The sequence below is a fragment of the Oreochromis aureus genome, linkage group 18, assembly GCF_013358895.1.
Source record: "Oreochromis aureus strain Israel breed Guangdong linkage group 18, ZZ_aureus, whole genome shotgun sequence".
NCBI lineage: Eukaryota > Metazoa > Chordata > Actinopteri > Cichliformes > Cichlidae > Oreochromis > Oreochromis aureus.
Window position 1 is genome coordinate 3,713,284 of NC_052959.1, and position 72,089 is coordinate 3,785,372.

Genomic DNA, 72,089 nt, shown 5'->3' on the forward strand with positions numbered 1-72,089 from the left:
ATAACAAGGAACAAACCTAAAATAAACAGTTTTACAACTACATGTTTGTTAAATAAATATAAGGATTTTTTTTCATTTGCTCTCGTGCAGTTTGCTAAAGATCATACATTTAAAATGATTTCAGACATGGTGGCTTTAGTTTTACTTTTATTGCTTTCTATAAACTTAATTTTTAATTGTTGTTAAGTTTATGTATATATGTATTTATGTATATATGTGTATATATATTACATACCCACATAGCAAAATTGGTATGGCCCAGATCTGGCCTACATGTGTTTACACATGGCCCACATACCGCAAAGAATGACGGCCCTTTGGTGGCCCAGATCAGGTTTGCCAGAGGTGGCCCACACATGAGCCAGCACAAGGCCAGTTGCAGACACACTGGTGGTCCTGTGCTGGCCCATGTGTGGATTACCTCTGGCAAACCTGATCTGGGCCACCATAGGGCCGTCATTCTTTGTGGTATGTGGGTCATGTGTAAGTTGTGTGCAGCCACGGGCCAGTTGCAGACACACTGGTGGTCCTGTGCTGGCCTAGAACAGTTTCAGCTCTGGCCCCAGATGTCAGCCTAATGTGTACCTTAATCAAGCCATGTAATGACAACATGTGCCAGAACATAATAGTGCAAAAGTAGCATTACAAAACTCTGTTCAGACAGTAAATGGACTGATTCTTATATAACACTTTTTTACTCTCCCAGATTAGTGCTCTATACAACATGCCACATTCACCTAATCACACACTTTCTCTAAACTGAGTGCTTCTTAACTACATTCATACACATTCACACTCTTGACACGCAGAATGGAGGAGCCAGGGATCGAACCACTAACCTTCCGATCAGTAGATGACCTGCGCTACCTCCTGAGCTACAGCCACCCGGTGGTAAACATTAGTAAACCCTCACTAGGTTTTGGATAAAGTGTACACTCACAAACCTGTCAAACCTGCATTTGAAACGTTGGCTACCACAGCAGTATAGTATTGCAACATGCCATTTGGGTCTTCTAACTAAAATAGGAAAATAGGAACATAAATAGTGCCATCATTGCCAGACCTGGTCCACATCTGGTTGACATACACCCTGCCATGACACCAGTCAGTCAGAAGTGCCAGCTTGATGCTGGATCCAGACCTGTTTTCTATGGGCCTGGGCCACATTAACCAAACCACAATTGAGCCAGATATGGCATGCCACCGCATAGACAGTGGCATCATTGCCAGGCCTGGCCCGTATCTGGATGACATACATCTTATCATGCCAGAAGTCAGCCAGCAGTGCCGGCTTGATACCAGATCCAGGCCAGACCTGCTTGCCATGTGGGATTGTATATTTATGATGTATATTTGGATGTTTATTCTTTTTCTTATTTTCTATCTTATATATGTACTGTTACTATGTTGGATGGCCAGATTTTTAAATGATGAGGTCAATGAATGTACAAATATGTCACTTTTTTCCTGCTCTTGGCTCTTTATCATCTCAGTGCTTATTTCAGGCACAGCAGCCCCTCCTAGCTGATGTTCAGACCTTTCATTTGTGAGGGGCAGCCAATCAGAACAACGTTTGTTTACAGGGATGGGAAAGGGAGCTGAAATCGTTTGCTACCGATAGAGGAAACTGCTGATCTGTTGTGTTTTCCCAAGACACACACCTCTGTGGTTCCAGTGAGTGGCAGAAGAAAATGGGCAGACTTCTTTGAGCTGAGAGGAAAGTGACAGTAACAAATAATCATCCCTTAAAACCAAGGTATGCAGAAGAGTGTCTTTGAATGCACTACACATTGAACCTTGATGCAAATGGGCTACGGCACCAGACCACATCAGGTGCCACTCCTGTTAGCTGTTAATAGGATTAACAGTTTGGTGCTTTTTTTTTTTTTGTTCCTTCTGTTTTGGACTAACTCACCTCTCTTCTGTGCAGAAACTCAAAGTGATAAGGTTGGAAAAATTGTTTGGAGAAAATGGGAGCCGCAGACGTTCCTGTCTGATTGGCCTTGAACCTGACAGCAGGAAAGCCTTCAAATTCCTTGCATTAGTTTGTTGTAAATAAACCTGTGAACTTTTACCTCAGAGTCCTGCGTTTGACTCCACCTGCTGCCACAGGTCATGACAAAAGCAAACATATATTAAGAAAGAATTCTTTGCTTTTTCTTTATGTGCAGTTTAAGATTTTATGACTCAGAGATAAAATGTTATAGTAGATCATTGTTGTGCTACTGCACTCCATAGTACCATTACCCCTTAATGGTAATATGGCAAGTGACCAATATATCTGTTAGTGGCCAGATGACTTAACCTTAACCTGGACAAAACACCACAGATATATGATGATAACACATTTTGGTAATTTCATAGATGTACAAGAGAAGTTAACCAAAGCTGAAATGTCTACACTATGCATTAAAATCTCTAATATTTATATTTCTAATTGTAACCAAATGTCCAATTTTGTCCTGTCTAGTGATGGGAAAGTACCATTCTAGATCTGGATAATTGAATAGTTGAGTGGTAGAAGTGCACCATGGCAGTAGATCTCTTGGCTACAAAACCAAAACAATGCATTAAAACATTCTAAAGCTTTCTGCAGAGCTGAGGTAAATTCCAACGTTTGGTTAAAATAAAAACTATTCATTAGGGAATCTTTAAAGATATGCTAAGTTAATTATTCTGTTACTGCTAAACAAATGTAAGTTTTCAATACCATGTTGATTGTTTATTATAATTTGCTAAATTATGATGTTTTCATTGCATAATGGGCAGGAAAAATTGTTTATAGCTACGTGGTTAAATGCTAATTGTTTTCTTTGTAGTTATTTAACTGATATTTTTTTGTGGAGACTTGCCAGCTGACAACTGCATGATATTTATTCATTTATTTCATACAAGACCAACTATTCAAGTATACCAATCAATATCAAACTACAGAGCTCAACAGTGAGATTCCAGAAGTAAAAATCCATCATAAAATTCTCCATAGGGATTTAGATTTTTAAACCATATTTCGGCCAGACGGCGTGGAAGGAATGAGAGAAAGGACCCAAGTGCTGGCACTGACGAAGGACTTATTGTGAGTTAACTTTATGGACCAAAAATGAAATACAAACAAAAATTGAACATGGCAGTGACTACACTGAACAAACTTAAACTGGGTGAAACTAAAAAGTGATACGAAGAAACAAAACAGGGTGCACGGAACATAGAGCATTGGAGCACGGAGAAATACCACAGGAGAAACGCAGGGGATGACAAGCAGACGGACTGACGAGGAGCAAAGGAGAACACACACTATGGTTGTGTCTCAATTAAAGGGCTGCATCCTTCGGAGGCCGCATTTGAAGGCCGATTACATCACAGCGACACGACGAAGGCTGTCCCAATTCGAAGGCTGCTCCAAACACGGCCGACAAATGCGTCCTTCATTTTCCCGAATTTGAAGGATGGGTTGGGTGTATCCTTCGTGGCCCAAGCTATCCCAGAATTCATAGCATGGCCCAGCCAGTTCCAGTTTCCAACAATGGCGGCAGCTACTTACTTGTAATATTACTCTTATTACTCTGTTCAGTACTTTATTAATTAAATTATTATGTAAAATATTTGTATAATAAGAAAAAAATACTTTTCAAACGTGGCAATGGCGGATGAGTGAGGCTAAAGAGTTTGAAATATTACTCTTTCTGGGTCACAAAATAAACTTTTAACACATTTTCAGGTGAGAATGTAGCTGTGTAAACTTCAAATATCTGCTCGGTTTATCAAGATATCACATATTTGCATAAATGCTCTGACGTTTTCGGAGACGTCTGTTACCCACCCGCTCGATAGCTGACCGGGTGGCCAAGGCTCACTATAGCCGGCGAGAACACCAGACTCCCAGCACATAGTTTTCAGAACCCTGTACAGTCTTTTACTACTCAGGTTAAACATGATAACTTAAAAATTTTATTGTCTGGCTTTTTTCAGTGTTTTATTTGTTCCTGAGTAAATCGGTTTGGCTGAGATTAAAATTAGTTTTCACACAGCTGAATAAATGTCAAACAAAAAACTGATTAAACAGAAGTATGAGATGGTCGAGAATTTACTCCAATGTCCTGATTTTAGATAGAAAGGAGCAGATGGCTGCGTTTATTAAACTCCACCGAGACAGCGGTGACGCAAATCTGAAGGCTAGACCATCCCATTTCACAGCCTCGCACTTTTGGCCTTCTTGGTCTTCTCGGATGCAGCCCCTGAATTGGGACTCATCCACTATATATACACAGATGAGGAAACAAGGAAATAGCAGACAGGCAGGGAACACAGCTGACACTAATCAGATGAGACGAGACTGGGAGGAAGCAAAACAGAATACATTGACATAGGACACGGACTTTCAAAGTAAAACAGGAAACACACAACAGGCACAGAGGCACGGACTTGATGGTAAACAGAGGGCACACAGAGTACAGGGATTGGAGTGACATGAGACACGACTGACTGGGGAAGAAGAAGACAGAACTAAACCTACACTAAACATGAGGGGCACAGGAACCAAAACCTAAGAACTAGAAATCACAAACCAAGAAGAACTGGAGAGCTAGAAATACAAAACAGAAACCAAAACACTAGCAGTTAACCATGATAAAATCAATCAATAATAATACAAAAGTCAAACCACTGGGTCACCGACCCAGGACAGTGACACCATAACATTGAAACTATCTGTATATCCTGTAGAACCACAAGTCTGTATGAAATCCACCTTGTTTTAACAAAAACATGTTTTATTTGTAATGTCATGCAAAAGAAAAATCCATCTGACATGAAACGAACATTGAGGCAGGTTAGACTTAAAAATTACAGAAGGAAACGAAATCCAAAACACGGAGCGCTCACATGCACACTTGTTTCTACTTGGGAACAAGTGGGAGTTGAAAAGAGAGCACGTCAAAGAGTAAGGGAGAAATCACAGATAAAATACAGATACCAGGAAAAGGCACATGTGAACCATCAAGACAATAATGAGGGCAGGAAAAAGTAAACAGAAGCACATAAAGCCACGTGATGAAAAAACCTTGAAAAAAAGTAGGAATTAAACTGAAAGAGCCACCATGAATTAACAGTTGAGAGAAGAGATGGAAAATACATAGAAAGAAAAAAAAATCACCAATACAAGAATTAAAGATTACATCCAGAAATGTAATCACTAGCATTAAGACAAACAAAGAAAGGAAAAATGTATGACAGAGTACAACAGAAACCACAGCTATTTAGAAAGAATATGAAGATTTAAGTCAATGAGTGATGAGAAAAAAGCCAGGAAATCACCATCATTAGGAGCCCTTCTTCGGGGATCATGTGATTATATGTACAAAATAACATCCAAAATCTGTTCAGCTACTTCAGTCTGGACCAAAATGAAGGACTCACACACCCACACTAGAATCCCTTGAGCCCTGCAGCTATTGTGGTTAAAAAGTCCTTCTACAGATAAAGCTACACTGAGCTTTGCTCAGGCTGTTGCAACAGCTTTGGCTCTCAGCTACACTGCAGTACAACTGCTGTTTGATGTATAAAAAGTTGTTGCTGGTTGCTCTGGGATCTTTCTGTGCAGAGCTAAAATATTATCTACAGGCAATATTTCAAGATTTTTTTCTTTTCCTTTTTTTTGTAAATAGGATTTGATTGGTTGACAATGAAGGACTAGGAAGAGTCAAGAAGAAGGACACCTGTGCTCAATTAACCATCCTTCTTATAATCATATTATCATTGTCTCAGTAGGCACTATTAGAAGAGCTGCTGGACTAAGGCCATGTGCCTCACATAACTAGTGTGTCTGAAAGGACTTCACTGTTGGATCGGTTCCTCAAAGGGGAGCTGTAAGCTCTTCTGTCTGCAGTATTCACACAAAACACAAAGTTGGTTTTCTTTTGCATTAATAATATATCATAATACACACAATACACTTGAAATCTGAGAAAAATACATTTGGACTCTCTCTCCTTCCGAGAATTGTGTAGAACTATGCTACCTCTGTACTGTGGACACTGCTGAGAAATATAATGTTTTTAAAGTGTAGCTGACAGTACTCTTTCATAATAGGTCTACAAGAAAGCTTTTGTATTGAACAAAAGGTGGTTGTACTGTGGACAGGTGGTGCACACTTGACTTAGACATGTTTTTCCCTACTTTCACTTTCACTGAGTATACACACACACGCACACACACTGGCACAAAAAAGTAATCTGTATTTACAAAAAGAGCAGAGTGACATGATGGCATGTAAGAGGAGGGAGTTCATAGATTCTTGCATATGTAATTCTAAGAAATGTAAGTAATTTTATGTGTAATTTCTCAAGGCACAAAGATATAGTGCGGAAAATATTCAAGCGCACATACTTATTTATTAATCTTTGTAATGTGCAGTATACTGCTAATTGCACTGATATTAAACAGTACAAAAAAACCACATCTTATTTTTGTGCTTGATGTAGCAGCAGTTATTGCTGCACGGAGGAGACATCACATAGAGTTAAGAGCCTGTGCTACCAGAGTGAGACCTTTCTCCACTCAATTTATTTTGAATGCCAGAAAAACTACAACAAAAATATACAGCTTACCAAGCCACCTAACTCTAAATTTGCTCAGTAAACTGAGAGATGACCTCAAGCCTCCAGCCAAAACGGAGCCATGCAACACCAGCAGCAATTAAACTTCTTCCAGCTCTTACATGCTGTGGCTCTGTGGCAGGAATTTAACAGCCTGCACAATGGGGTTCAAAGCCAGAACGGAGTGAATGGAGGGATGAAGACTTGGACTTTGGCCCCTCCCTTGAAAAAGATCAGGCCTTGGTTGGGTGTCAGGCATGGGAAATCTCATTTTCAAGTTTTATTGCACTCAAATAAACAGTGACATATTAACTTAATTAATTTCAGGACCATGGAGAGTGCATAAGCTGCATGTACTTCAATAATATGTAAGCTATAGATTAGAGATCTACAATTCAATTTCAGCTCAGTTCAGTTTTATTTATGAAGGACCAAATCAAAACAGCAGTTACTCTGAGGTGTTTTGTATTGTAAGGTAAAGACCCTACAATAATAGAGAGAAACCACAACAATCAAACGACACCTTATGAACAAGCACTTGGTGACAGTGGGGAGGGAAAACTCCCTTTTAACAGGAAAAAACCTCAGGCAGAACCAAACTCAAGGAGGTGTAGCCATCTGCTCCAACCAGTTGGGGGTGAGGGGAGGGAGCCAGGACAAAGACACGCTGTCTTGCAGTAGTGAGTGAAGAAGAAACACTCAGTGCATAATGGGAAGCCCCCTGCAGCCTAAGCCTATTGCAGCATAACTAAGAGAGGATTCAGGGTGACCTGATCCAGCCGTAACTATAAGCTTTATCAAAAAAGGAAAGCTTGAAGCCTAATCTTGAGAGCAGAGAGGATGTCTGTCTCCCCAATCCAAACTGGGAGCCCGTTCCACAAAAGAAGCTGAAGGCTCTGCCTCCCGTTCTACTTTTAAATATATATATACATATATCTACATGCACACACACATGTGCACCCCCCACCACCACCCCACCCAGCCCTACACACACACACACACACATTTAGTTTTTTTGTTTTTTCTTTTTACACGAACATGAATTATTCACAGATGACAGTTAACAGTACTAACACTGACTGACTTATGATGCTGTATTAAACCTCTGCAGTAACTTGCACCACAGTAGCTACCTAGAAATATAACTGCACATCACTTCAGCTAACCCATGCAGTGACTATGATTGACTGATTATTGCTGTTGTTTCCACCTAATCATTTTTGGCTGCTACTTCTTCTGCCAGTATTTTCTTAATTGACTGGAAGAGGATAAATCTACTCAAAGAGAGAAAACCAAGCAGTAGCCAGTGTTTTGATCAGAAAATTGCAGAGCACCTAAGTCACACCTGCACAGTATAAATGCTGGCAACAGCGTCTGCCATTTGCTAATGTTATAACCCTTATATAGCAGAAGTAAAAATTCTATTCTCAGTGGAGGCTTGGAGGCACTTTATATGTTAACTTTATTTGTTTTTTTCATTTGCCTACTAGCTAATAAAAGGTATTGGAAACATAAGATTCAATAAAATCATGTTCAGTTATCATAATATCTGAGCAGTGGTGTAAAGACTGAAATGGGATTATAATTAACTTCGAATATAACCTTTAAATAACCCGAACAAGGAGACAAAAACAGTTACAAATGTTTCTGAAACAAAAGATGTACATAAAGCCTTCTGGTTCTAAAAAATGAAGCCAAAAAGCTGCATCATTTTAGTGGCCAGCAGGGGGGAGTTGTACTTGCAAAAAGACTTCTGGGTGTATGAAAGTCTATCGGGAAACAGTCCCCAGCAGTCGTGGTCTGTGACCTTAGTTACAACACAGTATCACGGCAAACTGTGTAATACAGACACCGGTCCACAGTGTAAATTTCACGCTTTGCCTCTCCAAAGCATGAAATGGACAGAGGTTGCATTACCAGCAGGGAGAGATGAGATATTTAAAGCCAAGAAGTTGGTACTGTGCAAAAAAACATATGAAGTACATTCCAGCCGCCTAGCTTAATCGCCTGAAATGATTAAGCTAGGCGGCTGGAATGTATATACATGTAAATGTGTTAATAATGTCTGTTCACACATAAGCGCTATACAAATACAGGCCATTTACCATTTACCATTTTTCTCATGATTATTTTCATTATTATTATGGGAAATTTTGTAAATTGTGGTTCTCATGACATGATTGCCAAGTCATTAGCCAATGAATCTACGGCATTGTTTGGTTTCTCAGTCAGATCTGCCACACATCTGGTATCAGAAGGCTTGAGCTGGATGTAATTAAGTAATGGGTAACATCATGGTGGTTAGTACAACTTTTAGATCTACTCAGAGGTAGCAATCTTTATGTGACATATTAGCTGTCCATGGTTTATGTGAAGCAGCAACCAGTATTTGGCTTTGGCAAAGAATTTTGCTTTCTATATCAACCTCATAGGATTTATAGTAGCCACGTAATTCTCCGTCTATATATTAAGTCTTTAGTAAGAAGTAACTTATTTACATTGGCACATTAGTTAAGCCCTACAATAACCTTAATTATTTGAAAATGTTAATAGATGTTAACAGCTATTTCATTTGATGATGACAATAATTTAATTCTTGGCACAATTAACTGAAATAATCCATTCATCTATCCATCCATCCATCTTCTTCCGCCAATGCAGGCTGGGTCACGGGGGCAGCAGCCTAAGCAGAGAAGCCCAGACCTCTCTCTCCCCAGCAACCTCCTCCAGCTTGTTGGGGGGAACACCAAGGCGTTCCCAGGGTCTGCCCCGGGGCCTCGTCCCGGTGGAACACCGGAACACCTCACCCAGGAGGCAATCCCTAATCCCTAATTTGTAAACTAAAATAGGCCTACGTGTGTGACATCTCCAACAGCCATTTGTAGCACTCCAGTTTGAACAAATACAGTGTTTTGAAATAACAAAGAGTCAATGCATTTTATTACACACAAAGAAGTTTGGCATGCTGTCTTGATTGTAAATTTGTGGATGCCCATGTATCCTGGAGGTCTGACAAACAGTATAATACACCAAAATATTTCATTACATGTATCAAAATAGACTCATGCCAAAACATTATGACCACCCACTGCTGGGCCTACGCTCAGTTCCAAAACAGTCTGGACCTGAGAAGGCATGGACTCCTGAGGACTTCTGAAAGTGCCCTGTGGTTTCTGGCACAATGCAGTTTTATAATTTGCTAATTGAAAGTAATTTGGCACTTGTGAAAAGCAGTCAGATCTGTTTATTTCTCCTGCTTCCAACATGTTGAGTACAAAAGTTGACAATTCACTTGCTCCCTCTTAGATATTGCAGACATATTCAATACTGACACATTCAGTATATGGCTGTGACAATCCATGTAATTGGTTTAATCTCTGGAACTACTAATTATTTACTCTCAGTTGTACAAGAGACATTTTGTCTGCTCCATGGTGAAGGCAGAATAGGGACTAGCCTTTATAACTACAGTTTGCTGTTGTTAAATAAAACTGTGGCTGGTTATGGGCAAGCCGCAGAATTGATTCCACAGGTGCAGCTTTAACTGAACATTTAATGTTGCACTTACTAACCTCACTCTGTTTTGACAACTTGCACACCTGGCTCTCCTGAGCTCAGCCACACGCTCTCCTTCTTCTCCTGTTTCGTCTTGCTTCACCCGCTCCTTCAGGGGCCACCACAGCACATCATCTGCTTCCATCACACCCTATTCTTCACATCTTCCTCTCCATGTCCTCATTTTTTACATCCCTGAATCTTCTGTGTGACCTTCCTCTTGTCCTTCTGCCGGCAGTTCCATTTTCAACATCCTTTGTTGAATATGTCCACTATTACTTCTCTGCAAATGTCCAAACCATCTTAGCCTTGCCTCTCTAACTTTGTCTCCAGACAGCACAGCCTCTGATGCACTCATGTCTGATGGTGTCCGTCCTTGTTGCTCCCAGTGAAAATGTTCAAGTCTGCCACCTTCAGCTTGGCCTCCTGTCTTTTTGTTAGAGCCACCATGTCCAAACCATTTTTCATAGTAGGTCCCACTACTATCTTGTAAAGTTTCCCTTTCATTCTGGCTGCTATCCTTTTGTCACAAATCCACCCTGACAGTTAACCATTCTCTTCTTTGTGCACAGTTCATTACTTTGGATGGTTGACCCCAGATATTTAATCTACCCTCACTACCTCTCACAGTTACATGTCTCCCTCTTATTCTTACATAAATAAATGTTGTTTTACTTCTATCAACTTTTACTGAGTTTCATTCTCTTTTCTCTAGAACATACCTCCACCTTCCAGGCTCTCTTCCACCTGTTATCCCACCCCCACCATAAACCCATCCTTCACTGTCCTCTCTCCTAGATATTTCCATACCCCCAGAGATATGTCATCTGGTTAGCTGCCGTTGCAGTCTTCATCCTCCTCATAACTGCTGTCACTTCCTCCTTATGCTCCCATTTTCTTCATTCATCAGCTCCTCAGAGTATTCTTTCCACCTTCTCAGAACAATCTCTCCACTTGTTAGCACATTTCCAGCTCTACAGGGAGTGCAGAATTATTAGGCAAATGAGTATTTTGTCCACATCATCCTCTTCATGCATGTTGTCTTACTCCAAGCTGTATAGGCTCGAAAGCCTACTACCAATTAAGCATATTAGGTGATGTGCATCTCTGTAATGAGAAGGGGTGTGGTCTAATGACATCAACACCCTATATCAGGTGTGCATAATTATTAGGCAACTTCCTTTCCTTTGGCAAAATTGGTCAAAAGAAGGACTTGACAGGCTCAGAAAAGTCAAAAATAGTGAGATATCTTGCAGAGGGATGCAGCAGTCTTAAAATTGCAAAGCTTCTGAAGCGTGATCATCGAACAATCAAGCGTTTCATTCAAAATAGTCAACAGGGTCGCAAGAAGCGTGTGGAAAAACCAAGGCGCAAAATAACTGCCCATGAACTGAGAAAAGTCAAGCGTGCAGCTGCCAAGATGCCACTTGCCACCAGTTTGGCCATATTTCAGAGCTGCAACATCACTGGAGTGCCCAAAAGCACAAGGTGTGCAATACTCAGAGACATGGCCAAGGTAAGAAAGGCTGAAAGAGACGACCACCACTGAACAAGACACACAAGCTGAAACGTCAAGACTGGGCCAAGAAATATCTCAAGACTGATTTTTCTAAGGTTTTATGGACTGATGAAATGAGAGTGAGTCTTGATGGGCCAGATGGATGGGCCCGTGGCTGGATTGGTAAAGGGCAGAGAGCTCCAGTCCCACTCAGACGCCAGCAAGGTGGAGGTGGAGTACTGGTTTGGGCTGGTATCATCAAAGATGAGCTTGTGGGGCCTTTTCGGGTTGAGGATGGAGTCAAGCTCAACTCCCAGTCCTACTGCCAGTTTCTGGAAGACACCTTCTTCAAGCAGTGGTACAGGAAGAAGTCTGCATCCTTCAAGAAAAACATGATTTTCATGCAGGACAATGCTCCATCACACGCGTCCAAGTACTCCACAGCGTGGCTGGCAAGAAAGGGTATAAAAGAAGAAAAACTAATGACACTTGCCTCCTTGTTCACCTGATCTGAACCCCATTGAGAACCTGTGGTCCATCATCAAATGTGAGATTTACAAGGAGGGAAAACAGTACACCTCTCTGAACAGTGTCTGGGAGGCTGTGGTTGCTGCTGCACGCAATGTTGATGGTGAACAGATCAAAACACTGACAGAATCCATGGATGGCAGGCTTTTGAGTGTCCTTGCAAAGTAAGGTGGCTATATTGGTCGCTGATTTGTTTTTGTTTTGTTTTTGAATGTCAGAAATGTATATTTGTGAATGTGGAGATGTTATATTGGTTTCACTGGTAAAATAAATAATTGAAATGGGTATATATTTGTTTTTGTTAAGTTGCCTAATAATTATGCACAGTAATAGTCACCTGCACACACAGATATCCCCTAAAATAGCTAAAACTAAAACAAACAAAACTACTTCCAAAACATTCAGCTTTGATATTAATGAGTTTTTTGGGTTCATTGAGAACATGGTTGTTGTTCAATAATAAAATTATTCCTCAAAAATACAACTTGCCTAATAATTCTGCACTCCCTGTATTCTTAACCACATTAACCTGCTGCACATTCTCTGTCTGCCTAGCCAATCAATAGAAGTCCTTTCTTCTTCTTTGGTGTCCATCTTCACACTATAAGCCTTTTCTTTTTCCTTTGCTACCTCTCTCTCTGCTGTATACCTAGCCCTGTCTGCTTTCTTCATCTCCCTGACTATGACAGTTTTTCTTTGTTGACCTCTTCCTTTAAATACTTTCCTGTTTTTCCTAGCCACACCCTCATTCCCCCATACTGAATACTTCCACAAGAGACATGATACTATGGTATTAGCTCTGATTAGTTATGTGTGCCTATGCCAAGAGGCACACATATTACTATTCGTCGGATTTATTATTCTTATTATTATTATTATTATTATTCTCCATCTTCCGCCTAAATTTCGGCACGTATCACGCCCCGCAGTTTTGAGAAAAGCTTCATATATGTTACCTCATTTTGTGCGGCTGGATCTGGAATGGTGTGCTATGACTTTTGGTGTTTATGACTATTATAGTTTTTTAAATATTAATATTTTAGTGAAAATTTTCCCGCGCTCCTCTGCCAAACAGTTTTGACAATAGGGGTACATATGTTACATCATTTTGTGCGGCTGGAGCTGGGCTAGTATGGTGTGACTTTTGGTGTTTATAACTTTTATAGTTTTTGAAATATTTAGATTTTAGTGCAAATTTAGGCCAATTTCTAGGCTCCTGAGAAAGATTCTGCTTTTGGCACCATAGAAACAGACTTCATTTGTGGTGTGTTGGCTCTCTCTAGTGGTATACCGGGAGTAGTACAGCCTAAAGGGTGCCATGCTTGGTGAAAACTACATATCCCACAATTCATAGCATGCCTCTACCGAGTCAAACAATGGCGGACACCACTTCGTTTTATATGTCTTTTATTCGTGTTTCTAGGTCACAAAATACACTTTTAAGATATTTTCAGGCGAGAATGTAGGTGTGTGTAAACTTCAAATATCTGCTCGTTTTATCAAGACATCCCATATTAGCGACAATTCTCTTAAGTGTTGCTGATAGTCAAGAAGCTAGCTAGCTAGCGCCCCTTCGTGAAAAAACCACCCAGGCTTGGCTGATAGTGAGGTGGCTAAAATTTGTTTAATCGCCCGATCGCTCGGCAAGGGTCTGTGTCTTAGCTGGACTTATTTTTCGTTTATATGGGCCGATGATGCTGGTCGATGTGGAAAAAATAACTGAGTTGTTTGGTGGTGGAGCTACAACAGAGGGCAGCTATCCACCGGTGTGTGACAGAAAGGACATGCCGCCAACGAGACATACGAGGCCGGGCAGGCGATTGCTAACGCGGTGGTCAATCATGGATCAAGGAAAGCGAAGGCAGGAGCGTGAGGTGAACTGAATTTGAGGTAAGAAGTTATGACCTGCACTCTATTTGGGTCAGATATAAACCGAGTTTAGGTGTAGTTTATTTAGCAACAGTTCTCTTACGTGTTGCTGATAGCCGGCTAGCTAGCTAGCGCTGCTAGCTTAGCTAGCTAGCGCCGCTAGTGACCCTTCGTGAAAAACCACCCAGGCTTGGCTGATAGTGAGGTGGCTAAAATTTGTTTAATCGCCCGATCGCTCGGCAAGGGTCTGTGTCTTAGCTGGACTTATTTTTCGTTTATATGGGCCGATGATGCTGGTCGATGTGGAAAAAATAACTGAGTTGTTTGGTGGTGGAGCTACAACAGAGGGCAGCTATCCACCGGTGTGTGACAGAAAGGACATGCCGCCAACGAGACATACGAGGCCGGGCAGGCGATTGCTAACGCGGTGGTCAATCATGGATCAGGGAAAGCGAAGGCAGGAGCGTGAGGTGAACTGAATTTCAGGTAAGAAGTTATGAACTGCACTCTATTTCGGTCAGATATAAACCGAGTTTAGGTGTAGTTTATTTTCGTTGTGCTGACTTTTCAATCACTTACAATAACTTTCGTACTGCGTTCTAGCTAGCACGACGGAGTTTCTATACAGCTGTGTGCGCATGTTGAACTTTATGACAGCCTCCCTGTCATTCTCTCGCCTGTTGAAACTTCAGTCATGAAACTGATCAATGATCGGCGTTTCTCTCTTGTTTGTTTATCGCGCAACACAACAGCAGCACGTTTAAGCTTGATCAGCTGTTGTTAGAATTCATTTGCTTTTAATTTCTGGTATCAGCTGATGTTTGCTGGAGCCACAGCTGTAAAACGGCAGATGTCCTTACTGAATCATCAGAGCTGAACTGGTGATGGAGAAACAGGTTTACTCTTTAGGTGACATGAATAAGTTGAAGGAAGTTATGAACTATTTTTGACAGACAAATACAGGGAGTGCAGAATTATTAGGCAAGTTGTATTTTTGAGGAATAATTTTATTATTGAACAACAACCATGTTCTAAATGAACCCAAAAACTCATTAATATCAAAGCTGAAAGTTTTGGAAGTAGTTTTAGTTTTAGCTATTTTAGGGGATATCTGTGTGTGCAGGTGACTATTACTGTGCATAATTATTAGGCAACTTAACAAAAACAAATATATACCCATTTCAATTATTTATTTTACCAGTGAAACCAATATAACATCTCCACATTCACAAATATACATTTCTGACGTTCAAAAACAAAACCAAAGCAAATCAGCGACCAATATAGCCACCTTTCTTTGCAAGGACACTCAAAAGCCTGCCATCCATGGATTCTGTCAGTGTTTTGATCTGTTCACCATCAACATTGCGTGCAGCAGCAACCACAGCCTCCCAGACACTGTTCAGAGAGGTGTACTGTTTTCCTCCTTGTAAATCTCACATTTGATGATGGACCACAGGTTCTCAATGGGGTTCAGATCAGGTGAACAAGGAGGCCATGTCATTAGTTTTTCTTCTTTTATACCCTTTCTTGCCAGCCATGCTGTGGAGTACTTGGACGCGTGTGATGGAGCATTGTCCTGCATGAAAATCATGTTTTTCTTGAAGGATGCAGACTTCTTCCTGTACCACTGCTTGAAGAAGGTGTCTTCCAGAAACTGGCAGTAGCACTGTGAGTTGAGCTTGACTCCATCCTCAACCCGAAAAAGGCCCCACAAGCTCATCTTTGATGATACCAGCCCAAACCAGTACTCCACCTCCACCTTGCTGGCGTCCGAGTCGGACTGGAGCTCTCTGCCCTTACCAATCCAGCCACGGGCCCATCCATCTGGCCCATCAAGACTCACTCTCATTTCATCAGTCCATAAAACCTTAGAAAAATCAGTCTTGAGATATTTCTTGGCCCAGTCTTGACGTTTCAGCTTGTGTGTCTTGTTCAGTGGTGGTCGTCTTTCAGCCTTTCTTACCTTGGCCATGTCTCTGAGTATTGCACACCTTGTGCTTTTGGGCACTCCAGTGATGTTGCAGCTCTGAAATATGGCCAAACTGGTGGCAAGTGGCATCTTGGCAGCTGCACGCTTGACTTTTCTCAGTTCATGGGCAGTTATTTTGCGCCTTGGTTTTTCCACACGCTTCTTGCGACCCTGTTGACTATTTTGAATGAAACGCTTGATTGTTCGATGATCACGCTTCAGAAGCTTTGCAATTTTAAGACTGCTGCATCCCTCTGCAAGATATCTCACTATTTTTGACTGTTCTGAGCCTGTCAAGTCCTTCTTTTGACCCATTTTGCCAAAGGAAAGGAAGTTGCCTAATAATTATGCACACCTGATATAGGGTGTTGATGTCATTAGACCACACCCTTTCTCATTACAGAGATGCACATCACCTAATATGCTTAATTGGTAGTAGGCTTTCGAGCCTATACAGCTTGGAGTAAGACAACATGTATGAAGAGGATGATGTGGACAAAATACTCATTTGCCTAATAATTCTGCACTCCCTGTAAACAGCAAGCTCCTTTTTTGTGTAGCTGACAGCTGGTAACTGTGCAGGGGCGGATCTAGCAAAGCTTTTGCCAGGGGCCAGGTAGGGCATTAACAGAGAAAGGTGGACATAAAGATATACTTTTCTTTCTTACTCTCATATAAAATATTTAGCTTTTATTAAATAGTTATCTGAATCTTACAACCAAAGTTTGTATAATAATACACAAGATTGGCTGTAGACCATTGTTCATCATTCAGAACACTGTGTAAAAATAACAAAAAACAAAAAGTGAATGCGAAAGTGCATAAATATTTATTTTATGTGTTTGATGTGTGTGTCGGGGCGTGGTCTGCAGTGCCGCTGCAGGGGAGGTGGACCCACGGGTGTAAAGTCTGTGCTCTCTTGGCTGTTCTTTGGGTGTGTGTTGGGCTATGAGTTGAAAAGCTACAGCTGCCTGTGTGGGTACACCAACCATGTGTGAAAAGTGGTCCATAATGTAATGCTTCAAAGCATGTTCATGCAAACATTGTCGGGTCTGCCGTGGTACAATGGGACTTCTGCTCATGAACCTGTGTGCACAGCGTCTGCAAATCGGCGCTGTACGAAGTAACTTCATCTTTACACAAAACTGTAAGCTGTCATCTGTGAAGCGTGAGCGGTGTTTGTTTTTACCATAGTTCATGGTGGAGAATGGCTGCTCTTCTGAGTTTTGCTCTCTGTAGCCGTATGAATGGCAAACTACAGTGATTAGCAGCGGCATAGGCACACATAAAATTTCTTCTGAAATTTTCGCTTTCTAGTTCTGTATACCGTTTACTGCAATATGTCCCTACAAGGTGAGACACTAGTACAAACTTGTACCCACACACAGATCTTATTGAATCAAATTAAAATGAGCAGAGGTTTGGCTGGAGACTCATATCTTGATTTTGATCAATTTGTATGAGTCATATGTGCTGAAAAAAAGACCTCGTTCCTTCACTGGCTTCCTAACAGTGCCAATCGTACTCCACGGACCAAATCCAGAGCCAAAGCAAGAGATTCTTTAGAAAATTGTAACACCTCAGTGTGACCCTTTGTGGGTTTTAATGCAGATCAAACCATCAGAGACGACTCGTGGCTCACACAAATATAAATTTCTGTGACTTTTTGTTTATTTCATCTTCCCAAATTATTGCTTTGATTGTTTATTGTGTTAATTAACATTCTGCTTGCAGTTTCAATTCTAGCACAAACATGTCTGTTTTAATTTGCAAGAGATTTCTTGCAGATTGTATCCACTTGATTTTATGTGCTTTGGGGATAGCAGTGATCCTTTTTAATTGCTGCCTAATCTCAGGTAATTACAGGCTTTACAATTTCCGTATACAGATCTAAAATAAGGGACAGTACAAACTTACTTTCAAACAAAATTTACACCTTTTTATATAATTACATAGCAGCAGAGCTTCACATTTCAGAGCTTTAAATTTTACTCTACTGATTGTTTTTCTTTTTTAATACCTTCACTCTGGGCTGCATACCTTACCTCTGCTAAGGTTTCTCACAGGCCGAAGAAAAGTATATTAAGCATACAGAAAAAAAGATGGTAAAGGTTAGACTTGCAGTGCAACTGTATAACTGTGGCTGCTCTTAAAAGCTATTTGAGCACAATGGCAAATTTACATACACTTGGTACAGTGTTGAAAATTTCATCTGTCAGTAGTTTGCAGATTGCAGTGAACTCAATTTTATTGTTTTACCTTCAGTTTATTGTTTTAGCTAATTTCAGTGCATAATCCTAGCTACAGCAGCCATTGTAGGACACTATAGTTAAACAATATGCTGGGTGTGAAGTGTCCACATGTATTTACTCTGGAAGAGGCTTTGTGACAGGAGTCCTATACAAGTTGATGAGTCGGTGACTCTCACTTGTGATTGATGCCAGTGATACTGAGGTGAGTTGTTGATCCTGAACTTTTCTGTCAGTAAGTGTTGCTGCTTTGTGGTGGTTAGCTAATAATAGTGAAACTTTCTTTGAAGTTGATTTAACAATCTTGGAGTTGGACACTTAGTAAAACTCTTAATGTGAGAATGGAAAAACCTGTTTATCAGAGAGGAAGTGAGCGCTTTACCCTAACATTAGCTGGTTTAATAGTAGCTTTTAACCAGCTGTTGTTGTTGTTTAGCCAGCGCATTATTTACTGTCTGGAGATGGGAGTGTTCCTGTGAAATCTTTTGGGAGCTAATTGCAACAATATAAGAAAGAAGTGAATATGCTCATGCACGTTTTTGTGTGTTAGAGCCCTGACTTCAGTTAAGGAGATGAGCCTTGAGGTGAGGAGGAAAAGGATGAAGTGTAAATGAGGGGGAGCAAGAGCAGGGGTGAATGAGGCAGAAGAGGAAAGAGAAGTGATGAAAAAATTGATGATTACAAAAAATTTACATGTTCAAATTTAGCCTGAAAGAGCAATTAGTGATCTTATATCACAAACTGCATACTACATAAGCGGCCGGTCTATAGCCACATAAATAAAAGAGAACATTAGGTAGAACAGTGATGTCCAACTGAGCCCAAATCAAGATGGCAGGCAAACATGGGAGTTTCCTATTTATTTTTAATGGATTAATTCTAATTTTAATTAGAATTAGTTGGAAGTTTTAGATGCAAACTAGAAAAATCACCATATATTTATGAGTACAAAATTCTTTCCATACCATTAAATAACATAAAAAACTCGCTGTACCTTTAACTATAACTGACATCATGATCACATGTTACATTTTTATACATTTTAAAGTTTATAAATAGATTACACAGTCATTGATCTCTTAGCCTCATCTTCATCTTCTTCCTGTCTGATCATCTTTCTCATTTAGTATATATATCTTTCTAGCTTCACAATTCTTTACCTAGATGTGTTATCTGCTGTGATCAATTATATAGTCATGTGCTACAGTCATAGCATTAGATCAGTGGTTCTCAAACTGTGGTACGCATACCACTGGTGGTACGTGGGAAGTCTCCAAAAGATTTTTTAAGATTAAATAATATACCATATTCTGATTGAGGGATTTCTAAAAAATCAAACGTACAGCTCTACTATCACTTCTGACATAAATGAAGACAGAAAACTAAACAGCAGTAATGTTTGTAGGGTTACTGAAGTTGTGCTAGCTGGTTTGTAATGATGTGCTACGTGGTGGCTAGCTACACAGCTATGGTTAACATAATATAAACACATTAGCACAGTGAAGCTTGAGGATGAAAGCTAACTTTTTTTCACTCGATAAAGTTAACGTGAGGGTTCCTGATTGTTAGGGACAAATGCAACTGCATGTTGGGATGATGTAAATGGACCAAATTTCAGTCAGGAGAACAACTGAGATAATCCATCCACAGTACAAGGTATAATATTAATATAATATTAATAATATTAATATACTGCTGCATGGGCATTTTTAAATGTTTTTAGAGGCTTAATCTGAACATTAAAAATGTTTTAATGTTTTAATGCAGTATAGTTGTTATTAATATCACTTGTCACATCCTGTTTATGACAGTTAAAATAAATAACATTCATATAAGAAATAAAATTGTCTTGTGTAAACTGTATATGGTGTTAAATATAGTTCTATACTACTGTACTTTAATGTCGGTCATAAAGGTGGTACTTTAAGAGCCATATATTTTATGAGGTGGTACTCATTGTGAAAAGTTTGAGAACCACTGCATTAGATAATCCTATTTGGCTTATTTTCTAAAACAGTTCCTGCACATATCTCAAAAATAAAAGCCTTCTTAGCAAATGAAATACTTTTCAGTAGACAGATAAACCACATAATGCAGTAACTAACAGTGCAGGAGAATTACTAGAAAAAAAATCCTCAATACTCATTAAACAGAAGGAATAAGAAAAAGTCAATTATCTTCAGGAGGGTAATAGAAGGTTAATAAAAGTCAATTACTGACCAACAAGTAAAAGATCCCCAATTCGCTCCTGAGAGGAGACACAAATCTCTTTGGGGTTGCATCAGAAAGGGCATTTGGCAAAAATCTGCCAAACCAGACATGCAGAGCTGCTTGCTGTGGTGACCCCTTTTGAATAAAGGAGCAGACAGAAGTAGTTTTTAGTCAAAGGCATTTTCTTGATTTCTTGATTTCTTGTTTTATTCTAACTGACTGCAGTCTGGGGTTCAATAGCTTTTCTTGCTCATAGACACCTCAACATGCTGACTGTAAGATGATTAAAGTATTCAGTCTAATTAGCAAAAAATCTGTACTAAAGATTCAAAATAGAGGCCTTAGGAGAAAAGTGACTCGGAGTTAAACATTTTCAAATGCTGCTTAAATTTTAATGGCAAGGAACTGAAGATTGCCAGTACTTGGCTGTAAGAGGGTTTGTTACACCACCTGAAAATGTCATACATTCTTCTGTTGGGCAAACTGGGTTATCACTGCTCAGCAAGAGGGCAGCAGTGAATGTTAGATCAGTGAGCACACACACGTATACCTTATCTGTAACTCACACAAGTAGGATTTCTGAAGAATACCTTCTTGAATTTGCACCCAGGCAGAGTTCCAATAGGTTGCGGCTTGCTACCTGTGGATTAGTTAATCCCTAAAGTCCCTTTGAATCAAATCACTCAATGCTGCTGCTGGCAGGTTTCTAAGAATCACATAAAAACTCTGATAGCAGCCTCATTGATTTCAGTGTGGGGGCCATATACAGAAGAGGTGCATGTTGAAATACAAGCAGGCCTCATCAGCTGTGAAGGTCAGGTAAAGGTCTGTTCTATCACTCTGTGCTCTGCAGTGTACAGAACAATTCACTACCTATATTACTCACTTGAAGTCCCTTTGAAAGCAGGGTGCAAAGATTGATTGACAGACATATATTTACTACTCTTGCTATGTGAAAGCCTTAGAAGTCCTTCTTAAGTGTTTTGTGTGTGACTGTAGAAAGATTAAGGGTTATAGGTTTATTTAGAAGAATATAAAGAATTCTTTTCCTTTGAAAGCTACGTTGGACAGACGGTAACAAACACCAACAGGATCAATATGCCCCAGAACATAATGAACTGTACCTCTGACCCCTTTCGTTTCTTTCTAGATGAATGAAGGAGCACCTACAGCAACAGACCACCAAGCGAGGCCTTTCTGGACATTTTGTGCCCTAATAAAGGCATTGGTTGGTAGACCGGGGAAGACAATAAGTAACTGATGCTCATGGAAAGCCTCACTCACTTTTAGTCTACTCTGAGCTTATAGGAATCACTGAATCTCTGTTATTAGTGTGCAACAAAGATCACACCAAGGTCTTTGTGTGGACTGGAACTTACTGTAGGTAGCTTATTAATTGAGCCCATGAACCTCAGGAGGCTATAAAAGAAAGCAGTTGCCAGTATTTTCAGTTAATGATGTGATGACGGTCTTTAGCTACAATATATAGTCCTCAGTGTCTGCCGCATCATCAGTTGTATAGTGCAAAAATGGAACAAGAATAAGAGCTTGCACATATTCTTTAATGTAGAGGTCATAATCTCAAGGGGCCACGGGGAGCATTTAAAACTTCATCGAACACTCTCATATTAGTCACTCAACTTCGTGGTGCAATAAACAAATAGCTGAGTAAGGTGGAGCAATTTTTTTCATCTTTTTCTTGATGCCATTATTATTAATAATCTGAACCGTAGCCCAAGTATTGCTCTCATTTCTTTGTCTGTGTGTTGTTTTCATAAGTGTTTAGACAGAAGGGTCATTTCATCCCAAATTAAAATTTGAGGCGTCATTTTAAAATTCTAAAAAACTGCTTGATCTAGGTCCTTCACATTTTTTTAGTTAATAGGTTAATATATGATACCATAGCCAGTGGCGGTCCTAGCCTGTTTGGCGCCCTGGGCGAACACTCACTCTGGTGCCCCCCCCGGGGCAGCATGAGTACGAGCAATTGTTTTTTTGTTTTTTGTTTTTTTTTTGCCGATGCCCGTGATGCCGCCCCCCACCACAATGCCACCCTGGGCAACCGCCCGTGTCGCCCGTATCAAAAACCGCTACTGACCATAGCTCTACAACTGTGGACTCTCAGGAACGTAGCTCAAGTTAATTTCAGAATAACTGATGCATTATATCCCTGAAATATTTGGATTTCTGGATAAACCACAGTTTACTGTTGACCTCGGGTGAAAGATTTCAGAGATATTAAAGCTTGAAAATGGAAAAAAAAAAAAAAACTAAAAATCTACAAAGTTAAAGCAATCATTTCATCACATCCTGTTGGAAGGGTTTAAGCAGTTTTTGCTGATGGAAAATTACAATTACTACCTTTGAAGGTCCTGAAAAACAGATAATAAGAAGTTAGTGATGATAGCTTATTAAAAGGTCATTATTATTTCTCCATCTGTGTAATGCAGATGGAGAAATAATATTGGCATTGCCTTTTAAAGGAATAATGTAATCCCAAGCATGAAAACATTTGGGAATATCATCAAGCCTATTTGTATATTTAGGCGCAAAGACTAAATTTTTAGATTTTGACTTACAAATGGTAAAATGTGATTGAGTCATGTGAATATAGACGTTTGATTTCTATAATCTTCAGTGAGCTCATGTCTAAGATTTGCTTTAGTGTCAAATCATTCCAAATGCTACTGTACGTCATTTCTGAACTAGGTGGATTGTGTTGAGTTACTATAATAATCAGTGTCAGTGGGAGTCATGTGTGCTCCAGCAAATGGTTAACTTAATATGATAATGTGAAGAAGGTAGATAATTTTGTCACCTTTACTTTAGAGGTTTAATACACTCCCTGAAAATCTGTGAAAATGTGTACAGAGATATCAGGTCAGATAGACGTTCAGTCCTATTATAAATGAGAAAATGAATAAATGTTATAACTATAAAGTATTCATGGGACAGTTCCCTGCCAGCTGCACCATGATGGATGTCCTGGCCGTGTTGAAGACATGAGCTTCATAGGGAAGAAATCTATTATATTTCCACAATGTGTACATCTGGTCTCAGCCTCTTATTTCTCTCATCATTCTTCTTCCCCATCTTTCACTCCAACTTTCTTTTTAACATGGACATTTTTCATGACATGATGGTGTTTTTTCCTGCAGTGATCCTATCTTGGCTTTGGCTTGACAAAAAGCAAAGAGGGAAATAATGGAAGAAAAAAAGATGAACACCTGCGGTGTTGGAACATGCTGAAATATGGGCTGTGAGCCTTTGGCCTTCTTGTTGTTTGTTCTGTTTGATTGTCAACTGCTGTAATTAACCATATGCTAGATGTAATTCATGATGGAGAGGCTGAGCCAAGTCATTATTGATTCCTAGGTTAACAAGCACAACCTAATAGGTTTCAGTGATAGGAGGAGTCAATCTTCTCGGGTGCTTGGAGTAGAATTTTTAAGAAGATAGTCTGGCTGTTTTAAGTGAGCATTGTAAGCTAAGCAAACTGTTAGCTAATTAGCTACAAGTATTAGGTAAGTGAAACCACATGTAATAAAAGTATCACCATATATAGCTCGCCAAGTTTCTCTGAGCACTGCTTGGTATCCCAAAGAGTTCTCCGTAGAGAGTTCCTAGAGTTCCTACTGTTTCCAAACATAAAATTCGACGTAGAGCGCTCATCAGGACCCTGTCCTGTGACACATGGTTTAAATGTTACCAGCTCATTAACTTTAAACCTGTTAGTTAGAAATGTTAGTTAAGAATACAAAAAGTATTGTCTGGCTGACTGGATCTGGTAATATTATATGGTGGGCTAAGAGCCCATGAGCTTGTTTACTTTCCAAAATATCTATGCACAATATCAGCACTGAGAAGTCTCAGCTGAAAAGATTAGTTTTTTCACATATTGCTAGCATAGACAGAAACTCAAAAAACAGCATTAAACCAGATAATAAGAAATTACTTTTGGCTGCTCCCTTATTCACGTTGTTTTATGGCAGGTACCCTTAATGACACAACCCCAAAATGACTTGTGTGTCCTCCCAGGTCAACCAGTGGATAAACTAGTACACTGTGGAACCACAAACAGCATTAAACCAGGTAATTCACTTTAATCACAGACTCAATTACCACATATTTCTGACATTTAGAAGAAAATTAGAAATAATCCGTCGATCAGATGTAGTCAATGCCAAGCTAATGTTCACAAGGTGCTACAACATGCTTTAAAAAAAAAAGAAATCTGTTTTTGCTTGGATTTTGTGTGTGCGTGTGTATATGTAGCTGTGTGTGGTTGTGGGTGTGTGTGGCACCATAGGGGCTGAGCATGGTTGAAAGGCTGGCGTGGATCTCCCGCACTTCAGCCTAGAGGAGTGAAGCTGGCCAGTTGATACAGTCATTTTCTCCATGAGCGGCCTTGGCTGTTGTAGAGGGGCAAAAATGGTAGTCATGGCAGTGTACCGCAGCGATGATTAATCTGGCAAAGGCAGAAACAACAGTCACTGGCACGTGTTTTGCCATTCTGCCACTAGAGTTTGGGCAACTACTTTGAAACTCTGACAGAGGACTGGCTGAACTTAATACTAGAGTTAAAGGGGAAATAATTCTAGGAGACACAGACTGCCACTTGTACCTAGGTGGCACTGAGGAAGATTTCATCATTCTTTAGAGTCAAGTTTCATTTGAGAGGCTCAGTTTTACCTGTTTGGATACAGTCATGAATCGCAATGAAAGGCCACTTTAGCATAACATTGCCTCTAGGCTTGAGGGACACTGTGGTCAAATGTTGTACAAAACAGAGCCATTCCCTGTAGACTTAAGTATTTTTGCTTAATGTAACTCTAATCATCCTGCAATTACACAACAAATCTAAATTTCCATTATTATGCAAAGTCATTTCAGGTAATATCACTAACTGTGGGAGATCAATTTAGACTGTTAGATCTCATCATCCTGAGAGAAGACTAATGGGAAGAAACCCATAAGTTTAATCATATTGTAAAATATAACTACAAACTAATGTGATACTAACCAGATTCATTTTTTCATGACTGAAGAGATGGTTACACTAATGAACATGCTTTATTTTCATGTTGAATTGAACTGATTGCTTCCTAAGCTTGATACAGCAAGTTGAGATGGACAAACTACTGAAAAGTTGACAATTGAAAGTTTTGCAGAGTCTTTCCGAAATGCAAACTGTGAGATCAAGTAACTCTCTTTACAACATATTGAACTTCTTTACTTTTAAAAACACCTTGTATGGTTGGATTATTGTCTATCTTAAGCTTCTTTGCTTAGGGGCAGATAACATATCCCTGTTTAATTTAATATGCATCTTGCTGCTTCTGTCACATTATCAAAAAAATACTGGTGACCCAGAAGCCTTGGAAGCCAAGTTTCACACTGCATCCACTGTGTTTGCAGATCATCTTTTATAACCTGTGTTCTTGCCTAATAACGTTGACCACCACTGACCAGTTCACTATAGCTTAAAGAGACTCTGTGCTGAACTGTCATGCTCTCTCTCCTCCATCTTATGAATTTAAGAAGAATCCTTAAATTCTTTTAACAAAATTTGCAATACTATCCTCGATTGTGTTGCTCTTTTGAGATCATACTGTCCTAAATTGAAATATCAGCCTTAGTTAATGTACAATTGTATCATACAATTGTATGATACAATTGTACGTCCTCTCATCAAGAAAAGAAATCCTGACAAATCTTGAAATTTTACATCAATCTCTATCATTCCCTTTCTATGTGCAGTACTAGAGAAAGTGGTTTAACAGCAGCTGCAGTTTTTGTTGCACAACAACGATATTGGTGAGGTTTTTTAGTCTGGCTCTAAATTCCATCCATCATTAGAGAATCCGGTCTTTTAAGAGTTTTTAATGACCTCTTCTTTATGTATCAGTATTTTCTTATTTAACAAACAGGTCTTTTCTGTCAGCGTTCCTCTAACACTGGACCCTTAATCTAATCACATTGCAATGGGTGCATCAGAGAGCAACTTGGGGTTCAGTATTTTGCCCAAGGATACTTTGGCTTGCAGACTGGAGCAGTCAGAGATTGAACCACCAGCATGGCGAATGGTTCCTGAACCACAGCAGGTAGAGCAAATGCTAAACTGTAATGATAAATTGAGTAGTAACCTGCTGCCTTTCTGTGTTAAAGGTAGCAATTTACATGTGAATCAAACCAGGAGCAAGTCACCATTAAATGCATCCAGATTTTGAATTTTGTTCTTCACAACAGTCTAATTTCTCCTTCAGTGTTGCCATGGTTATGTGATACTGGGTTCTCCTATCAAACCAGATGGTTCAGCATGATAATTCCTCACATCTCAATTAACAAATTTCTGCACACCATGAAGAAATGGCCCCAGTATAAGGTTCAATTACATCCTCAAAATACTTGCTTAATTACTTAGTTGAAATTCAATCACTTTTTCAAATCAAATTCGTCTTGAAGCGCAATACCAACGCCATCAGTAATATTAGAGGATTGTGTGCAGCTCTCCAGCTTGCAGTAACTTCAGACACACAGCAGATTGTGTGTGTATTTGCACCAAGTTTAGCTTTAGCTTGATTTTCTGCACATGTAGTTTCATGACAACACCTAAATACTTTCAAAATTAAGATTTTCTTTGGAAATCCTTCCATAGTATTAGCTGTACATTTCTTTTTTGTACATGAATGAGATAAAATGATAAACTTCAAATCATCTGGCCCGATCATCAATCACCCGGCCTTTCTGTCCTGGTCGTTGTGTCCTTGGGCAAGACACTTTACCCTACCGCCTACTGGTGTTGGCCAGAGGGGCCGATGGCGCGATATGGCAGCCTCGCTTCTGTCAGTCTGCCCCAGGGCAGCTGTGGCTACAACCGTAGCTTGCCTCCACCAGTGTATGAATGTGAGCGTGAATGAATAATGGCATTGTAAAGCGCTTTGGGTGCCTTGAAAAGCGCTATATAAATCCAATCCATTATTATCTCCCTCCATTAAATACACCACAAGCTGAGGGAAGCTAATCTTGCTGTGTCTAGAGTGGAGAAAAGCACCAATTATGACTTTAAAAGTTTATTAATCACCATGCTATATTTTTTAAATTTGCTAATTCACATAGAAAAAAGCACAAAATATCACTGCTGAAAAGTAATGGTTGTGCTTAAGTGCTGTTTTGAGACAAATTAAAGAAGGAACTGAAAGGAAAAAGTGTGGTAGGAAAAGGTGCAGAAACAACAGGGATGACTGTAGCCCTGAGAGGATTCTCAATGAAAGCTGATTCAAGCTTCACAAGGAGTGTTCTGAGGCTGGTGTCCGTGCACGAAGACCCATCATGCACAGACATCTTCAGAAAAAGAGCTACAACTGTCACATTCCTACTGTTAAATCACTCCTGTAGTCCAAAGTCAACACAGTTCCTACCAGAAGGTTTTAAAGCGCTGCGTGCTTCCATCTGCTAATAAGATTTGTGGAGATGCTGATTTTCTTTTCCAGGACTTTGCATCTGTCGACAGTGCCACTACTTGAGTAAACTACAAAATAAATAAATACAAACATAAATATAAATAAATACATATGAATACAAATGAATGAATGAATAAATAAATACAAATTCCCTATTTTCTAATGAGAGAATGAAAAATAGAATAATAATTTAATTATTCCATATTTGGGATATTCTTTTGTTAAAGCAGTGGAAATATTGATGTTGACTTTTTATTATTAGCATAGTTTTTTAGATGCACTAGTGTGTAACTGCAGTACTAAATGTCATGAATGATTTTATGAAAATGTACAGGAACATAGATTTGTAGTTTAAAGCACTTGTCAGGAAAGGGATAAACCTCCATTCACGTCTTTCACCTATCCCTGCTAGTGAAGAAAGCTAGTCTTACAACAGTTTTCTGAAAGGTAGTCTTTTCTACTGAATACTCTTCTATGTGTAAGGTCAATTGCTTTCCTTGAGAGTCAAAAAGTTCTCAAAAATATATATTTTTTCACAATTACAGGGTGTGAGAAAAATTTGTGTGCCCCAGTCCCATCTGTCCTTTCAAAGATAACATGTTGTTCCCCGCGAGGAAGAGACTGAGGAGCTCTTCACTGACATGTAAGGCAAGTTCAGGCTTGACTTAAACATTGTCTAGTATTTTTTTCATGTGTCTATTCTATTTTGCTATTATTTATGGTTATGGAAGTTTCTCTTATCTCTTCTCCTCGCTCACTTTCACTGTCTGTATTTTATGTGTGCACATTCTAAAGATACAGAGCTGAGAAGTAAAGAAATGTGTTTGGTGCAAAGATGACCTCGTCTGAGCTGACTACTCCTTACATTACTGTACTGTAAGTGCTGGGTATGCATAGGACAGTTTGTCATACTATCACAGTGACTAACACAGTGAAACAGACTCACACACATCCACACCTAGAACCAGATTAGAAACACTAATTTATCTCACATGTATTTCTGGCATATCTTTGGACTGCCAGTTGAAAACTAAAAGTTCTACAAATAATTACAGTCACGCCTAATGGTTATGGGTAATTTGGTGTTATTAGAAGTTTTTGCTGACTTGTAGTCCAACCATTTCTCTTGCTCGCTCTTTGTTTCTTTTTTACCCTCTGCCATGGGTGACTGCTCACCGAGTGGATTACCTCCTGTACTTGTTACAGTTCATTAAGTTGTTTTTTTTTTATTACTGAACTGAAGCCATTGAGAACACCATGTTCTCTTTTCTCACTTCTCTTTAAATTTCACATTAAATAAAACTGCTTCTTATGTCACTGCGATGTTCTCATTACTCATGGTGATGACAGCATTTTTATATGCAGATATAAATTAATTAATCTATTAATGGCTAATGATTGCAGCTGAGATGAGGCTCGTGCACAGAGATTGGAAGTTGTAAAAGGATGTCATGCAGACACAGTGCTTTATAAATGTGAAGAAAAGAGAGGGCATGTACATTTCTGCCTTTGCACACACAATTTTGAATCGGCTGCAGATCTAAATCGAGTTTCATGCATCTGCTGTCTATAATAAATGTCAGAGCAATCCTTCTAGTAATTGTTGAAATATTTCAGTATAATATAATAACTGAAAGGACCAAAAATATTGCCACACCAAACAATTACTTGATGTGAATGTCATGACCACGTATTTAAACTTGTAAACCTGTTGTTAAAACATATAATTTAAAATTTGGTATGGCATCAGCAAATATTTAAAGGAACTAAATTTTTTTTCACAGTGTAGTCCAGTATTTGGTAACGTGTTTTTTGCCACAGGAAAAGGAGATGCAAACCTAAATGCATGTAACAAATGTTTGGAAACCAAATTCTCAGGAGAGAATTGGAAATCAGCCTGTGCTCACATTCAGATGGTTTCATACAGTTTTATTTTCTAAAGCAAACATATGTAACTCGTGTCAAGTTAAATTGTTATACCAAAAGCAGGTGTTAAAGAAATACTGTTCTGGTTATTTAGCAGAGCTGGATAGTTGAATGGGAGGAGGTCTGAGTGTAATGTGAGAAGATTATTTCTGTAGAAAATACACCATCTATGATAAACTGTCCAGGGTGTATTCTACCTTTTGTCCACTAGTCCTATACCTGTTTCAATTTGGTTTGTATGTAGAAATTTACCACTGGTGTTAGGAATGAACTAACACCAGTGCACCTCCTTTTCCTCCTTTTCAATTCAGTGGATAACAGAAGTGACATCACTCTAGTGCCAGATGGTCTGAATCAGGTGTTAGAGAAAGTGTTCAGCTGCATGTCCATGCTGACGGTCATGTGTCAATTCAAACAAGATGGCATGATGGCATGAAGACTTATTATTAAAGAGATCACAAATTTATGCACCGACCAGTGTTGGTCAAGTTACTTGAAAAAAGTAATCAGTTACTAATTACTGATTACTTCCCCGAAAAAGTAATCCCGTTACTTTACTGATTACTTATTTTCAAAAGTAATTAATTACTTAGTTACTTAGTTACTTTTTAAAAAGACGATTTACAACCTGAATAGGTGATAAAGCGATAGATCTTTCAGCCCAATTCTACTTTTTCTGCATAATCCATCATACAAAATGTAATCAAATGGAAACGTCTCTTTTTAAAACTTTAAACTTTAAATCTTTTAACATTATGCATCAAGCAAAAACTTAATTATATGCAACATTCTCTGACTGGAAGAAATTTGTTTAACATTTAAACCTATTTTCTGCACATTCCTGCACATAAAATAAAATATGTTTTTGTGTTTACACTCACTCTTTCAAATAGATGCAAGTAAAACACAGCAGAAAATAAATAAAATCAAAGACTAGCGGTCCTGTTGCTCTATTTTCACCTGTAAAGCAGGACTGGGTTAGGCGGAGGTTTACCCTGGTGCAGGTGTGCCGCAGCGGTCAGTGGAAGAATCCATGAGTTTCTCTGTGAGTTTCACATTACAGTCGAAGCGCTTTTCGCTGCTTGCTTGGAAGTTTAGGGTTTTTTTTCGCTGTAAAAGAAGTTTTCTTCCCACGCACAATGGACACTAATGTTTTTGTCACTCTTTATGGAATCAAACTCAAAATAAGGTCAGTACTTCCACGCTTTGAACGCTGCATGCTGTACTCTCTCCCGCACTTGATATATTATGATCTGCAGACAGCTGTTGTCACGAATGTCGCTTTTCGCCACGTCACTGTCATGAGACATTCTTGCAAAAATCACGGTTTTAGTAACGCAGTAACGCAGCGTTCCTACGTGAAAGTAACGGTAATCTAATTACCGTTTTTGCAATAGTAATCCCTTACATTACTCGTTACTTGAAAAAAGTAATCAGATTACAGTAACGCGTTACTGCCCATCTCTGGCACCGACACAATTCAATTCAATTCAATTTTATTTATATAGCGCCAAATCACAACAACAGTTGCCTCAAGGCGCTTCATATTGTAAGGTAGACCCTACAATAATACAAACAGAGAGAAAAACCCAACAATCAAATGACCCCCTATTAGCAAGCACTTTGGTGACAGTGGGAAAGAAAAACTCCCTTTTAACAGGAAGAAACCTCCCGCAGAACCAGGCTCAGGGAGGGTGGCAATCTGCTGCAACCGGTTGGGGTGAGAGAAGGAAGACAGGATGAAAGACATGCTGTGGACGAGAGACAGAGATTAATAGTCCCTGTCAGTACTCCTGCTGCAGCATTTTGAATTAACTGAAGGCTTTTCAGGGAGTTTTTAGGACTTCCTGATAATAATGAATTAATAATGATAATAATGAAGTACAGTAATGGCACAACTGACTGCGTGCTTAGTAAATACCTCAGGCATCAGAAACCCAAAAAGGAAGAAGAGCAATAGGAGGAACCATCATTAGAAGTAGAAGTAGCCTAGAAGTAATAAATGCATGAACTATTTTTCAGCATCACTCTGAGACAGGATATTTCTAATTTTAGAGATGTTGCACAAATGGAAGAAAACAGTCTTACATATTTGTTTAATATGTGCATTGAAGGACATGTCCTGGTCAAAAATGACTCCAAGGTTCCTCACAGTGTTACTGGAGGCAAAGGTAATGCCATCCAGAGTAAGAATCTGGTTAGATACCATATTTCTAAGATTTTCAGGGCCGAGTACAATAACCTCAGTTTGATCTGAATTAAGAAGCAGAAAGTTAGCGGCCATCCAGGTCTTTATGTCTTTAAGACATTCCTGCAGTTTAACTAATTGATCTGTGATACCTGGCTTTATGGATAGATAGAGCTGCGTGTCATCTGCATAGCAGTGAAAATTTATGCTATGTCTTCTAATGATACTGCCTAAGGGAAGCATGTATAATGTAAACAGAATTGGTCCTAGCACTGAACCCTGTGGAACACCATAATTGACCTCAGCATGTGAAGAGGACTCTCCATTTACATGAACAAATTGGAGTCTATTAGATAGATATGATACAAACCACTGCAGCGCAGTACCTGTAATACCTACAGCATGTTCTAATCGCTCTAATAGGATATTATGGTCAACAGTATCGAACGCAGCACTGAGGTCTCGCAGGACAAGCACAGAGATGAGTCCACTGTCAGAGGCCATAAGAAGATCATTTGTAACCTTCACTAAAGCTGTTTCTGTGCTGTGATGGGCTCTGAAACTTGACTGAAACTCTTCAAATAAGTCATTCCTCTGCAGATGATCTGTTAGCTGTTTGACAACTACTCTTTCAAAGATTTTTGATATGAAAGGAAGGTTGGAGATTGGCCTATAATTAGCTAAGACAGCTGGGTCTAGAGATGGCTTTTTAAGTAAAGGTTTAACTACAGCCAGGTTGAAGGCCTGTGGTACATAGCCGATTATTAGAGATAGGTTGATCATATTTAAGATTGAAGCATTAATTAATGGCAGGACTTCTTTGGGCAGTTTTGTAGGAATGAGGTCTAAAAGACACGTTGATGGTTTGGAGGAATTAATTATTGAAGTTAACTCAGAAAGATCAATTGGAGAAAAAGAGACTAAATGAATATCAATGGTACTGAAAGTATCTGTAGAAAAAGTTGCATATGTGAGATGATTTTGAGTAATTTTTTCTTTAATGGTTACATTTTTATTTGTAAAGAAATTCATGAAGTCATTACTAGTTAACGTTAAGGGGATGGTTGGCGCAACAGTGCTCTGACTTTCTGTCAGCCTGGCTACAGTGCTGAAGAGAAACCTAGGGTTGTTCTTATGTTCTTCAATCAGTGATGAGTAGTAAGATGTTCTGGCTTTACTGAGGGCTTTCTTATAAAGCAGCAAACTATTTCTCCAGGCTAAATGATGATCCTCTAAATTTGTGACACGCCATTTCCTCATTGAAGATGATAACAGTGAGTGGATGAGAATCTTAAACTTAGTTACAGCACTTAATCTACTGTGATTAAGTCTACCCCCCACTGCTGTGTAATCAATTATTGTAAATTTAAATGTTATCACAAATCTGTGTCTCTTTTTTTAAAATGTAGTTTTTAAATACAAATCACTCACATTTTTTTTTTTTATGAGTGGTAAACATAAATCAGTGTCTCGTGCATGCTTTGCAAAGATCATCCCTGATCTGATAACCCAGTTTAGGGGAGGACAAGACGGGGGCCCAGTAACATTTCAGTGAAGGACCAGTGTCACCCCAGATCATCCATTTGAACTGGATTTAAACATTCCAGTAGCAACAAGTTCAATATTCAGGCCACAAAATACTTCACGCTTAAGCCACATAGACACTGGAAGTAATTTGCAGCAACGTAAACATTCAGGCAAGCAACTGAAAAGGCTACCAATGAGAGTGAAGAATACCATTGGTTGGCATATATCCTGCTAGTAAATCCATTAGAGGGTTACAAAAAGTAGGTTACTGGAAGTTGCAACACCCCAAGTGACCAGCTGGCAACTTCAAAGTGATGCATGACGAGCAAATTGCTCCCAGTGTGTACACAGCCTAACGCACCTGATACACTCAGAATAAGAACCCTGTCCACAAAAAAATGTCCTGAAGTCAGGTGGTCTGGAAATGTTTCGCTGCATCAAACTACTCATTGTTTTCTGTCTGGTTTTATTCAGCTCACCAGGGTCACCCATATTATTCTCCAAAAATACTGACATCTACCAGTGCTACCCCTCCTTGCTGGGATTTTTTCTGGAGTTATCATATTCACAAGGTTTTCAGAATACTTGACATGATTTAAACTCATTCAAGATTTTTAGGAGATGCACGTAATCTCTCAATGAGAAAATCCTACATTACCTCATTTTCAAGTTATAGTGTTCACAAAGTTGGACATCCACGCTGTCACTTAGCTATCCAGGAGATTAATGACAATACCCCATCAGCCTTTTGACTGAGGGGTATAAACCTTACAGTCCCCATGATTCCCCATGAACAGCTAGAGTACTTAAACATCATCATTTCCTCTGAGATTACAGGCCTTCGTCCTGGATAAGACGAATAACACTAGTAAATTTGTAACACCTCCCTTTGCTTCACTTGCTTGAAGTGTTAATTTTGCAATAATTTTCATCATGGTTTTCATCAATGACCTTATTTTTCTTATAAAAAACAAGACAACTAAATAAAAACTAAAAGACAATAAAAACAAAGACAAAAACTGTTTTTGTCAGTGAAAAAAATGAAAACATCCTGGATAATTGTGATCCAGTCAGAACTAATTAAACTGTATAGAAAGGTGGGAAAAACATTACAAACTTTTACACTTTTTACAATTTTAGTCAACTAAATTGGCTTTTAATTGAGTCTACAATATTTGTATTATATTTAGTCTACTAAAAATAATATTGTAAGGTAAAGATCCTACAATATAAAGCGCCTTGAGGCAACTGTTTGGTGCTATATGAATAAACCTGGATTCAATTCAAAAACTAGGCAAAAAAAAAATACACGTTTGACAACTACTCTTTCAAGAATGTGCATGCGTTTGTGTGTATTTGGCTGAAATTATTTGAAAGTTTTATCATTGCTTCTGTTGTAGGGTTTCTTAGAAATATTTCATCACCTCCAGACCAAAGACATACTGTACTTGTCCATATAATGTATGTGAATTAATTCGGTGAGCACAATCAGACCTCTGAATTACATTACAGTCACACCGAAGCTGATGATTAAAACATGCTCCTCCTGTCTGCAGATTGCTCTCGTACGTGGGAGGGCACTTCCCAAGTATCTGTGCAACCATTTTCCATTTTATGTCCTGCTGTGGCTCAAACGGGAATTACTGCGACCTCCTGCATTGATTGGCTGGGACATCATTTGCAGGAGTCCCATAATTAGAATTGGAGTTAATCCCTCTCTGTCTTCTCCCCACTGCATATTTTCCTTCTTGAGAGCTGACCTCTTTCAAAGATAAGGTGCACACCTTCCTTGTCTCTCTGTTCCCGAGACTTCTGAGCACAGCTGATAAACCTCACTTTTTTTGAGACTTGCTGTCTGAACCTTGCCCTCCAATTTTAAATGCCTGGTTGTCTTGCAGTCAATCAGCTGCTAATTAACGATACCTCATCCTGCTTCCCTGCCATTCACTCTATCTCCCTGTGTGGATATCTTGTCTGAACATTCATGTTCACTTTTGGCTGTTGACAGCACTGAAAGGAAGGTCATAGTGTGATGAATTAATAACGTTAAACACACACAAAAAACCCACTACATTTTTTAAAAAGAAGTGTTTCTTGGCTTTCTTCAGATTTGGTCCAGAATCAATGGATGGCAGAACTCTTCTGGTAAGAAATCTAAAGATAATCAACAGTAATTTTCAAAGGTGAGAATTGTACTATAATTTAACACATTCTTTCCTTTAGTGGTATGTAGATATGTAAATACTTTTCTTCCAATGAGCCTTTGATTTGTAGATGATTATGTTTGACATTTTGGCTCTGTCAAGTATAATAAGTGACAATAGATCATTTCTGGTCGTTAACACCTTACATTATATGAATGACACAGAAAAATCTGTCAACAATTTTTAATGAGCATTTTTTGGAAAAATGGGGATATGAAAAATGTTTCTCCTCTTATGCTATAAAAGCACACATTTCCAATGCACAACAGTGTTAACTAAACACCATCAAAACTGATACAATATAACCAACGACCATGAAAGGTGGTTTTTTTGTTGTTGTTGTTAAAAGCTGGCACAATAAAATGAAGAATATATTTTTTTGATAGTCACAAACTCAATAAAACAGTATAAAAACAGCTAGATGTCTACTCTAATGAGATATTATTATTAATATTATTGTAGTAGTAGTAACAGTAGTATACTAGTAGATGTGTGTTGACATTTTCCAAGACAGCCAGGCCTTCATCATGACACATGGTTTATGTTACTTTTAAATTTATAGAATATAAACCAATAAACCAATTTAGGTACAAAAATACTGATGAATCACTGATTTTTAAATATGAACTGTTTGTGATCCCGAGTAAACCAGGAAAAGAATACATTTGTTGTAATGGCCTATTCAAATTTTAGACCAGCAATGCTATAATGAAGAGTGGGCTACAAATCTTCTGCACTGATTTGATAGACTGACTAACTTATAGAGAAAATAATCACTTCAAGTTATCGCTGTTGAAGGTGATTCTATAGGTTGTTGAATCATGGAGCGTACATACTTTTGCATTTTGCATTACTTTTGTTACATGAATAAGGACACAGCAATGATGAACAATGATGCACTACAAAACAGTAGTGTGTCTGAGGTTGTTTTGTCCTGACACCTAAAAGAAGATGGTGAGTGTGTGATTTCTTTTCTCCATTACTTTAACTTATGAGCACCTTTTATTTGCGTGAATGAAAACCAACTAGTTCATCTAAATACATCCATTATTCATCTTATTTGTTATGCCATTAAGCTATTATCAGACGTGCCCGGAAACATCTGGCCATGTGATTGGTGTCAAAACTAACTAGATATGTATCACTGACGTGGATCTACAGTGTCCGTCTCCTTTTCTATACAACCAAAAACAGCAGCAGTTTCATTTTAAGGTCAGTTGTGGAAACGTAATACTCAGCTATACAAAAACAGTCACAACAACAAACTAGCAGATGATATGAAAGGGCAGCAGTACTTGAGCACAATAGGGATTAATCATAATAAGATTCCTGATACAGAGAAATATGGACACTGGACCATAAAATCATCATTTGAACATCAAAATAGGCCTAGTAGTGAACTGCTGCCTCGGCAATATAAGCCACCCATTCCATTATAATTATGTGATATTGTATAAATTAATTAAACAGCAGTGTTAGAAAAAATTGTGAAGTTTTTACATTTCACATGTTATTTCATAGACCATGTGTATTTACACATCAGAAGTGCTGTCTTGTCTGACAGGGATGGAGATGTTGCTCACTGAGCATGGATTAACTGCTGCTAATCAACAGCTCCATATGTATGTCAAGTCAGACGTTTTGTTTTTTTCTGGCAGTAGTTGATTCCATGTATGACTCTATCAGATTGTTTTGAGATGTGCCGTGTTTTTAACAAGATGCCAGACAGTTTGATCTCTGCCCTGTAGCTTCTCGTTAAGTTGATTTAACCAATGGAATGTGTCACTCACAAAAACCAAACTTCAAGTGTAAAAGCATCAATCATTCTGAGCGACAGAACTGTGTCTGCTTTTTTCTGCACACATATTAAAACATGGGAAATTTTCAACAAGCTGGCAATCATTTTTACCCATCTTGTTATTCCTTGTTAAGTTAATTCAAGTGATGGATTATACCTCTCAGAAAACAAACCTCAGCCATACGTACATCACTCAATGTGAGTGACAGATACATTCTGCTCACAGCTGTGAGGAGCCAACATGTTCCCTGACTGTTAGCAGTTTGTTTACTCACCATTATTCCTTATTATCTGGTTGTTATGTCTGTTCATATTTTTACAGCACATCTACACTTTTTGATGCTGGGTAAAATATGTAACTGAAATCAGCAACAGAAGATAACAATAAATACTGTAACACAACTATATATGCAAAAATATATGCTTGCTTTGAATTTGACACTAGCCATGCACTTCATCATAGTACACATCCTCTATCAACTTTCTTAGGAAATGTATTCATTCACCTTGTTATCTTTGGTTATTACCCAATTCCACACATCATTAACACAACAGATACTTATTCATGGCAGGGCTCTAGACTAACGTTTTGGCATGGGCGCACCGGTACGCCTAACTTTAAAAATTTAGGCGTACCAGCACAAAAGTTAGGCGCACTCAAATTTTTCAACCGCATCGCTTAACACCGCAGTTTTACATGTCAGGGCTCTAGAGTGCGACCAATTTGGTCGCAAATGCGACCAAATTTTTCCGTGGTGCGACTAAAAAAAAACATTTGGTCGCACCTGTTTGGGTAACAAAAAACAAAAAAAAATCTCTGCAACTCTCCGTGTGGTCAACAACAGACACACATTATGCCCCTATCGTGGACTAAACCAATCAGAGATAGTCAGGGGCGGGACCTCTCTGATTGGCCGTGGTCCAGTGGAAAGTGCAGGTAGAAGAGGGAGGTGAGTAGCTTTAATAAGGCGATATCAATTCATTAACGGATTCCACACAAAGACGTAAACACAGAGCGACCCGACGCATCAGAATCAGCTTTGTCTTTCTCGGCTTTCTCACCGGACGGCCCGAACACGGACACGCTGTCGGAGCTTAGCAATTCTGATGCGTCGGGTCCGCGCTGTGTTTCCGTCTTTTTGCGCTGATTCTGAGCTGCAGATTTTGTCTCTCCAACCAAAATTCGCCGAGCCAGCAGCAAAAGAAGCAGCAAACTGCGCTTCACATTTGATCAATGTCGTCATGAATTCCCTCTGACTTTTGCTGTTTTGCTTCCACCACGATAAAAATTACACTTCCTACACAGCTCCCTGTGTGTACTTCAAGAACAGTTTCCCGTCTCAAATCTCTGTTTTCTGGATTATTCATTCGCTTATTACCCACCAGTCTACCGTTGTTTACAGCGCTGTCTTTTTCTTTTTTTCACTTAAATGACCTCGGACAAGAAAGCCTAATTTCTGCTGTTCAATACTGAAGAAATTTAAACTTCTTAAAATTATGCAAAATTGCAGAATATTTTTAAGGTTATCTGCTATAAAACGCCAGACCAGGAAAATCTCCTTCATGTTTTTCTGTGTTTTATTCTCAGTTACTTTGACACAAAGGCATCTGCTGTGATGTTCACAATTCTGATGAAGTCTCACAAGTGTCAGTACTGATAAATGATCAGAATTATAATATTTCTGACTGTCTGAGGCTAAACTGAATCGAATCAGGACTTTGAGAACCGGAATCGAATGGATTATAGAAATCAGTGATGATACACAGCCCTAGTGAGCAGCCTAGGCCTGAGAGAAGTGGATGTAGCTGTGGGTAATAAGAAAAGATGAAAAGAACGATTGATAACTTTTGTGTTAAGTTAAGGACTGATCCGTCTGAAATTCATAGCCAGCTGACACGGTGCCATCAATCTTTGAATGCTGAAAAAGCAGCAGTGTATCCAGAAAACACATTATATGCTGCAATAAATGCACTGCCCAAGTGTCCCCTCTCCCCACTGCCTTTCAGCAGCAGGCAGCAGCAAACAGGTCGTCAGAGGAGCCAAGATGATGATTAAGTTTAACATTTCCTACAATATTGACAAAGCACTTTAAGCACAAGATTGTTAGTTAATAATTTAGAAATGAATATTGTCTGTATGGACTTCCCCCCCCCAAAGAAGGTGCACATGTAAAACTGCGGTGTTAAGCGATGCGGTTGAAAAATTTGAGTGCGCCTAACTTTTGTGCTGGTACGCCTAAATTTTTTAAGTTAGGCGTACCGGTGCACCCATGTCAAAAAGTTAGTCTAGAGCCCTGCATGTGCACTTTCTTTGGGGGGGAAGTCCATACAACGCGCGGCTCTTTTGTCCTTATACTGCGGCTCCGCGTGGTTTGGGAAAATAAATTAGAAGTATTTATCTGAAGTGTATTTTATTTATGTTAGTGCTTTTTTAACTTGTAGTTCTAAATTGGAAGATTATTGTGATTTTTAAATATAAAAATACAATTATATTTTATTATTTCATCGCTCACAACAAGCGTCACACTTGCGGAAGCCGGTATACCCGCTGAAACGCCGTGCATTTATCGAGACTTTGAACCCCAGGTAGGCCAATTATGGATCTTCGAATTCACATTATGTCGACAGCTGTTCTCCACCGTGAATTATGTTAAAAACAAACACCGCTCACGCCTCACAGATGACAGCTTACAGTCCTGCGTAAAGATGAAAGCCCCGATTTGCAGATGCTGTGCGCCGAGGTTCGGGACCAGAAGTCTCATTGTAAACATATCACGGCAGACCCGACGATGTTTGCATGAACATGCTTTTCAGCATCTCTTTATTGACCCCTTTTCACACACAGTTGCTGTACGCATACAGCCGGCTGTAGCTTTGCAGCTCACAGCCCGACACACACCAACAACAGCAGAGAGCACAGACTTTAAGGCGGCGAGGCGTGATTGCGGGTGCCGCTCAGGTGCGTCCGATTCCCATGCAGCAGCACTGCAGACCACACCCCGCCACACACATTAACCAGGTAAAATACATATTTAGGCAGAATTTTGCAAATATCTATTCTTTTTAGCGACATAGTGCTTTTTTTTCAATTACTTTTTAATTGGAAAAAAAACTGTTGTGAGGGTGGCGGCTCACAATGGTTTTTGTTTTCTACATGGATCATTTTAGTTCAGCTGGGTGTCTTTCCTTTTGTTATAGTTCTTTAAGAGTTCAAAATGTGTTAATTACATAAATAAAATGTAATTTTCTCTGTAGCACTTCATGGATTTTATAAGCAACACACCTTAGTTGCTCTGTGGATTCTTTTAAAAAGCAGTTAAAAACTTTTCTGTTCAAACAAGCCTTTTGTTGATCTACGTATTTTATATTCTTTACATTATTTGCATTTGATCTTTTACATTGTGTATAATGTCTATTGATTGTATTGTTTATTTGAATCTTTGTGTACAGCGCTTTGTGACTGCCTGTCTGTGAAAAGCGCTTAATAAATAAACTTTACTTACTTACTTTAGTTGTTTACACAAAGCACAAAAAACAATATATACAGTGTTATCTTCATTTTAGATGTCAAAAAGTATTTGCGGCTCCCAGTGTTTTCTTTTGCGTGGAAACCGGGTCCAAATGGCTCTTTCGGTGTTAAAGGTTGCAGACCCCTGTGTTAGAGTAAATGAATCAACACTCCAGAGTCATTCTAACTACCAGAAATCTCGAAGCACAGGCCGAGGGGGCAGTGTGGCAGCAATTTTTCACACCAGCCTATTAATCAACCAAAGACCAAGACGGACTTTTAATTCATTTGAAAGCGTGATGCTCAGCCTTGTCCACCCCAGCTGTAGGTATTACAGGTACTGCGCTGCAGTGGTTTGTATCATATCTATCTAATAGACTCCAATTTGTTCATGTAAATGGAGAGTCCTCTTCAGACACTAAGGTCAGTTATGGTGTTCCACAGGGTTCAGTGCTAGGACCAGTTCTGTTTACATTATACATACTTTCCCTAGGCAGTATCATTAGAAAACATAGCATACATTTTCACTGCTATGCTGATGACACCCAGCTCTATCTATCATCCATGAAGCCAGATAACACACACCAATTAGTTAAACTGCAGGAATGTCTTAAAGACCTAAAGACCTGGATGGCCGCTAACTTTCTGCTTCTTAATTCAGATAAAACTGAGGTTATTGTACTCGGCCCTGAAAATCTTAGAAATATGGTGTCTAACCAGATTCTTACTCTGGATGGCATTACCTTTGCCTCCAGTAACACTGTGAGGAGCCTTGGAGTCATTTTTGACCAGGACATGTCCTTCAATGCACATATTAAACAAATATGTAAGACTGCTTTCTTCCACTTGCGGAACATCTCTAAAATGAGAAATATCCTATCTCAGAGTGACGCTGAAAAACTAGTTCATGCATTTGTTACTTCCAGGCTGGACTACGGTAATTCTTTATCATCAGGATGTCCTAAAAACTCGCTGAAAAGCCTTCAGTTAATCCAAAATGCTGCAGCAAGAGTCCTGACAGGGACTAGAAAGAGAGAGCATATTTCTCCTCTTTTGGCTTCCCTTCATTGGCTTCCTGTTAAATCCAGAATTGAATTCAAAATCCTGCTCCTCACATATAAGGTCTTAAATAATCAGGCCCCATATTATCTTAATGACCTTGTAGTACCATATCACCCTATTAGAGCACTTCGCTCTCGCACTGTAGGCTTACTTGTTGTTCCTAGAGTATTTAAAAGTAGAATGGGAGGCAGAGCCTTCAGTTTTCAGGCCCCTCTTCTGTGGAACCAGCTTCCAGCTTGGATTTGGGAGACAGACACTATCTCTACTTTTAAGATTAGGCTTAAAACTTTCCTTTTTGCTAATGCATATAGTTAGGGCTGGACTAGGTGACCCTGAATCCTCCCTTAGTTATGCTGCAATGAGCGTGAGGCTGCCAGGGATTCCCATGATGCATTGAGTTTTTCCTTTCCAGTCACCTTTCTCACTCACTATGTGTTAACAGACCTCTCTGCATTGAATCATATCTGTTATTAATCTCTGTCTCTCGTCCACAGCATGTCTTCCATCCTGTTTTCCTTCTCTCATAAAAAACCGGTCACAGCAGATGGCCGCCCCTCCCTGAGCCTGGTTCTGCCGGAGGTTTCTTCCTGTTAAAAGGGAGTTTTTCCTTCCTACTGTCGCCAAAGTGCTTGCTCATAGGGGGTCATATGATTGTTGGGTTTTTCTCTGTATCTACTGTACAATATAAAGCACCTTGAGGCGACTGCTGTTGTGATTTGGCGCTATATAAATAAAATTGAATTGAATTGAATTGAATATGCTCTTCCAGTATTGGTCAATCTCCAGACTTGGTGGGGCTGTTCTCATATTTTCCTCTGCCACTGAGAGTACACCTTAAATAGTTCAGCTGAGTACAGCTATAGCATGATTCCCTTTTAACACCGTTAAGCAGTTTTATGTGTAAACACTAGATTAACAAGAAAGATTAACTTAGCAGGTACTGCCTGTGATGAGAATGAATGCTTTAATGTTAAACTTGCACTACAGTTATATTAGTGGTAAATCATTTATTAGTCATGTGGTGATGAGTTAGAGGATGTAACATGAAACTTTTGGAGACCTTTACAGTCAACCATGTACTGGCTGGGTTTGGTGCACTCCTGTCATGAAATTAGATGAAAGCAATTTCTGAGATAATTAAACAGACTATTTGCAATTTCTCATAACATGACCTAACAAGATTGGAATTATCCCATACTTTATTATGTATGTGAACTCGTGAGTGTGTGTGTCTACTGAAGTACTAACCAGTGTGTCAAATGTTGCTCTCAGCTGAGTGAGGATTTAGCGACAGCTTAATGAACACTGTAATTTCACTCTCTGCCCTGTCAGCAGTGCACCGGGTCTCTTTTTTATTGTCAGAGTGATGGTCGAGGATGCACAGTACTTTCTAAACTTTTCATCTCAGTATTTATGAGTGCTACATTCCTCTTATCCCTGACTTAATATGCTAAGCCATTGATTTCCCCATATTAATTCCCCATATAATGAAGAGTCTAAACTCTACCCAAAAGACATAAAAAGACATACTATACCCACACAGTCTGCTATTTTCTGAAAGTGAACAAAGGCTTTTTAAAGCGCTTCAGTCATGCAGTAAATGTATGATCTGTTCATCCTAGGAGAATATTGTTGGCAAGGCAGCAGTAACCACTAATATCCAAGTTACAGTGAAATTAGTTGTTGGGGATTTACTTTTTGAAATGGACTGTATTAATGAGTGGGTTCTCAGCTCTGGGTGTTTTTGTACAAGACACAAGAAAGTAGAACAAATCAAAGACCAAGTCTGACTTGGTGAGAGGTCATCCCGACACTGACGCACAGTGAGTGAAAGCAGAGTGTGTGTCTAGTGCTGCTTTTATAGCACTTCATATTTAACCAGGTGGTAAAAATGCCATTTCGTCAAAGCTCTTGGTGTGTTTTGTAGCAGTTTGAGCCTCAACATGGCTATTATGATTTTGTGAGAGAGTGTGTTATTCTCTCCCTAGTCTTTGACACGCCCATCTTCTCTAGAGCTAATTAGCAGCCACCCACTAAACAGCACTGCAAGTATTTAAGGGGGGGCAGGGGTAGAGCCAATAACTATAGCCAGAGCCCTACTCTTTGCCTTGACAGTAAGTGTGGATTCCTTTTGATTTTTGACTGTATCACCTCTATTGGGGTGATATGGTAAAGAGTAAGAGTAATGTATTACCCTGATCTGTATGCCAAGTATCCTTAGGCAAGAAGGATGCTCTCCAATGCATCCATCAGAGTGTGAATGTTTAGATGGAAAGCACTTAAAGCATAGAAGAAAGCGAATGTGGCATGTTGTATAATGTGCTTTGAGTACTCCGGGAGACTAGAACAGTGCTATATAGGAATCAGGCCATTTACCATATTTGTTAAACCAGCTCCAGTTTGGAGACAGACATCCTTTCTACTCTTAAGATTCGGCTTAAAACTGGATCAGGGAAGCCTAAATCCTCAGTTATGCTGCAATAGGCTTAGGCTACTGGAGCTAAGTAGTGATGGTAAATTTGATTCTTTTTACTGAATCGAGTTTTAATGAGTGACTCACCAATGTGAATCGGGTTTTTTGAGTCATTTAATTCACTGAGTCAGTTGACCAGAGAGTGCCAAAAATGTACATTTTCACTCAAACTTAATTTCTCTTTTCATGTATATCCTACTGCTAAGATGAGTGATTCTAAAAGAAAACAACTATTTTATAGAGCAAAAAAGAGCAAAAAAAATTTCTAAAGGGAACATTTATTTTGTTTAATTTTTATTTTATTAGTATTTTCCTTAAATTTGTCAAATATATATTTTCTCATCTAAATGTCCACTGAGCTGTGAGCCAGGGGGCGGTAATGCGCCTTAACATTGGTTGCCAACCAAGAAGAAGAAGAAGCTGTGAGCCAGGAAGGGAGGGGGTGAGTGAGTGAGTGATTTGTTCATGCTATGATTCAGCACAGGAGGGTGGGAGTTAGTGAGTCCTGAGTGATTCACTTACGCTACGATTCAGAACAGGAATGGAGGGGGTGAGTAGCTCAAATGTGCTGTTAGCATGTTAGCAGAGCGATGCTACTGTGAACCAAGGAGCTATTGTCTTGATGTGAGCTTCTACTCAGGGTTTTTTCTTCCAGTTCAGAGCAGAAATGTTTTTGTTAAGATACTGGATGTTGTGTTTTTCTCCACAATTTTAATTATAAGCTAGATATATTTCTACTAATGAAATTAGTTTGCTAACAGCAACAGGGATGAGTCAGTGGGCGTTTCTCAATATGCGTACTTGTGCGTACTTGTGTTGTCGTGTACTCGTGATACGTCATCAGTCGGAGACCAAATACTGTTCCAATTCGAAGTATGCATCAAGCCGAGAACGCGAAAAAGTCCCGGATGTGTTCTCGCTCCGCCCGTTTTATCGAGCATGCATCGGTGTGGACTTGGTACAGCTAAATATCCCAGAATGCATTTCGTCCAAAACTCAACAGCGGAGTGTCCACTAAAATAAAAATAAAAGCGTTCTAACATCTCACCTGCTTGTTTTCATTAAGGTATGTACACGTATGTACATGTACACTATTTTTATTAATAGAGGTTTCACAACTGAGGTTAAAAATGATATATAAGTCACTTAGATCACTTCTAAATGTTAATGTTTGGTGTATTCCAGTGTTTTATTTGTTCCTGAGTAAACCGGTTTGGCTGTGATTAAAGTTAAGCTTCATAACATGTTACTCACAGTTAAATTAAGAGGGGACGGCAGTAAAACTCCGGACCTGTGACATCATCACGCACGCAGGTGTTCCAATTGTACATATCGCGAGTCCGTGCTCGCGTTCTCGGCGGGTACGTACTCCCGTGCGTTCTCGGCGAGTACGTACTCACCGAGAACGCGAGTACGTACTCGCGTACTTGAGAATTGAGAAACAGCCAGTGAGTCAGTTGGGCTTGTGAATCATGATTCATGAGTCAGTAAAGTGATTCTCGAGTATTGAACGATTCGTTCATGATTCGCACATCACTAGAGCTAAGGCTCCAGTCACACAGGCCTAGAGACTGGTTAGTGACCCTCTGGCAACCGCTGATGGCTGGAGAAAAACACTGTTTGCGATGCAAACTGGAGCTCTTGTTCAAGTTTTAGTACTACTCAGAAAGTAAATGGTGTTTGCAGAAAATATATTCCAACAGTATCTGTTCATTTCCTTTGGAAATGATGGTGAAAGGTCAAAGTCAGTGACCCCTTTGGTCATAACTTTAGAGCTCATAAACAGAAGGAGAGAGAGGCTTCTGTTTACACTTTTGTTTCTCTAATCAACTGACACACTAATGCACTAGACATGAAGAAGAACGACAGAGCTTAACAAAATAAAGTCTGTTGGTGTATTACAAATCAGACCTATTGCCTGGCACTTTAAAATAAGTTCAGCAAACTAAAGTCCAAAGTGAAACATCTGAAAAAGAAAACATGAATGCATATTGCAACTTGACTGTTCACCAAAAGCATATAATAAGTAATTCTAGTTCACTTTGCAATGAGGAGAAAAAAGGTAAGATAATCATAATGGATCAATAACAGTAAATACATTATACTAGCTCAGAGGTCTTGAATATTATTTCCTTTGAGAGCTTGATCAAATGAAGGTGGCTGAGAGCTACTCGTGGTTTCATATTTCTAGTAAAATTTATTCCCATTAGAAATCCACAGCCTCAAACTGCTAAACTAGATTTGACTCATTACCATAAGAGTCAAATTCTGATATTTCATTATATTTTATATCACCCTTTTCCAACGCCCTCTCCCCTTCATTTAAGCTTCACCATGGCCTAATGGTGCCCTGGACACCTAGCATTAGTTAGGTGATGGTTCAGAAAATAATTACTACGTTTCAGATGGTCATCTTTTCATAGCAAACAATCCAAAGTCACTGCAAGATATTAATGACAAACCTCATGCTGTGAATGCAGTATTCCCAGGTATTCTCTCGACTGAAGATTGGTCTATTTTCGTGTCTCCTTTCTGCTATGATGGAAGGATCAAGACAAAGTTAACTGTGATTAACCACATGTTTTAGAAAGCTGATTTTAGTTTCACTAGCCAAACCCAGGTCCAATAACTGTCAGACCTCTTGAATCAAGAAGTCACTTAAACAGAACCTGTTTGACAAAATGAAGTAGGCTAAAAGCTTTTAAGAGCAGGCACATCATACCACGAACTCATGAATCTCAAGAATAAATGAGAAACAAAGGCACTGACACATTTCAGTCTGGAAAGGTTTACAAAGTCATTTGTAAGATTCTGGGTGAGAAAGAGCCATTGTATATACTGGGAGAAAACCTGGAACAGTGGTGAACCATCTGAAAAATGGCTGGCCTACTAAAATTACTCAAAGAGCACAAAGAGCACTGTCCGCCAATGCAGCAAGTGACAAACCAACCCAGAACAACATCTAAAACGCCTCACTTGCCTCAGTTAAAGTCAGTGTTTGTGATTCAACAACACCAAACATACTGGGCAAAAAATGGTTCCAATGTGAAAACCACCGCTGACCAAAAAAGAACACAAAGGCTCTAAAATCTGCCAACAAACATCATCATGATCCCCAAGACTTTTAGGGAAAAAGATAAAAAGAGATAAAAGTTTAAACTACAAGCTACAATTGTCTCATTGTTGGTTGTAATTGGTCAATGAAAGAAGCCAGCAACTGCTTGATTTAAAAGTACTGAACAAAATTCAACTTTTAGTGATACATTTTGAAGTAGTTGGCATGTTATAAAATGCCGCTCTATCATCTTGTGCAACTTCATCACTTACAATACAGGGGAAGGGATTGTATTCTGGTTGTTGACTGGTTGGTAGAACATCCTTCCTTGGAGTGTTATTTCATTTGTCCTGGCCATTAATGCGGTGGGCTCTCTTATTATACAGATTTTTGGTAAAGATTTATTTCGATCAGCTGCTGTTTTTGTCTTTGTGGCGGGGTGTGGTCGACGGTGCCGCAGCAGGAAAGGCAGACGCACCTACACGGCATTGCAATCACTCCTCGCCAGCTTAAGATCAGTGTAGGGTCCTGTTGTGGTGTTGCTGTTGTTCGTGGTATGTGGCTGGCAGCTGGGAGACTAAGCCGAATTGTGTGAAGGGCAACCGCAATAAAGAAAATGTTCAAGATTGGTGAAACGTGGTCATGTCATGCCTCTTACCTGCCACAGCCTTTTTTGTCTCTCAAAAAATACACAAAAACCAACTTCTTTTGTCTCTAATTATCAGCTTCCACTTGTAAGAAAACACACTTGTGTTCCAAAAGAACATTTATTGAAGTTGTAGCTTAGTAGCTTGATATAGTATGTGGCTATGATGCAGGCCTGGCAACCTCTAATGTCCCTGCTGACACAAAACAACTGCTGAATGAAAATCTCCTTCATGTTTTTCTGTGTTTTATGCTCACTTTGACACAAAGGCATCTGCTGTGATGCTTACACCTCTGATGAAGTCTCACAAGTGTCAGCTTTCTCTTTATAGATATAAAAATATGGATATGTACTGATAAATGATAAGAATTGTAATATTTCTGACTGTCTGAGGCAACATGTCCACGATTCAAATTGAATCGATTTATTTGAATCGTGGATCAAATCAAATCGGGACCTTGTAAATCGGAATCAAATCGATTCTAGAAATCAGTGACGATACCCAGCCCTAGTTTAGAGTGCACTGTTAAAAAAAACATCTTAAAAAAACGGTAATATTCTGGCAGCTAGGGCGCCAAAATACTACCGTAAAATAACAGAAAATAACTTCCTCATAAAAATACGGTTATTTCCAGTAATGACAATACAGTTTGTTGCGCTATTTTTACATGGGATCTTGCCTTTTCAGGTGATTTTAAACATTAAATTAGGAACATGTTAATGTGATTAAACAATGAAATTACCTATAAATAGGAAAAAAACCCAAATCCTAAAAAAACAGTAATATTCCGGCAGCTGGGGCGCCAAAATAGTACCGTAAAATAACAGAAAATAACTTTCTCATAAAAATACGGTTATTTTCAGTGGTGAAAATAGTTTGTTGCGCTAATTTTACATGGGATTCTGCCTTTTCCAAGTGCTGTTAGACATTAAATTAGGAACATTTTATGATATTTATGATAATAATACTTATGTGATGTAACACAAGCTTATAGGAATCATGTTATATACTTTTCCATAGCATTACATTTGAATTCAACAGTTCAATCTTTCAAATAACGGACAGATATTTGTGAAATCATGATACATTTGTGAATGTATTTTAACAATCTAAATATGCATATGTACAGACAGATACATTTAATAAACATGAAAATTATGTTTTATTACATTACAGTGATTTAACGTTAATTGACATTTGAAATGTGAAATCACAGTCTATTTACCTGACTTTAATGATATTCTAGAAAGACAGTACAAAACTGTAAAATATACAGTAAGATACTTTGACATTACTATTTTTTGGAACAGTGTGACACAGGCCTCAGTAAATTTCTAGGATATCATTTTGTGAAATAACTATTTAAGTACTGAAAATGTGTGGAACACAGCGGTTATGACCAGAAATATGTGTTCTGTCCAATTAAAACCCGTTGTGTACAATGCGATTATGAGTTTCACCCAATTTTCAAAGCTTGAACAGCACAGTTTTAAATCTAATATTAAAACTATATCCATTTTTTATGTCCAGGTTCTTGTTTATTGGCCTTTTTTACCTTTGGTTCACAAAATTAGTATATCAGGATATAGTACTCTTTTTTCTTTAAAAGCTGGTTATATTCAAAACCAAAAATTGGCTATATTCATTGCACCCACTCAACATCTACACTGGACTGAAAGACAGCACAGAGGAACTAATCATAGCAGCACAAGAACAAGCTCTGAGCACAAGATCCATAGAGGCTGGGGTCTATCACACCAGGCAAGACCCCAGGTGCAGGCTGTGTAAAGATGCCCCTGAGAAAATCGAGAAACATCTGTGCCGAATATGGCCTGGAAGTCCCGAGGTCAAAATGGGAGACGCCCCCAAGGGTGGTAGAGAATGACTGAACTAAGATCCTGTGGGACTTCCAGATACGGACGGACAAAATTGTGGTGGCTAACCAACCCGACATAGTGGTGGTAGACAAACAGCAAAAGACGGCCGCAGTGATCGGTGTAGCGGTTCTGAATGACAGCTACATCAGGAAGAAGGACCACAAGAAACTTCAGAATCAGAATACTTTATTAATCCCGAAGGAAATTATGGGTTACAGCAGGCAGCACGCTAATGGCGCATGCGCACTTACAAAGGAACCTTCTGACCAAACTTTACACAAACATCACATTGGGAAGACATGTCAGAGAGGTAGGCTGATAGGAAAAAACAACGAAAATACATAACATGACGTGGAGGAGAAGATGTGGAGGGTGAAGGTAACAGTGATCCCAGTGGTAATCGGAGTACTAGGTGCAGTGACTCCCAAGCTAGGCGAGTGGCTCCAGCAGATCCCAGGAACAACATCTCTGTGCAGAAGAGTGCAGTCCTAGAAACAGCTAAGATACTGTGCAGGACCCTCAAGCTCCCAGGCCTCTGGTAGAGGACCCGAGCTTGAAGGATAGACCACCCACAGGGTTGAGAGGGGAATATACATACATATATATATATGTAGCCACAGAGAACAACAAGTTTATATTTCTGCTTTCAACTGGTCTTTTTTTTCTCATGCTATATTCTAGAAAAATACTTTTGAACATATAATAGGTTTTCAAAGAAAAAACATACATCATACAAGGTAAAAGCTGCAGATCACTGACTATTGTTGACTATTATAGCATCTCAGACATCTCACCTGCAGACAGAAGGTGACCTTAGGGAAGTGAAGCGCTTGTAGTTTGTGTGGAGGACAAAGGAGCTCTTGCTTGGCTGCATCTTCATATCCCACAAAAAGCAGAAAATGTTCTACTATGCTGCCAAGAGAGCGTTGGAGGAATTTATGGAATCAAGCTCAGGTTATTAAAGTACACACGTAGGTGAACGCTCTATGTGTCAGCTTTTTGTGTGGAGCAGTCTCAAAATATCAAGCACAAAATTATAACCACAGTGTGGGATGCTACTGGAGCATGGATTTCATTTTTCCAACAAGGCAACAACAATAGCACTCAAAAAAGTACTTTTCGAGTTAAGTTTCTGGATTATAACATTGTGTAAGTTACTGGTTTCAAAACCAAAAATAGAGAACATACTTTTTAATTGGGCTGATAATACAATTAACTAGTCACATTATAATTATACAGCTATACAGTATTTCCAGTTTTTGTTATCTTAACTTCATCTTAACTGTAATTAACTGTATCTGCAACTATTTCTCAAAGCTTTGTCAGAAAAAAAATTTACTGGAGAGTTTCTTATGTGATTTTGTTCAATAAGCAGTTTCTTGCAAACTGGTACAATTTTTTTTTCAATTTTCCTTTTTTTGGAAGTTTATATGCTAAGAGTGAGTATTTTATCAATTTGTTGAATGACTAAGCCACAATAATTTGTATGGAATGCTTTGAATGCTGTTCAAAGCACTTGTATAAAGTGCTTTGGATTACAACTAGTCATTTACCATCTAGAGAAAAATGCGGAGACAGAATATTGACCTCTGTTCTTAGCTGACAGCTTTCAAACGAGAGATACTCTTTGCAATTAAATTGTTCTTTATTAAATTTACAACAAAAAAATTTATAATTACAAAAATATGAAATGATAAGCACAGTTAAATATGGGCAGCAGCAAGAATATTACAGCACAAAAGAGCCACCATCCACAAACTTGGCCTCCATTTGCAGAAAAAAAGAGAACTAAAGCACAACTAACATCAAATAAAGGGCCATGAGAGAGCTGAGTGATAAAACTGAATAGATTAAACCGTAGAATCAGCACTACTACCAGAGACACCCTTTTAATGCCTCTGGCATTAAGATATGCCATGTTTTTGGCTATTGTCTTTGCTTTGTTTTGTTTATCTATCTAAAAAAATTGAACAATATATGTGTTAAGACTGCTAGTAAGGGAGTGACTAAAAGTTGCTAAAAGTTAACTAAAAATTGTTTTCTTTCCTAAATTGTCTTTTATGTGTAGGTACAACATTGTTTCATCCCTTTAGTTAGTAGCATTTTTATTCTTCAATGAGCTATAGGTCAGTGATGATAAGTGGCTTAACAATGAATGAGAAAGCAGCCAATGTCCAAAGAAATGACCTTCAGAAAGCCTGGAGAACTATTGTTCAAGACTACTTAAAAATTACATAAAAGGTCTGGCTCCTTGGAAGCAAATTAGAAAGAAATGAGGATGGTTCAGCACACACTGGCATTAAGAGTTATTTTTGACTCACTTAAGGGCAGCAAAACAGATTGTAAATGCTGTTTGTTGTACAGTCTGCCGGACACAGATCACGTTTTGGAGAGAAGAGGACCTAAAAGCAGATGCTTGGAGGCAGGAAACCTAACAAAAGACAAGCCGTTTACTGAGGTTCATAACGGGATGCAAGAATAATTAACACAACAGATCTGAATCCTAAACTAAGATACGCCAGAAACTGAAACAACAGTTGCCTCAAGGTGCTTTATATTGTAAGGTAGACACTATAATAATACAACAGAGAAAACTCCAACAATTATATGACCACCTATGAAAAGTACTTTGGCGGCTTCCTTTCAACAGGAAGAAACCTCCAGTAGAATCAGGCTCAGGAAGGGCTGGTGGAAGATTGTTGCCCATAGTTGCCTTACTGTATGTGACTAGTTTTTATTCACTCATTTACATAGTAGAGGCTTGATTGAGTTCTACTCACAAACTTATCTACTGACAGTATATGCTGTTTTGCTGGTCCATCCAAACACTTCTAAATTAGGCCAGTGATCAGATGATGAAAACAAATTCATCAATATCAGACTCTGAGTGTCTTTATTTGAATCCTCATGGTATTTTGCATTTTAACAAACTAGTAACCCCAAAATATTGTCCTATGAATAATAATGTGTACAAATTAAAGTGTAAGAAAAAAATCAATCCAAGTGAAGAGTGAAATGTATTCAGGCTGTAAATTATTAAATGGAGTTAGCAGCAGCGGAGAGTTATGCAGTATTAACTTCTTTTTTATCTCGGGTTCCAGCTAATTGTGTTCCACCCTGATGATTCCACATCAGTGACTAATGGGGAGGTCAGGCAAATAGAGACTGGGATTCACTGATGTGCAATATGTTCATATAAATTGTTTTGTTGATCTGATTCCCACATCACGGTTTATTCTTTATAAAGAAGGAAAAGCCAACAACTGCTAAAAATTGGATGGTTAGTCTTTATAGAAATGCTGGTCTCAATTTGCTGTATTGTGGTGCCAACACGCCCACCCTACTTAATTTTTAATAATATAACAAAGTACTACTTATAGTTATATACCCTTGCTGTCATGTAATTGCAGTATGAAGATTTCATAAAGTTATCAATTTTACATTACAAACAAATAATATTTGCACAGCTTTTTTAATTTATAAAACAATTTCTGTGCAGTTGTTTTATTCCGCACCCAATTGGGCCAACAGGGAAAACAAACCCGAGTTGATCTAAATGGATTAAACACAGCAGATGTAAAAACACCAGAAAACGCCGTCTCCTTTTATACTTGCTATTTTAAAATGCCTCTTTAAAAGGGATTCTGCACTCAGCCAGCAATTCCAGCTGTATATTGTGAAATTGGTTCACTGATCCACGTACACCTATCAGACATAACATTATCATATTTTTATTGTTGCCTGTTCCTGGAACTCAATATCACAAACAGATTAGTTTCAGAAGCCATTTAAAAAAAAATCTTGAGTCCCGTTGAAACAAATAGTTTCCAAAACACAAACAAACACATAAAAACACAAGTTTAAAAAGAATTTTACACAGAACTGTGAATTATAAGATCCGCTGAACACATCCAGCCCACATGAGGTAAATGAGAATTTCACCCACCAAACACTCTGATAGACTTCAGAATACAGAAGTGTACAAGCAAAAACTGCTTCACAGGTGTTTTCTCACAAACAGATTTTTACAAGTGATATCAGTTTGGACATATAATTTTGTGGCCTTGTCACATGGAAAGAATATTTGAGTGTGATAGGCTCTTCAAAGGCTCTCCTACTGATGAGGAAGAACCTGCAGACTGAACTCCACATATGTCTCCTCTCTACTTTCTCTGAATAAAAACAGGTTAGTCGTGTGAGTTATAGCAATGCATTTAAGGGACATAAAGACATTTTTTATATTAATTTTTATGTTTTGAATTTCAAAAGAAGTATATTTTTGTTGAGTTCAGGTATTAATTATAAATTTCACACATGGTGGGCTTTTCTCATTTACATTTTACACTGCTGTCTCCTGTCAGAGATCAGAAGACACAGCAGTGCTCTGGTACAAGACAGCAGATGATTCAGATGTGCCACACCTCTTTTAAATGACATCACTCTAAAATTAGGCTCCAACATCACTCATCACTACAGTGATGACTGACTGAGGTCCTCTCCCTCCTCGTGTCTCTTGGTCACCTCCTCTGCTTGCATCTTTGGTGGGAGAGACTTAGAATGGCTGGAGAGGAGGTGAAGAAAAGAAAGTAGGATATATAGACTGACAAATAAGAAAAGAAGACTGCTCTTCCAGCTCCCGTTCCCCAATCCATTACAACAAATACAGAAACAGCTTGCACCTTAGCTTTTAAATAAAATCAGAACATGTATATCACTTTTTATCTGGGAATAAAGGCAAACTGCAATTTACAGCAATAAAATGTTAACAATATAAATCAAATCATATAACTAACAGAACATGACTGTTCATGTTTATGAGGTTTAGCATACAGTCTATTTTCTCTTAAATGCTAAAATAAAGTTTTAACAGGCCTGCTTAGCATCTGAAAAAAGCTGTTCAACAGCATTAAGTTAGTTAAATAAAAGCAAAGTGCCCTGAAATAATTCATGGGTATCACATACACAAAAAACATCACAATAATGTGAAATCAATTACCCATTTTTAATCACATCAGTTGGCTGCATGACACCAACTTGGTATAGTTTCCTTTTAGCATAATAAACATGGCTAGATCAGCTTGAAAGTACTTCACTTCATTCACAAACTTGGGTATCATGCCTCCCACCTGCCCACCCGGACGGCCAGGTGCCGACAATATGACTCTTGGGGTAAAAAAAAAAAAAATCAACTGCTTGCATGAAATCCAGTATGTGTGTATAGTTTGTGAAAGAAACTAGAGCTTTCATTTTTAACATTTGATAAGTTGACTTTGTACTATCATCAGAATAAAGATTAGGGTTAAAATGATTTCCAAATGACTATATCCTGTTTTATTGAAATTTCACTCTGTTTCTCAGTTAATTTTGAATAATATGTAATAACCTAGTGAAAAGGCATAGTTGTTTATTTCACGTTTATTTATTATAAGTGTGCACAAAAACTCAGAGGGCCTCCTCCTAAGTCCATTTATCCCTCTTCTCGATGGGGTTCCCTCCAAAAGACGCCTCCAAATCTTTACCACAATGTCAGAAGGGGATAATAATTTTTATCCCATCTGTATAAAAATGCAGTTAGAGTGCATTTTTGCACAGATGGGATATTATACACTTTTGTCTCATCTCTAATACAGCACATTAGCACTGTGATTAATGAGGGAACCAACACAGACACAAAAATCCCTCATTTGGAGCAGCAGCAAAAACCAGCATGAATGACAATTTTAGCGAAAGGTGCACACAGCAACAAGTCACATATTCCATTCCAGATTAACACAGGTGAAACTCCCCCTGACTAGATCTTACAGAATAAAATACACAAAGCAACCACTAGAGGGCAAACTGCAGAACAGAAAATGCCTAATTCCATCATAACACAGCTTTGTAAGCTGGCAAAAAGGCTGGTATAACACAACATAAGGCTGCGTAAGCTGGAGCAAACTGACAGATACTAATGTTGATTGACAGACTAGAGAGCACACAGCATGAGGAAAAATGATAACAACATGACACGGAAAAAAGGGAAACTGAGGACCTAAATACACACGTGAGGCAATCAGGGAGATGCAACACAGCAGGGAACACAGGCGAACTAAATCTAACTAATGAGACAGGAGAAGCAAAACTAAACATAACACACACAGGACAAGAGACTATCAAAATAAGACAAGAGGTGACACACAGTGAGACATCTGATGGGAGTGTCTTGCCCATAGTTACAAGCCATTCAGTCCTGATATAACCATTGTAAGAGCTTGGTTTGCACTGCTGGCAGTAAGTCGGACCAGGGCTGCCCTGCCACTGATTCTGTTCATAATTTTATGAACAGAATTTTTAGGCGTCTTCTGCTTTTAGCAAACGATGTGGTTCTCAACTTCATCAAGTGGTGGCCTCCAGCTCACACTGAAGCAGTTTGCAGCCGAGTGTGAAATGGCAAAATGGGAACCAGCATCTCCAAGTTTAAGGTCATGGTCCTCAGCCGGTTAAGGGTGGAATGCCTACTCCAGGTCAGGGATGAGTTACTGTCCTAAATGGAGGAGTTTAAGAAGTCTCGGGGTCTTGTTCACAAGTGAAGGGAGAGGGGAGCATGAGATTGACAGATGGACTGGATCTGTGGTTGCAGTGATGCAGATGGTGTACTGGCCCATCATGGTGAAAAGAGAGCTGAGTGTAAAAGCAAAGCTCTTGATTCACCTGTAAGTCTATGTCCCTCCCCTCACCTATAGTCACGAGCCATGGGTAGGTACCAAAAGAACGCGATACTGGATACAAGCGGTGGAAATGAGCCGTCTCCAAAGGTTAGCTGCATCTTACTTAGAGATGGGGTGAGGAGCTTGGGGATTTGGGAAGGGCTCAGAGAAGAGCCACTCCTCCTCCACATCTAATAGAGCCAGTTAAGGTGGTTTGGACAACTGACAAGGATGCCTCCTGCCAGCATGTTCCACCGGGAGGAGGCCCCATGGCAGACCCAGGACAGGAGAGGTTATATCTCTTGGCTGGTCTGGATAAGCTAGAGGAGGTGGCTGGAGAGAAGGAGGTCTGGGCTTCTCTGCCTAGGCTGTTGACCCCATGACCCAGTCCCAGATAAGTGGAAGAAAATAGATGGATGGAAAACTATGATTGTGTTGTAAGTTTTAATTTCTGCTGGATCTAACTGTGAATAACATATGTTGTATTGTCATATATTCCCCCTGCCACTGAGAGTACACCTTGGATGGTTCAGTGGAGTACAGCTGGTTTATTCTCCTGGCTTCTGTATTTCTTTAAGCAGCTGACTAAGGCAGTTTCTAAGCCTCAGATATGGGCAGCTTGTTATACTTCTCTAGGTATCCCTTTCTTTATCACACCTTTTTTACAGCTCTGATAGTTGGCTAACTTTCCTCCATTGCCTTGATATTGGTTTCTAGTATCCTTCTTTATAGAAGCTGGTACTGCTCCTTGTGACTGTTCATCTTACAGCCAAGCATCTCAGTGGTTGTAGATGAGTTGGTTGATTTCGGTAATGTAGGAGGACAGGAAAATCTTGAGAAATACTAACAGTGATAACTATGAATACCAAATATGAATGAACATACAACCTGAACAAAGGTAATATTCAAATAGAGAATATCAAACAAAAGGTGAGAGTCAAAAACTGAAAACGCTGGGTCCAAAATCCAGGATCATGACAGAGATGGGTCATAGGATGCCAGCTTCCCAGAAACTTTCCACCTAAAATGACTCAATCTTTTAAAAGTACTTCAGCCAGAAATATACATATCAAATATTAATTATATTTTGGGGATTTAAAAATAAAAAAGCTTCAGTTACTAATTAATATTAGTAATGCCCCTAATATTAGTAATTAATTTTCAGTTACAATGGTTTCACAGCAGTGTTTGGGAAGGTGGCATTTTTTTCCTTAGGGTAAAATGCACTAGGTTTTAAGGATCTCCTAATTTGTTGTTTGATTACATTACAAATAATCATTATCCAGCTTGGACATTACAGTCCCACACAGTCAGTCACACTGTTTATGGTTATATACTGATTCATTATAGCATATTCTTTACTTTTTACTTCTTCAGAATCACTCATGTATCTATCCCCCCTTCTCTTCTTCTTGTAGTTTCATTGGTGAGTCTTCTGGTTCACATATTGCTGAGCATTTGGTAGAATAGTATTTCAGACTCCAAGTGTAGCATGCCTGGGGACATGGTGATGATCTGCTCTGGTTCAGATTCAGCTGGCTCCAGGTGGGGAAATAGAAGAGTTAACAATGGCTGATTCAAATTCTGAAGTTAGGTCTGGATTCTGTAGTGGAAAATTACTGTTTCAACAATTGTAATCTTTATATATTACTGGAATATGATAACAATTTTCTTGTATTCAGTGTGTGCAAAGATGAACAGCTCCAAAACTGTCAGTATCCAAGGTCTTGAGGCACTTCGTTTTTATCAGCAGGTGTCTACATGACTGTAGGAAAAATACAACTTTGCAGATGTGGAGAAAAAGAGAGAAAACAAAGAAAAATGCATCCGCACCCAAATATGATATTGTGAGTTGATATTTTTCTATCCTGTGCCAATGCTGGTATGACCTGTTGTACACTAATTTTTAGTTTTTTTTTAAAGAACTGATTAAACACTATAAACAGGGTGAAAATTTAGCTCAGTGGGTGACGAGGTGACCACATGCCACATGGCCGGAAAGCAGAAGCCTGGGTTTGAGTCCGACCTGCAGCCTTTTGCTGTGTGTCGTCCCCATTCTCTACCTCCACTTTCATGTCTATCTTCACTATCACTATCCAATTAAGGCAAAATGCCAAAAAAAAAAATATTAATAAAAATAAACACTAAAAACTAAAAAACAAAAATATTTCACACATGTCAAGAGAATGTCCGGCTATCTGGTCATGACCTCAAGCTAAAGAGCACTCAGGTTCTGCAGCAGGACAATGATTAAAAACACACCAAGTCCACCTTAAGAAAAACAAAATGAAGACTTTGGAGAGGCCGAGTCAAAGTTCCTCCACCGCACTGTAAAAGAGTCTGTGGCAGGGTATGGTTTGTTGCTCAGCTGCAGGGGAGAGGCGGAAGAGCAGGTTTAGAGGGCAGTGCCAGGGGAGGCTGGTGGACACAGCTGATTCCTGTCGCACTAATTATGTTTACCCCCTTTTTCAGTAGCTGCTGAAGCAAGAGGAACGGACTGTGAGCTGAGCAGAGTAAGCTGATTAGACTGAGCAGAGTTAGAGCCGGGGAGGAACAAAGCAAGTGGTTCTAGCCCGTGTGTGGAAATAAAAAGCACTGAACACAACACAGTGTATGGGTGTGAAGTGCCAGGGGACAAGTCGAACCACTGATAGTTATTGCAAATGCTTGATTGCAGTTGTGTTGATGTATGATCAATTATCCAGGTAAGGAAATTCCAAAAAGTTAATTCTGTTCACCTGGATGTAGCGTTTTCATTGTAAAAAACATTTTGTCAAGAAAAGCAAAATGATGACTTGGAGCTGCCTATTCAAAGTCTGCCTTTAATCCCACTGAGATGTTGTGGCGTGACCTTAAAAAGGTGGTTCATGCTTGAAAACCTTCCAATGTGGCTGGATTACAACACTTCTGCAAAGATGAGTGGACCAAAATTCCTCCACAGCTGAGTGAAAGTCTCATTGCCAGTTATTTTAAAAGCTTGACTGCAGTTGTTGCAGCTAAGGGTGGCCCAACCAGTTATTAGGTCTAGGAGTCAATAACGTTTTCACATAGCCCCATGTAGGTTTGGATTTTTTTTCCCCCCTTAATAATAAACACCTGCATTTTGTGTTTACTTGTGTTATCTCTTTCTGATATTTAAATTTGTTTGATGATCTGAAACATTTAAATGTGACAAACATTAAAAAAAAGGAAATCAGGAAAGGGGCAAACACTTTTTCACACCACTATAATTGCTGAGAAATCATAATAAATAATGTGTTTAATGTGGCATGCGTGTTTAATAAATATTTAAAACATTAACTGCTTATAGTTCTATTATCTGGGTAACTCGGCAGCCTATTGATTTCACTAGGTCTTACTTATGATACAGTGACGTGTAACTCACTTCGAGGTCCTTCTGTCTTTGAACCTGCCAACTAATTTAAGGTCATTTGGTTTCATGGCAAGTTAATGGACCAAAAATGATCTCACATCACAGCAATTAGGAAAGAGGAGGAGTTCAGAACATCTTTTTGTCCTTTTGTAAGTCATGAAAATAAAAAGCTTTTTAGCTTTTTCGGTCTGTCTATAATATCTGCAAGAAAAGTTTAAAAAGCAGCATTGCAGCTGAAACTGCGGGATATTAGACCACTGAACTAATGAAAACTTATAACAATTAAGCTGCAGATGCAACCAGGACTGTCTCATGGATCAATCACAATAAAATAGCAAATCTAAACAAATTAAGTCCAGCTGAGAGTGTTAAGAATACATTTTGGAACCTTAAAGCATAATTAAAACTATCAGTAGTACTGGACAGTGTAGTTGCTCAAGAGTTGGGAGTTCGCCTTGTTATCGGAAAGTTGCCGGTTCGAGCCCCGGCTTGGACAGTCTCGGTCGTTGTGTCCTTGGGCAAGACACTTCATCCGTTGCCTACTGGTGGTGGTCAGAGGGCCCGGTGGCGCCAGTGTCCGGCAGCCTCGCCTCTGTCAGTGCGCCCCAGGGTGGCTGTGACTACAACGTAGCTTGCCATCACCTGTGTGTGAATGGGTGGATGACTGGATGTGTAAAGCGCTTTGGGGTCCTTAGGGACTAGTAAAGCGCTATACAAATACAGGCCATTTACCATTTAGTTACTTTCATTACTATAGCATAGAATCGAACCAACCCATTTCTCTCCTCTCTGCCTTCCCAGGGTCCGGAAGTGGCCGGCACTGTTCCTGAGCCAGGGAGAGCAGAACACCAGTGGGGGACAGAGCATCTCCTTGGTAGATCCCGCACTTGATTTGTGCTGCCAGACACTCATGGAGTGCCGTCAGCTTCTTCAGCCAGTAGGCGTGAACCATGTCAGGGCCTCTTGATACAGGAGATCCTTTCTTGGATGTCTGCTACTGTGATGGTTACTGGACCCTGTTCAGGGAGGTTGCTGTGGTCTGCTGTTAGATCCACTCCTGCCTTCGATCTCTCTGGTGTACCTCTTGAAGCGGCTGGCCAAGGCTGTGAGCCTTTGCTTGACAGTTTCCAAGGCCGCAGTTATGCACAGCTTGCTGTACTCCTTAGGCACTTTCTTTGTTGCACCTTTCTGCTCTCCTTCTACATGGAGGATACTGCTCCTTGGGGGATATAAATAGATACACTACCAGCCAAAAGTTTGGACACACCTTATGTCATGGTTAAAACGTAGCATTTGGTGGTTTTTTTGCAACTGCAGTTCAGGACACATTCAAAGTTTTTGCTCATTTTCTGGATGAACTGACCGTCAGTTCTAAAGTAATGTTGGACTGTCATTTCTCTTTATTTAGCTGACTGGTTCTTGCCATAATATGAATTCTAACAGTTCTCAAATAGGCCTGTCAGCTGTGTACCAATCTGACTTCTGCACACCAGAACTGATGGTCCCAAACCCATTAACAAGGCAAGAAACTCCACAAATGAATCCTGGCAAGGCCAGCTGTGAAGTGAAAACCATCTCAGGTGACCACATCATGAAGCTCATTGAGAGAAGGCCAATGGTTTGCAGCGCTATCAACAAAGCAATGAGTGGCTACTTTTAGAAATCTTTATATTTAGAATATTTAGAGTTATTTCTCAATTTTTTCTTTGCTACATAAGTCCATACAGAAAGAAGGAACATCAGCAGCATCATTTTACTATTGCACAGAAAGGTATGCAATATACTCATGCAAATGTTGTTTAAGTTATGCAAATGTTCATAGATTAATTAAATATAGTCTAAAGACAAACTCTGAAAGTTAGGGCAGGGCAATATGGCCAAAAATATTTATCACGATATATATTTGAAAATTTGCGATAACGATATAACTGACGATATAATTGATGCGAGACAAAATACTTTACAACTCCACAACTTTATTACTGAATCAGTGCAAAAAAAAACAAAACCCATCAATGTATATTCACTTAAACAAGCAGCTGTTTTTTATGTGCATTAAAGCTATATAAAAATTTAACAGTGCCAATGCAAATTCCTTGCTGACAGTTTAACCAAAAGGCATTTCCAGTGGAAATTGGCCGACATATCCTGAGCATCAGCATGTATAATATCCACAAAACTTATAAAGAGCTTATACACACACAATACGGTAATATTATTGTAGCCTGGCTAAATTAACCAGCCCATAACACAGATTATCTTTGGGGTTCTTTTAATCTGAATGATAAAGTAAACACTCAGAGGAAAATAAAAGGTCAGAAAAATAAAGAAATAAAATTGTTACAGACAGTTCTTATCCAGCAACAGCTTTGTGCACTGGTAACCCACTGCTACTGCAGGTTATTTCCCCAACTTTATCAGCGTCTGGAACTCAAGGATGTCTAGCGTCAATTTGTGACTGATATAAACCCATCCAGAAATACAACAAACTTAGCAGTGCAAAAATAACTGTAGTGGCTTCTCCTGCTAAAATACAGAGCCAAGATTAAACAGTTAACAAGGTACATTTTCCCTCTTACCCGCAGAGATATTATAATACAAGTGTGAACTCAAATACATACAGTGCATTAATCCATCAGAAAATGGAATACAGATCCCTCTGAGATGAACAGCGAAGTTGGTTGCAGCGACTCCTGGTGCCTTAACTGTTCCACACTTTGCATTTAAAACAGATCACGCAGCGAAAAAGGCATTGCACACCCACATAACACCAATGCAAGCTAGCACTTCCGTGAATGTCTCTGTAGATCCCCATCATCCCTTGCACTCTCAGAGGTACCCCAAAAGAAACAGCGCCATCCAGTGGCATGTCCCATAATATCGCCCTTCCACCTGGCTACATTATGTTGAAGCACAGTACGTATTACTCCGCGAGGCTCCTGACTACAGTAGCCGTAATGCTCCGACAATCCATCAAGCGGTGCGGCTTCGTAGCTTAGCAAAGTCGTACTAAAGAATTTTTTGACAGATTTTTGAGCGCCGTGTATCACATAAAATCGGTTCGAGGTCAGTAAGCACAACCAGAATGCACGGGATTATAAGGGGCACAGGGTCGATTTTTCAGAAAATCAAAGGATTGATTTTAAATGTGCCTTATTTTCCGAAAAACACGGTAATAATGAAGGCCCGCTAGCATGCTCTAAGAAAAATTGTGCTTTGGTGTGTATCTGACAGACAAAAGCCAAACGAGTTCCACATCACTGAAGTTGCACCATTTTTACAAACCAATTCTGGTTCATCTGTTTCATTCAACGATCCACTTTTGCCCTCCTCATTCTCCATCGCCGCCATGCTTTTTCCACCATGTGCGTATGAAAACAAAGGCACTGCGCATGCGCGTTTTACCCATATTGTATCGCGATATTTCATTTTCTTATCATTGCCTAACATTATACCGGTATTACTGTGAACGGTATGATATGGCCCAGCCCTACTGAAAATATTATTAGGTACTATCTCTCAGCAATACTTTTAAATTATAAATATTGTGCACCCACAAGGCTTACTTGGCAGCAATGCTGAATATCTAAATTATCTGTCTTTTTAAGCCTAACTTTGGAATGGAAGCTTCAGCTCCAGAGAAGGAAGTAGGTTCATATTACTTTGAATGTCTCTTTTGGATCCTTGTTGGTTTTTACGTCACTACTCCAGGGAGCTGAGGCCACCTGCTGGATAGTCCTAACACACTAATGTGATTTGGCAAACTGAGATTTGTGAGCTGTTACGGGCACATGAATAATGAATGCCTAAATAAGTGTTTCTTCCAGCTTGGCATCAATTAACTTTTCCTTTTTTTGTTGTTGTTATTGTTGTTTCCAATTAAATACTTTCTTTCAAGTTAATTAAATTTGAATCCAGGAAAACATCCAGGTTAATTGCAGTTGTTCTGCCAAGTATGCCATCATATTTTAATAGTTTCATTGCTGTGTACAAGGCCTGTAACACTAAGACTATGATGGATCAGCCCAAAATAATCAAACAAATAAAAGGTAATTGTGGTGTTTGTCAATATTTTGATAATTAAATAATAACATAAAGGCAGAAATCATTAAAAATTAATAACTGAAAACAGGTCTAAATAGTGAGATTTTAAATGTGTTAAAAATGGCATTGAGTTTACCCTGCCAGTTTCCTATGGCAGCCTGAGAGGTATTTCTAGATTTACCTGTGGAAAGAAATCATCTACTAACAGATAGAATTCTGGCTATCAGGGGTCAGGATTTCAGCTGTCACACGATATGAATGTGTGAAACCCTAATGTGACCAATAAAATTTTCAAATCCCTTCTAAAACAGGCTGGAATTCATTGAGAGAATTTTAAACCAGTGTAGTTTGTTCCTTGCTCTTTGACATGGTTATTGCTATGTCTGTGACATTTTAAGCTGATTAAAGTTTTCAGCTCTTTTATTCTCAAGACAAGTCTCAAAACGTTTTTCATTCTGTCTTTCTCTTTCTTCTGTTTCCATTCAGAATCAGACTGATCTTTGTTGAATGAAGGCCATGACAGAAGGCCTCAGTGGACTGCAATTTCATGGAAACAGTCAGTGCAGCTACTTTAATCTCCATTTTGTAGTGGTTTACACGTTTGCCTAACAAGTGAAACATCCCTGTTTTGATCCCAGGAGGAGACACAAATCTCTTTGGGGTTGTGTCAGGAAGAGCACCCGGTGTAAAAAATCTGCCAATTCAAATCTGCAGCACTGTCTGTTGTGGCAGCTCATTATGAATAAGAGGAGAGCCTAAAGTAGCTTTTACTGTCTTAATGATTCAAAGTTTCATTTGAATATATATTTTAAATGTAGCACATTCAGTTTCTGGGTGTGAAATGTCCATTACAAGTATAATACATTTGACTAAAATTCAAATCATTTTTAGAGTTGAGTGACAGATTCTGGTTTATTTTCTTGTTTAACTTGACAGATTCCTTACATTTTTGTGTAAACATAAAGCAAAGTAAGCATAAACTGTAAACATTGGAAGCTTCTAAATCCGTTTATCACTCATGTTTCGTATGTGTGTGTGCCTGTGTGTGCCTCTGTGTGTGTGTCTGATGATGATGAAATGACCGATTGGCTTTGAATTCCAAATTTTTAAGCCTCGCTGATACAGTTTTCGCATTCCCCATCTTCTTTTTGGAGTCAGAAGTGACCATATTTAGTGACCATGTAGATATATCTACTAATCAGTTTCACTTCACTTCTCCTTGTCGTAGTTTTGTCCATTTTCATGTCTTCTTCTTCTTCATATAATAGTATAAGGTTTTGCTTTATACAGTTTTGAAACTGTCAACAATGAAATTTCAATGAGAGAATTATTTAATCCTCATTCTACAGTTTCCCTGCATTAAGATGTTAGCCTAACCATAGCTCCGTAGCTAGCCACAGATAGTACATCTGTAATAGTTTTTGGCCCAGTGTTTCTATGCTTCTGGAGATTATACTGTTTATTTTAAATATTCTATGTGATTCATAGGTTCATGGTTATTTTTACGTCATGTATAAAGTATGAATATTTTACGTATTCTTCTGTGTTTAGTCAGCCCTACCATCATGTTGTTTATCTCTTGTCTCTGTGTTTGGTGTTCTCTTTCTATCTCCCCAGCCAGTCATGTTCCCAGTCCCAGTCTGTATCTCTCCAGTCCCAGTGTCAAACCTGTGTGTCTTAGTCTTTGTCTCCGTGTTTATCATACTTGCTGTTTTATTTTGACAGTCTCTCATCCTGTGGTTAGTTTTCTTTCTGCTGTCCTATTAGCCTGTATCTGTTCAAGCTATGTTTCCACCTGTTGCCCATCCTCTCATTATCCTGTGTGTATTTAAGTCCTTAGTCTCCCTCTGCTCATTGGTGTGTTGTCCCTGTTTACTGTGTTTCCTTGTGTGTCATGTTTTTCTCTCAAATTCCTAGTCCCTGGTTCCCAGTCTCTAGTTCCTGAGATTTTTTACATTTGTACTTTTGTGAATCAAATTACAGCAAATAAAGCTGCCTCCTTTAGTTCACTCCCTTTGGTTCTGAGTCCTGCGTTTGGATCCTACCTCTGCCTGCCACACAGTTGTATGTAAGATCATTATATGTCAACTAGCCCAACTTCAGTAACCCTCCCATCCATCAGATGTAAGTAGATTGCAAAAAGCTTTCACAAACAGAACAGTGACATTATTCAGCACTGGTTATTGTTGCTTGGTAAACATGTTCCAAAATACACCTCTACTACTATTAGTTTTGTCGTGTGTTTAAAATTGTTAAGGCTGAAAAATGAAGCTACTGTGGGGAAGTGTCAAAAAAATCTGTTAGTGGCAATTTGAGCAAAAAGCGAGTCAGTCCACAGAGATTACCTGTCATGGTTCTGGGTCTTTACCCAGTGTTTTATATTTTGAGTCTTATATCTTGTGAACTATTATGATTATTATTTAGAGTTCTCTGTTTGTCAGTTTCCCTTTTTATTTTGACAGTCTATTGTCTCTTGTGCATTATATTCAGTTTGCTTCTGTTGTCTCGTTATGTCTGATTTGTTCCTGCTGTGTCCCCCAGCTGTCTCCAGGTATATGACATGGTTCATGCCAAATGTGTATTTGTCTCAGTCTTCTGTTGCCCTTTGTCTCTCAGGTTTAATGTTCCCATTTCCTAGTGTTTCCCAGTTTAGTTTTTTTTTTTTTTTTTTTTTTTTAGTTCACTGTTGCCTGTCTGTTTTGTATTATTGATACAAGTTATTATTTATTATTAATAAATGGTTCATTATCTGTTAACTTTTTCCTGCCTAGCTATGTCATCTGCATTTGGGTCCTCTTTTTACTCCACATGATGTGCGTCCTGCCGATCTTAAAACTACCATGTTGCCCAACTAAGTAGCATTAAAATACAATTTTAAAGCCTGGAACAAAAAACAGTTTTGGCTTCTATTGATAGTTTCCCCCGGCTTATAACGACTGTAGGGTTAACAGAATTAGCAGCACAGCCACTATAACAGATGTGCAAAGTGGCGAGATGCAGTGCATTGGTGTCTGTTAGTTTCACCCTAACTGAAATGACTGAATCGGCCTCTCCACCATGATTGGACTTATCTGACTAATAATATGCCTTGCTGTGTGGCACAGCCTGCTTGAAATCTGTGCTTCAGTCTGTTATTTAGAAATAATTAGCAGATATCTGTGTCTGTACATTGCACCTGTACAGTTTATGCAAGCAGCCTGCTAACAGTAGCTCATAATTTAGCACTTCACCCTCATCTAAATATCTTTACTTCTGGCTCCAAACTACAAATGTGGCTGGAGCCAAAATGCTCACATGGATTTGGTGCCTGGAAATATATTTTAAACAGTCTACAGTCTAAATGCGTTGTACATGAAGACCATTTCCCACGTGTGGGACTAATAAAGGTTATCTTATCTTATCTTATCTTATTTATCTGACAATACAGTGCTTCAATTTTTGCACCTGCTTTTTACAAATGTTACATTTATTCAGTTAAAGGTAAAGTGAGATCTGTATTCAACTCACAGATTATCTCTCTGACTAGGGATGCTTTAAATATAAATGCATGAGTCCATCTTATAATATTCAGCTCTTGAGGTTTTCTTCTATGTTTCCCAGCACAAGACCTTGGTGCCATCCCTTTGTGTGTAAGGAAAAAAGTAAGTCTCCCTTAAATAAATACCTCACAGTTCAACAGCAATATGTAGAAAAAGGTTGCTGCTACAAAGCATGTTATTATACTTCTAATACGGGCATGAAGATACATTGCAGTTTGTAGCTCACTATGAACAAAGTGCTTAACAATGCAGATAAATTGGGTCACATTTTTTAAACTTGTAAACTGGGCCAGAGCATTTAAACTGTAGATGAACCACTTCCAGAATCTCTTTGTCATAATATGGTTGAACTCTGAACTCATATTCTAGTACAGTTGGCTTGCTCCTTTGTTTTTGCATAATCTGAGACCATAACATTATTTATCATCTGCCCTCTGTTCTTTAGATTCTCTATCCCTTCTTTCTTCATCTATGATTTAGAGTAATGTGGAAAGGAGACGTCTGCCCATACGAAATACGGGATCAGAAAGGCCAGATGGGAAGGAGAGTGCATGGAGTGCTCCTTGGGAATGAGAATTAGAGTTGGGGGATTTACTCCACTGTAAAGATTTTTTTGTTCCCTAGCTAAACATCAATCCAGACTCTTACACAGATGGATGGGGCTCTGTAAACGCACAGTTAATCTGGGAAACACATACACAAGTTTGTTCTAGAGAGTGCTCAAGCCCTTTGCATTGTTTTCACGCCAACATGAGAGGCAGCTTTCCGTCAAAGCTGCAAGCTAGCCCCTTGGTGCTTCAGAGGACGTTTGATGGTGCAAAGAGTGTGACTGTGCTGGAATAAAAAAACACAGAATGTGTAGAAGAGGTCTCTTGGGTAAATTTGTCGCAATACCTTTTTCAGGGATAAAGGAGCACAAAGTATTATAACTTCTGCACAATATTTTCCACTGTCTAGTACTTTTTGGTTAGGTTTAGGCCCTAGAGATAATAGCTTGGGATAAATAATAAGTACAATTTGCTTTACAAAAGTGCTATGGAAGTAAAGTTGCAATGTACTTGCCAGAATTTACTAAAAAAGGGCATTAAAACCTTCCACAATACATAAAATGATTGATAAAGAACATATCCAAACATTTAAAAGATTGTCTGATTTGAAACATCTCAACAACTAGGATTGCCAGAGAACTTTATATATCCATGATCAGTGTTGGGCAAATTACTTTGAAAAAGTAATTAGTTATAGTTACTAGTTACTTCTTCAAAAAAGTAACTGAGTTACATTATTATAAAAGTAACTAATTACTAAGAAAAGTAACTATTGCATTGCTTACACTGTGGGGTCCATAGATATATATTTATATATATGTTTTGTCTAAAAGTTCAACAAACACTCCATTATTAAAAAAATAAAGATTTCTGGCAGTTATTTCATGGTTCAGGTTTTAAAGGGTTAACACAGTTGATCTAAAATGATACAAAAAACATAAAATCCAAGTAGAAAAAAGTTATATTTTTTACTGTAAAAATCACAAACATGTTTAACAAATCATTTTCATAACTTGAAATGCAAATACAAATTGTAAATTTGCACAAGTTTTGCAAACAACAAAGTTATATGCAGCTATTTACCTAAAGATGCAGCCAAGGCGGGGTTTTTTAAAACTATTTACAGAACAATCGAGTGTTCTGCATCAACACTCGATTGTTTTCAGGTTTGTTTATTACTTTTCCCAGTTTAGGCTTTAGTTGCTCCCTGTCCCTTATTTCCTGTTTTGTACTTCACTTTCATTACAAATAAACACTCACTCGCACCCCAGCCAGTACCTGCATTTTGGATCCTTTTCTCACTACACCACACGACTGCTGCCCCAGCCGTGACAAAAGTGAGCTCTTTGTCAAGTTCAAGAAACTACTTTGAGATATGTATATCTGTAATATTTGTAATATGGTGTGGTATCATTACTGAAGCACCCATCAGAAGATGGACACACTGCGATCATGAAGCAGAGGTGTCAAACACAATGACAGGGTCCAGAAGTGGCCATGAAAGACTCCAGTAGTGCCTGCTGGAAGGCTTTAGATAATTTGATGAAGTACATAGATTTTGACATTTTAACTCACATGTTAAATCACATCTTTGGAAAGCTGAGTTCATTTTCTCTAGCCACATCCATGCCTGATTATTACTATCAACCAATCACTTAAATAGGACCTGCCTGACAAAGTGCAGTAGATCAAAAGATCCTCAAAAGCCAGACATCTTGCCACAATCTAAGGAAATTCAGAACCTCTTGGTCTGTAAAATCCATTTCTAAGAGCCATTATCCACAAATGGCGAAAACATGGAACAGTGGTGAACCTTCCCAGTAGTGGCCAGCTTACCAAAATTACCCCAAGAGCACAGGAACGACTTATCCAAGAGGTTACAAAAGATGCCAGATCCCAGTTTGCTCAGCTGGAGTGGAGGGGTGGAGCAGAAGTTTCAGGGGGCAGTGCCAGGGGAGGCTGGCGAACACAGCTGATTCCTGTTGCACTAATTATGCTTTCCCCTTATTTCAGTAGCTGATGGGGTCTGGAGGAGGAGGAGGAAAGGACTGAGCAGAGTGAGCTGTGTGTGGAAATAAAAAGTACTGAACGGAACGCAAAATTCTCCCCTTTAGTCTCGGCTGACTGCAGGCTTCCCCAACCTTATAAACAGTACATATCCATAATGACTGAAATTGGCACCAGTGGTGAACAATGGGCTGTGAGGTCAGTGTCTTGATCACTATTATGCAAAACTGTCATGACCGCTGATCAACAACCACTGATCAAAGCCCATTGATCAATGCCATTTAATCAATGACCATGAGTACCACGAGTTGGGGAACCGCTGTAATCACAGCATTGAAAGATAGTGAAAGACGTACCCTTAGGCCCCCTCCTCAATTCAGAGATGGTCTTTCCCTTTCATGTAAATGGCCTCCTTGACTACCTGCTCAAACCAGCGTTCTGTCCTGTCCAGGATGTGTACATCCTGTTTATAATATTGTTTATAAGGTTGGGGAAACCTCTGGTGCACCGAGACCGAAGAAGTCACTTGGATGAGTGACAATATTGTGGCGAGCTCAGACACAGGTACGGGGCATTTCGTTGCCCTGTACCTGTGACATGTGCAATGACAATAAAGTTGAATTCTATTCTATTCTATTCTACAAGGAGGAGACAGAGGTATCGTTTGGTCTTGCTTCCTGCAGTGTTAGCCAGGGAGCACAGCCGTTTATTTGCATTCAACAGGAGAACACTGCCACAACAAAAAGGTGCTCTCTCTCCCAGAAAACACACAGTCACAGAGAGAGCGCGTCACATGGTAACCATGGCAACGTAACGCTGCCGCCTCAAACAACAGAACATCTGTATAAAGAAATTTGTATAAAGAAAAAGTAGTACTACTACAAGCTGAATAGAACAATTTGTCAACTGAACAAATTGAAAGGCTTTTACTGAAAACAAGGCAAATCTACAAAAAAACATGAAACATGAAAGTGACATGAAAATAATAATACAATTTATTTGTTTGTGCCTTTGAAAACACTCAAGGTCAGCTTACAACACAAACAACAATAACAGTATTAAAAGATAATAATAAAAATGTAAAACATTGACTGTGACAAAGAGACACGCTGATGAAGGTGTAGTGGTAATGAGTTCCAGAGACAAGGTTCAGCACGACTGAAAACCAGGGCACCCATGGTGTTAAGTTTGAAGTGTTTTCAGTTTTCAGTTTTAGTTTTATTTGTCATATGCAAGTTAGCACAGGGTCAACATTGCAATGAAATGTGTTTGACGAGCAGCAGTCACTCAGCAGCATGATACAGTAGGAGAAAATATAATAAAATATAATAAAATAAAATAAAATAAAAAAATAGAAAAATAGTAAAGAGCAAAATATTAGAGAGACATGGTAAAAGAGAAAAGATGACTAAATATATATGTATCTATAAATATAAATATATGTACACTAGTGATTAAATAAGAAAATCTTGAAAAGAAATATGACGGGAGGGCAGATGGGATATTGCACAGGAATGAGCAGCAGAAAATTACAGTATTGCATTTTTAAATATAAATATCAATAACAATAAAGTGAAGTGACCAGTGCAGATTAAACAGAGTACTTGTGAAGCTGCAGGGTAGCTTCTGAGTGCTGTGTTGTGTGTGTTTAAGTGTTGTGGTTGAGGTGTCGTATGGCTTGGTGGTAAA

The 72,089-nt window shown here is 39.0% G+C and overlaps 1 long non-coding RNA gene across 2 annotated transcripts; it reads left to right on the forward strand.

Annotated features, from left to right (window-relative positions):
• The first annotated feature begins 14,491 nt into the window (after nucleotides 1-14,491).
• Nucleotides 14,492-29,043, forward strand: LOC120434131. 2 transcript variants are annotated; one of them, XR_005608960.1, is made up of 3 exons: nucleotides 14,492-14,529; nucleotides 28,484-28,581; nucleotides 28,734-29,043. It is a non-coding gene; the product is annotated as an uncharacterized LOC120434131 (long non-coding RNA). The 2 variants fall into 2 exon arrangements; XR_005608961.1 differs by lacking the exon at nucleotides 14,492-14,529 and adding an exon at nucleotides 26,535-26,579.
• The last annotated feature ends 43,046 nt before the right edge of the window (nucleotides 29,044-72,089 follow it).